A 72,089-nucleotide genomic window follows, 5' to 3' on the forward strand; every position below is an offset into this window, starting at 1 on the left:
AGCCTCCTGCAGCTAACTAATTAGACTATAACCAAATGAGGCAAATGCTGAGCGTCACCAGTCCAGCTATTTCTGTGCTTCACTTCTCTTTCTCTGAACCTCTGCTGGTTCTGAGGGCTGCCCAACTTGCCAGTCTTCTTTGCTCAGATAAACTCTGTTAAATTGAATTTGTCTAAAGGGTTTATTTTAACAATGGTGAAGGAGGGCTAGATGTTACCTCCCTGGCTTCCCTGCAGATGGCTTCCCAACTTGGGATGCATGCCTAATGAGAGAAAATAGGGCCCAGGAAGACAGTTTGGCCCCATGAGGAACCTTTTCACCAAAGTTGCAGGAGTTCATGCCAGGCACCCGGGAGTTCATGCCAGTTATCAGGGTGGCCCTAATCCGGTGTGACTGGTGTCCTTATAAGAAGAGGAAATTAGGACACACGCAGGGATAATGATATGAAATACACAACTTGAATGCTATTACTGTGTTTATTCTCATAAAGAGAAAAAGTAAGTTCTATTCCTTGCTGCCACCAGAACTAAGCATTACACCTTGCAGGGAGAAAGGGATGGGGGGAAGTCAGGAGCTAGGATGCCAGACAGTTAAAGAACTGCCTGTGACAACCTTTTCCCAAGCAAGAGGATCCACTGTGCCTCTGCAGGCCAGAACAAAGCTCTGCAAAGCAAAAAAGCAACAGAGTCGGGGTGGATGCAAACACCCTCCTTGGCAGTATGGCTGGAAAATTCACCACCATCATCCCCTTGACTAGCTGCATCTGAGCTCCAAAATCTTGGCGCCAAGTTCCAACACTCGCTTGCCAGCTAGGAGACTTCAGAGACCGACTCTGCCTGAAATCGCTTATTGGGGAATTAATAGTGCTCCTAAGGATTCATTTATGAACTGATCATTCCCGGTAGTGCTTGTTTGGCAAAAGCTGCTTGTTCCCAGGAGCCAGGGACAGCTCTCAGTAGCCAGGGGTGATTCAAAATTGCATCCTGGGAGGTTCCCGTTCACAAATGAGGTTCCCCACAGAGAAGAGACCAAAGGAAGCTGGGGACTCCCATGGCATGGAGAGTTCTCCAGAACCCTCTATATGTCTTTCTGGCCTTGGAAAAGCTGATGGGCTACTCCCAGCAAGCAAAGGGCTGGGAGACAGAATATGGTAGAGCTTTGGGGTCCTCTTTCTGCACAGAGCCTGCACAGTCTGCTCAGAAGAGACCAGGACATCAGGAAACCTGAATGTATTTATTTTATTCTGTATGATACTACATGGTGACTGCATCAATATACGTTTGTCAAAACCCATAGACTCTACAACACCAAGGGTGAACGCTCATGTAAACTGTGGACTTCGGGTGATAATAATGTGTCAGTGTAGGTTCATCAATTTTATAAGCGTGCCACTCTGGTGTGGGATGTCCATAGTCAGGGAGGCTGTGCATCTGTGAGCATAGCAGGATATCTGGGAGCTCTCTGGACTTTCCACTCAATATTCCTGTGAACCTAAATCTACTCTAGAAATAAAGTGTATTGATTTAAAAAGCTCATGTACTAATTTCTGCTCTTGGCTTTATGACTTTTTCTGTCTAATGTCTTTACAATGCTTTATTCTTTTCTACAAACCTTAATTTGAATTAATATGTATTTGCAATCTTAGTTTAGGAGTACATTTCAAGTTTATAAATATTCGCTTTATGTAACACTTCAGCTGCAATGCACACATCTTTATTTTTAGCATCTTCTTTGTTGTTGTTATAAATATTTAAGAATCTCTATTGTGATTTTCTCTTTAGTATGTGACTTATATATGGGTATATATTTTTAATTCTTAATATTTTCCCTGTAGTTATATTGAAGTTGGAGCACATGAACACATATTCTGAATTCAGTTTTTGGGGGGGAAATAGCATATGGTTAGTTTTTATAAACATTCTACATAACCTTAAAAGGAATATAGATTCTCTACTTACTGAGTGCAGTAGTCTATCCTGAGTCTATCTACTCAGGAGACTGAGGCAAGAGGATCACTTGAGCCCAGGTGTTGGAGGCTGCAGTGAGCTGTGATCACACCACTTGGGTGCTTATAGTGAATCAAGCTTATTAATTGTATAGTCCAAGTCTTCTACTGCCTGACTAATCATTTATCTGATATAATACTTTGTCATATAATTTTATCGAAATATCCCACTTTTGCATTTCTCCTTGTCATCATGTCAATTTTCACTTCATATATTTCAAAGCTATGTTGATGAGTGCATATAAATTTATGTCTGCTATTACTTCTTGGTGTATTATTCCTTCCTTCATAATATATTATCTATTTTAATCCCTACTGAAGCTCTCTGCCAAATTCTGTTTGGCCTGTTAGAAATACTGCTACATAAGCTTTCTTTTAATTGCTATTTGTCTGGTATATCTGAACACCTGAATTTAAGTCCTGGCTCTGATTTTAACTCACTGTGCATTAGGTGGCAAGTCTAAGACAAGCCACTCAACCTCAATTTCCTTGTTGGTGAGATTAAAACGCTGGGCTGGGCAGATCCCAGCACCTCCAGCTCTGACATCCTGTTTGCGGCCTGTTTAGCAGTCATCACAGGGGCAGTTATCACCTCCTCCCTGGCCCTTCTCAGCCCTGCATCACCAACCTCCTACCAGAGATGTCTGCATGGGGTGGTGTAATCATATATTCTTTTTTTGCAAGGTCCAACTCCTCTGAAATGGAACTTGGGGAAACTGCATTCTACGGCAGTCTCAGGGACTCCTTTTTGACATTAGCTAGTCTTCAGCTTCAACATATTTGATTTTTTGATTAATCTTGTCTTGATATGGCGGGGAATCAAATTTACTCTTTAAGCTACCCAATTTCTGTTAGCACAGTTTCAACTCCTACTTTGGGTTTGAAAGGGTTCTTTCAGGCACACACTCAGTCTTCTGCAGACATCCTGGCTATCAGAGATGCTCCTGTCTTCTGAGCACCCAGTTCACTCATTTCTCTGTCCCAAATGGCATCTAGGTGCAGGAAGGCACATCCCAGCCTCGAGGCATCGGAGAAGCCCACTGTTCTGGATTAGCTGCCCACTGCCCAGCTGTCTCACCCCGGTCTCTGGCTCCACTTGCTCTGCAGCTGCCTCTACTCCTGATGCTGCACAAATGAGGATCAGAGGTTGCTCCTAGGAGGTCCCCATCTCAGCCCCTTGGGGGCACAAATCCTTCAGGGTGTGTGCAACTCCCACTGGGTCCCCTCCTCAGCTCCTACTTTGGGGTTCCTGTGCACCTTGCTCTGGTGCCCTTGAAAGCTCCAACCAGCAATCTCAGGTATGGCCCTTGTCCTGTGGCTTCCACAGAGAAAGGGCCCCACGCTAGGCCATCATCTGAAGCTTCACTCTCTGCCATTGCTGCTTGCCCATGGCTGTCTTGGGAGGTTCCAGATAGAAGCAGGCACAAGTCCACACTACATTGCACTCCACCTCACTCCATTTCAGGTCTATACCTTCTCATAAAAGGCTGATAACATCCTCACCTTGGCCTTGTCCTTCCCTACAAACGCCCCCCTACAATCAACCCCCCTGCCCACCTTGAGGCAGGAGACCCCTCCTCAGCCTCCCTATTGAGGGATTCCCCTGTGCAGAGCCTCAGGTCTCTCTGCCTGGTCTGAGAGGGCATGTATGGTCAAAACTGCCCATCTTCACTCTTTATATATGATGACAAGTTTGGGAATTCCAAACTCTCTCCCCACAAAGGTGGGCTTGCTTTCTCACCGAGTGCCTCAAAAGTTTATCCTAGAAGTCAAAAACTAGACATTGTCTCTTTCTCCTTGTTTTCATCTGTAAAATGTCTAATCTTCCCCAGATAACATAACACCCTGGCCGAAGAAGGAGAAAATCACAGCAAAGAAGGTAGAAAGCACAGGTGCATCAATGTTTTTTAAACATTTGCTATCCTGCCATCTAGAAAAGGGAGCTTTTACTTCTTTAAGAGGTTCAAAAGCTTCATTCTGTTGATTGGCAGAGAAGGACATCGAAGTGTTCTGGGAAAAGATCCCCTTCCTCACGCCTTATTTCATGTGTTTAGACACATGGAGAAGAGACTATATCACAGGATATTATCTGTGGTCCCTAAATAGGTACGTTCTTTCAGGAAAGAACACCTTGGTGAAAATATTTTTGACATTTTGGCACTTTATATCATGCTACACTACCAAATACTTTCTATCCCTACAGTAATTATGATTATCCACACACTAAGGGGAAACCAGAGCTAGTTTTTGATAGCCAATAAAGGATAATGTTAGCAGTAATGGTGCTAGCTTGGAAAAAAAGCTTGGCTGTCACTGGATCCTGAGGGTCCCAGCGAGACCTTCTTCTCCCCTTTATTTCAGGCATCTGGGGCTCCCCCACTCTGATGCCCCTGAAGCTGGGCTTGTGGGTTTCCCAACTGGCTTGCTTTTCAAGACTGTCCAGTAGGAAATCAGTAGAATTTCTCTGTGCCCTGGTCTTAGTCCAATAAGAGATGATAAGTGTAAAATATCCAGCACTTATTAGAGGCGGGTAAATAGGAAAACACTGATATTTGCCCTGTGAACTTGGCACAGTAGGAAAGTTCATTTTCCTGACCCACAGAAACTGTAAGATAATAAACGCCTGTTGTTTTAAGCCGCTATGTTTGTGGTTGGTTTTTTTAGCAACAGAAAGTGAATCCACTGAATTTCTGAATTCTAGTGCTTTTTGAACTCGTTCTCCCCGCCCCCAATTTTTTAAGGATAGAAGAGTTAGAAACATTCACCACATGTATCTTCTGTGCCCACTAGGGAAAGTTTAACAGTTGCTAGGAGAACTTGCTTGGACTCCTGCGTTTCCAGCCTTCCTGTACGTAGTTATCAGAGTATAATAGACAGGACCTGGACAGATCCAGTAAGACAGACCCTTACTGCTTTCATGGAGAGGCAAGAGGTGGGAGTCACCTAAGGCATGGGGAATATTTCCTTGACTCAAATGACCCAGCATTGTCCTCCCATTTAAGATCCAAGAAGAGGAATTATATATTTTTAAATATTTTTCCTTCATCACTAGTACTATACTGAATGATAAAAAGAATGAGAGAGATAAATAGATGGATGGATAGATGACTGGGTGAATGGATGGGTGGATGACTGAGTAGATGGCTGGAGGATGGATGGATGAGTAGATGAGTGGGTGGAGGTTGGATGGATGGATGGGTGGATAGATAGGTAGGTGGATGGATGGGTGGATGAGTGGATGAATGGATGGATGAACGGGTGGATGGATGGAGGACGAATGGATAGGTGAATGAGTGAATTGAGTAGGTGGGTGGATGGTTGAATAGATGGGTGGGTGGGTGAATGGTTAAATGGATGGATAATGAATGACGAATGAATAGATGGAGGTAAAGCATGCTGTTAGTCTCTTGTGACCTTGGGCCTATTGTAGGACCTGAACTTACATTTTGTTTTTGTAATGGAAATGGGTCCCTGCCCTTGCCCTTGCAGCCTTCTCACCTATACCCCTAAAGGCCGAAGGTTGTCAGCCAGCCTGTCTTGATTACTACATCTTCCCTATTCCTGGACCCTGGATCCCAACCTGAGCTGAACAGCCATGTCCTGGAGCCTTGGCTGCCACTAACTGTGGCCTTACGAATCTCCTCCATGGATGACCTTGGGGTTAAACCTAGTTTCTGCTTCCCCTCCATGCTCATGGCTCTGCAGTCATCAGGAATCCCTCTACCCTGGCTGGGCCCGTCTGTTACACATACACTCCCCTCCCTGACAGGTGCTATAAAGCGTAGTCTCAGCAGGCATGCACCATGCCATATGGGATATTGTAGAATACTGTGTGGTTACTATTTTGGGGAATACGCTCACATACTATTTTGGGGAATACACTTGCAGAAATATGATGATGGCAGCCACCTCTGCGTGTCATAGAAGCAGGAAAAAGTGTTTCCAGCTCCTATGCTTGGGTTCTATGTGCTCCGTTGCATAGGCAAGGTTGGAGGACTGTAAGCTCACCAGCGAAACTGCTGTAGAGTGGGATTAGCTCCTCAGGCTTTATTGAGGTGGGCACACTGAGCTATCTGACTTGCTCTTTCGGCAACGTTAAGGTCTCATGGGGCCATCTTGGAGAGCTGTCTGGGCAGCTGTGGAACTGGACAGTGCCCTAGTTTCAGGGGAGGAGGGTGTCGCGAGCTGCTTTAGCCCAGGGCTCCCGTCACTGCCACCTGGCAAGCTGGGAACGCTTAGCAGGCCCTCAGTGGCGCCCACCAGGACCAGACAAAAGCACATGGGTTCATCAAAGCCACATTCAAATCGAAGAGGCCAGAGTTGGGTTTCCTCCCGAATCCCACTTGAAGCACGATGCTGGAAAAGTTGTTATGAGGAGCTTTACAGTCCTTTTTTTAAAAAAAATTCATAAATATTACATAATTTTCAGTAAAAATATCATTTTAAGTCCCAGATTAATGTGCTTCTGAGGACAGGGCCACCTCTTAAAGGCCTAGCACTAAAAAATGGCTCCTTTTTTTCTACCCGATTCTGCTTTAGATGCATTTTTTCAATCGTCCCTAATAACAGTTCTGTGGGTGGGTTATTAATATTACTCCCATTGATCAGTGAAGACAAATGAGTGAGGTCACACAGCTGGTTAGCAGCAGAAGCAGGGTTCAAAGTGTGCCCAGACAGCTCCACAATGCAAGATGCTGGCAGTGCAACACCCTGCAGGCCCAACTAAGGAGGCAAGAGGCTCATTGGGACCTGGTGACTTCACATGGAAGTCGTTGCTAGGAAGAGCTTTCTTGCGTGCTTCAGTTCAATTCTCATCCCCACATCCTGGCAAGGGAGGTGCCAGATTCCCCCAGGTTTGGGTGTTCCCAGAGCTAGCACCCAATGCCAACTCCACTATTTGGCTCTGAATGTGTGGGTGCTATTGAACCTCTCTAACCTCTGCTTCTCACGTATAACATGGGAATGTATAACGTATAACATGACAGCACCCGCACCTCATACAGCGGTTGTGAAGAAGATACTTGTGAAGTGCCTAAGCCAGTGCCTGATACAATATAAGCACTGAATGACGGTTAGCCGTGATTATTAATCATGCAACGGATGTTGGTTTCGTTGGAGAAAAGGTGTCCTTGATGGTTAGTACCTACAGAAAAGAGCCCTGGACAACTGATCTGAACAGGAACTTGTTACGATTGATGTACCACAGCTGAGCACAGGGTTGGAGACGGATGATGTGGGTGCTGTGCGTGCTGTGGATGAAGGTGATGATGCAGGAAATGCTGTGTTGCCTTGACAGATTTGGGGCTTGAGATACTACTCAGTAGCCCTCCCAGAGAGGTCAGTGAGCAAATCGGTATTTTTTTTTTTTTTTTTTTGGACAGAATCTCATTGTCTCCCAGGCTGGAGTGCAGTGGTGGGATCGTAACTCACTGCAGCCTTAAACTCCTGGGCTCAAACAATCCTCCCACCTCAGCTTCTCAAGGAGCTGAGATTACTTGTGTGTGCCACCATGCCTGGCTTACTTATTTATTTATGAGATGGAGTCTCACTCTGTTGCTGAGGCTGGAGTGCAGTGGCTCCATCTCAGCTCACTGCAGCCTCCAGTTCCCAGGTTCAAGCAATTCTCCTGCCTCACCGTCCTGAGTAGCTAAAATTACAGGCATCTGCCACCACACTCAGCTAATTTTTGTACTTTTAGTAGAGATGGGGTTTCACCATGTTGGCCAGGCTGGCCTCAAACTCCTGACCTCAAGTGATCTGCCTGCCTCAGCCTCCCAAAGTGCTGGGATTACAGGCGTAAGCCACCGTGCCCAGCCTAATTTTTACAAATTTTTATAGAGATGGGGTTCATTATGTTGACCAGGCTGATCTTGAACCCCTGGCCTTAAACAATTCTCCCACCTCAGCTCTCAAAGTGCTGGGATTACAGGCATCCCCCACCATGTCCGACCCCAATAAGTCTTCCTGATGACAAACCTTGAATTTATTAGCTCAAAACAACGTTCTGCTAGATGGGGGCACTTTTCACTGCAGTATCCGTCAGGACGAAATGTGCATTGCCATTTCCCCAGCCAATGCGGAGACGCTCACAGCTTGTTTTCTGTATCTGAATGTTAATGGCATTTGTGCCGGATGAAACACAGGTTGCACAGTGTGTGAAGCAAGCCCCTGCAGAACCTGGAGCGACTACTCAACGTGGGTGGTCATTTGCAAAGAGCACTCTGATGTAGTCGACTGCAGTCAGAGCTGCCCAGTAGCCTTTCCGGCAGCGCCTCCAGTGGCATTGCACACGACCAAGCCCAACGTGCCATTCTTGTCTTTGGAGAAAATCCTAGCTTATAGAACACTCTGGAAATGTTGTCAGAGAATGACAAAAGGTGTTAATTTGACTATTAAAACTTAACAAAAGGGGCTACTTATTAATAAAGGACAATTTCAGACAGAAAAGAAACTAAAGCAACATTGAAATTGTTACTTAAGTCATCCAACTTTGCAGTGTCTTGCAGGGAGTCACACTTCTTACACAGAATCAATGCTAAAACTAGCAACGAAAACAAGTGGGTGACTTCTTCAAACTGCACACAGTAACTCAAGGATACCGTGTTCATTGGTTCCCAATGAAACACTAGGGCAAGGCTATAAGTCAGTGCCTTTTTTGCTCAGTATCCCATAAAATGCTCCCATTCTTTTGGTTTTTCTCCCCTCTTGCTCCTACTTGGACTAGTGGTGGACATTGGGCAGAGGGGGGCTCTGGCCAGATCCCCCCTCCTCTCTACCGCAGCTTATGGAGCAGAGCAATTTGTCCATGCCCCCGAGCCCCAGCCCGCTGTGTAACAGGAGACGATTGTACTGGGGTTGCTGGGATGATTCAGTCAGACGAAGGAATGAGAAGCGGCATCTATCTGAAATGCTTAGTGCAGTGCTTGGCAAGTTCTGTCTGTGACAAATGTTAGTTGCTGTTATATTGTTGTTGCCATCATTGCTGTCGTTGTTATTATTATTACTGTTCGTATACTAGTAATCAATTCTTCCAGACAATCATCCCACCTTTCGGGCCAGCACGACACTGGTGAGGGAGTTGGTGAACATTCAGAGGTGACCACTCTATGCTGCTCCTCAGGTCAGGCCCAGTAGGATTCTATTTCCATCTGTGCATTGAGATGTTTCTCAAGAGCCAAACATGGCATGGAATTGACACATACCAGTGTTTTAGTAGAGATTCTCTAGTAGTATAAATCAAATACACAAAAAACGACATCCTGTTTTCTCACTGGAGACCTTAATAAAAGAACTGTCTTACTGACTGTTTCATATATGAACCTCGCTTCTCATGGAAAGCCCTGGATAACAGGTGCATGGCACTGGGATGGACAAATCTCTCTTAGCCCTCGTCAACCAAATGTTCCTAGAATAACCGATGGGCTCCAAAGTGCAGTACTGACAACATAGGGGAATTTGAGGCTGTGACTTCTTAATTGGGTAGAAAGGAGAAAGGACAAAGCATTTTTCTTGATTTCTGAATGCCTCAATCTAAACCAAACAGTTCAGTTTTGCAAAGCTGTAGAGTCGGGCTTAATGAAGTCTACAAATGACAAATGTGTAGAATGCTGAGAAAAATTCGCCAAGAGTTTTTTGAAATGCAGTTATGATATTATTTAAGGATCTGAGTCTTAAAACAAGCAATAAAATATCCATTTTTGGCTGGGCACAGTGGCTCACTGTAATCTCAGCATTTTGGGAGGTCAAGGCAGGGGGATCACCTGAGGTCAGGAGTTGGAGACCAGCCTGGCCAACACGGCGAAACCCTGTCTCCACTAAAAATACAAAAATTAGCCAGGCATGGTGGCACATACCTGTAATCCCAGCTACTTTGGAGACTGGAGCAGGAGAATTGCTTGAACCTGGGAGACGGAGGTTGCAGTGAGCTGAGATTGCACAACTGCACTCCAGCCTGGGCAACAGAGCCCAGGCTCTCTCTGTCTCAAATATATATATATATATTCATTTTTGTGCTCTCCTCCCTCATAACAAATAGTATATTACAGGGATAGAGAAATGAAGATGAAATGACACTTGTTTAATTGTAAAGTGCTTTTTTTTTTTTCATTTTTGACCCAGCCTTCCTGTCTTATTTTCTTTCATTCATTATATTGATTTTCTCTCCCACAGGTTTTTCATTAACCAGCCGCAGAGTTCTTAACTTTCATTTTTAACTCTCTTTAGGCCACAGACTAATATTTTGATATCCCTTGAAAGGAATGAAGTCTCTCCCCAGAAAAGTTAACAAACGCATGATGGGGAACTGCTAGAACCTCCGAGCACTCAGATAGACAGATGGTGGACAGGTCGCTGTACACACAGGTAGATGGCAGGTAAGTAAGTGGAGAGACAGATAGTAGATAGGTAGATAGAAGACAGGTAGTAGAGGATAAGTAGAAATGACAGACAGACATATGATAGGTAGGTAGACAGATACATAGGTAGATAGGTGATAGGCAGGCAGAGAGATAGACGGATGATAGGTAACTAGATAGATTTATTTCAAGGAATGGCTCATGCAATTACGGAAGCTGACAACTCCAAAATCTGCGGAGTGGGCCAGCAGGCAAGAGACTCAGGGAAGAGCCAATGGTGCAGTTCACGTCCAAAGGTTCTTACAGAGACACGCTGAGTAATGTGTGACCACTCATTCGGGCACTGTGGTCCAGACAGGTCCACACATAACGTGAACCATCATAAAGGGCCAGGGCCTGCGATCAGAGGACCAGGAATCAGTCCAGCCAGGGCCGGCATCCTTTATAGTTCTTTTCCGCCCCTGGGCTCCTCACCCCTCGCTCACTGTTTCCTGGCCGTATCAACTGGCTTCCCCTTGCTGTTCTCTCCCCCACATGAGTGGGAGGCTTGCCAAGAGAAAGTCCTTGACCCAGGGGTTTCCCTACATGTCTGGAGCATCTTCAGGAAAACAGGTCAGGAACTAGCATGAGTTTTAGTTTGTTATTTGTGTATTGTTCTTGGCAAACGACAGAGCAGGCCAATCCTGGGTGTAGAACTGGCATGGCCCCCACATCCCCCACCCCCACCACCATGACAATAGCCCAGGTCCCCACACCAGAGGGAGCAGAGAATCCTGCCGCGGCTCCCTGCAGCCTGCGTTGGAGGAGGCAGCTTCCCCAGAGCTGGTTTCTAAGCAGCATATTGTCCATTTCACCAAGAACCAGGAGTGCTGGGGGGAACACTGGGCCCCAAATGCTGTATGTATGAGTGGCAAGGGGGTGTTGTCGTGGCCTCGGGGAGATGACAGATTCCTGGAGGGGACAGCCATTCCTGCAGCTGCCAGGTCAGGAGGCGACCCTCACACCTGCTTGGCACTGTGGAGGGAGCAGGGGGCAGTGGCAGCTCATTCCACCCATGCGGTTGGCGGACTTGTCCCTGATGGTTATTTGAGTGGGATGGGGTCTCCCTGCCTCCGCCCACCAGCGTCTGTGACCACAGGCCCTTCCTGTGGCCACTCATAGCAACCTGGCAAGGGACAGCTGAATCAGGGCGTTGGTTCATATCGAAGAGGTGCCGTCATGAACTCTGTTCATTCTCAGTATTTCCAGATGTCCCCAAGTGCCCACCGCAGCCTCTTGGTGAAGGGGCTGACATGAGACTCCACAGGGATAAAATGCAATGGAGATCTCATTGCATTTTCTGGAATTTCATCCTCTGCAGATCTTTGGGGGCAGTTGTGAATGGAAATGGAAATCAAAACAAAACAAAAAGTGCCCCACATTTCCTAACAGTCAACTTTGCCAGGGTGCACCTACTTGGGAAATAAGATTCTTTTTTCTTTTTTTTTTTTTTTTAATTATTCTTTCTCACTTGGACACAGCGTCCCTCAAGCCTGTGGGAGATCTCTCAACTTTCCGAGAGAAAATATTCAGCCAGAATTATGTAGCGATTCAGAAGTAGAAGGGAAAGAAACAGAATGCACTCTAGTATCCCAGTGAAGGCTGCAAGGGTTAGAAATTCCATCCCCTGCACATCAGAGTGCTCTGAGGTGTCAGCCCAGAGCATCACCGCATAGCCACAGAAGGGAACGTCACGCAGAGCCCCCTCGCCAGCCATGCGGGACTCACGATTGACTAAGACAGTAAGGGAGTCAGTTAGCAGAGAAAGTAATAGGCATTGAAGATAGAGGACGGGGATTTGGCTCCAAATTCTGCTGCTAGTAGCTCTGAGACCCCAGTTCCCTGAAGCTCAAGGGTAAATGCAAACATTCTGCCCAAGGACATTGGCCAGGTTAAAGTGGAGTTCACAGCTATTAATATCCTGATGGTGCGATGGCTGGGTGGGACATAGTAACCTCACATTTATCCTTTTCCATGTCTTCCTCCAGCATCTCTTTCCCTTCTTCAAAGAAAAGGCACATCATTTGTCATTTTGGATGGTTTGGTGCAGGGAACATCATCAGGGTAGGTGGTAATTTATTTGAGGAGTCTTGACGTATTCGCAAATATTCTTTCCTTTGCTGCAACACTGCGAAAGTCCATAATACAACAGGATATTTTTTCTTGGAGTCAAAAGCAGTTGTACATTATCTGTGCTTGTCTCTGATGGTGTCAAGTCTAAATCACAGCCAGCAGCTGACTCCTGATGCATGGGTAGGAAAGGTCCTGGCAAGCGCCATCTTTTCCTGCCCAAGAATGATAAGCATGGTGTCCACTCTAGCATCAGTACGCTCTCTGAAGGTGGCTGCCTAAGGTTGTGTGTACCATAACTGGCCATTTCTTTGTGCAAATGACTACACTTAAACTTTTTATTATTGAACAAGTGGTAGGAAAACAAGTCTTTTGTGTGTGAACCAGATAATTTGATCTGATTGTACAGTTGAACTATATTGGGTAATGTCATTAACCTTTGGTAGCTTAAGAAAGTAGTTTCTCTAGAGTATCTGTATTGTGAAATGTATTTTTACTTTCCAAGTAGGACATGCCGATGGGATTTTGAGAGCAAATAATAACATATGTAAGTTCAATAACATGAATATTGACATTTGTTTTTGAAGACAATAAAGCTCAGCTTTCCAAAATGATGTTGGCTTTTTGAAACTCACCATCTCTAGATGATTCCATCTGATCTTTATTGAATACCTGTGGTGCACAGACACTAATATGTGAAACCTTTTTATGGGGTAGGTTTTATTTATTCTCTTTTTATAGATGAAGAAACTTTTTTCTTCTCTTTTTATAGATGAACACAGAAGGGAGAATTATTCACCAATTTTGCCCAGTTACTAAAGGGCAAGGCAAGATTCAAACCAAGCATTGGTCATCTCCAAAGCCCATGCACTTCCCAGCTGGCTTCACCACCCTTCTCAGACCTCAGGAAGCCTCTGGACCTGTGCTAAGCAGTAGGGTATCTGCCAGCCACATGAGGCTGTTGAGACTAACTACAGAGTAATTAAAATTAAATCAAATCAAACTTGTAATCCCTCGATTGCACCAGCCCCAATTCAAGTGCTCAAAGACTTACACGGCCAGTGCTTTCCTCCTGGACAGTATGTCCTGTGAACCTTTTACAGCAGGAGGCTGTCTCAGACATGGCCATTTGGTTGCTCCCCACCTCTCAGTCCCTCAGCTTCTGCCAGAAAATCATCAGGTGATTCTCTCTGCCCACAACTGGAGTTTCGTATAAAGAAGATAATTATGTCATCGTGACAACTGCACATAAAGAAAAATATAAATACTCACTTCCCCTTGTACAAGTAGGGATGAGGAAGAAGAAAAGGATTATAAAGGCCCTAATCCAAGAGAGCTTTTGGAGCCACTATTTAAACAAAGCAGTTGTTCTTACAGAATTGAGCCTTGTTTGAACTTACAAAGTATGTCATGGAAAACACATTTGGCAGTACCACGAAGAGAAATAAACTGGTCAGAAAATAAATATTCATGAGTCCTACCTTGGGAATATGTTGGCCAAGCATCTTCTATTTGAAAAAGAACGAGAAGCAGAAGAAAAGGAAAAATCAAATGAGGTTCAGAGCGTGTCCTGTGAACCACGGACCTTTTCAATCACTGCCAGGATCGCCGTTTAAGCCCCTCGCCCTGAGGCAGTTGGAGCAGCAGGAAGAAATACTAAGAGTGCCTTTTAGGAGAAATAAAGAGGAAGATTTGCAATCAACTAAAGAGAGATTCCCAGCGATCCACAAGCTGGTTGCTATTGGCTCTCAGCCAATGCTCACCGTTGGGACAACCCACTTGTCCAAATTGGCAGTTGACCAACTCATCAAAGGGCTTCTTAGTGGTTCTTACTGCTTTCATGGGGATGTTGGTTGGTGGAAATATGAATTCTGCTATGGCAAACATGTACATCGATACCATGAGGACAAGGATACTGGGAAAACCTCTGTGGTTGTTGGGACACGGAACTTCAATAAGCAAGAATAGCATATTGAATGGGCTAAGAAGAATACTGCTGGAGCTTATCATCTTCAAGACGATGGTACCCAGACAGTCAGGATGGTGTCACGTTTTTATGGCAATGGAGATATTCGTGATATAACTGACAAGCCAAGACAGGTGACTGTAAAACTAAAATGTAAAGAATCAGATTCGCCTCATGCTGTTACTGCACACATGCTAGAACTTCACTCCTGTCAATATATTCTTGGGGTTGAATCTCTAGTGATCTATAAAATCTTAGATACAGCAGATGAAAACTGACTTCTTCCTCTCCCCAACTAAAGGATATTAAAGTTAGGGGAAAGAAAAGATCATTGAAAGTCATGATGATTTCTGTCTGACCATGTCTCATTATAGAGTTCTCAACCTCTTCTAAAGGATTGGGCCTCTTCTAAAGGATTGTATAAAATGACTCTCAACCACTTTGTGAAATTATATAAGAGGTCATTGATAAACTTCTAAGGCAGACATTTGTCTCACTTTTTTTCATTTTTGTTGTGTCTTATAAACTGATTGTTTTTCTTTGCTTGGATAATGTGATTCCAAAATAAATCTCATCCAAGCAAAAAAAAAAAAAAAAAAAAGTGGCTGAACCACTGTACATTCCCACCAGCAACGTTCCTGGTGTCCCTCATCCTCGCCACATTTGGTGTTGTCAGTGTTACGGATTTGGCCATTCTAAAAAGTGTGTAGTAGTGTCTCACTGCTGTTTTAATTTGCACTTCCTGATGATGTGATACAGAGCATTTTTTTCATAATTTTTCTTTTTGCCATCCCTGTATCTTCTTTGATGTGCTTGCTCGGGCCACTTTTTAATCAGATTGTTTGTTTTCTTACTGCTGAGTTTTAAGGGTTCTTTGTGTATATGTATATATTTGTTTCTTTCTTTTTCAAATTTTATATTAGACTCGGGGTACCTGTGCTGGTTCGTTACCTGGGCATATTATGTGGTGCTGAGGTTGGGGTATGACTGATCCTGTCACTCAGGTTCTAAGTATAGTTAAGCACCCAACAGTTTTTCAAGAGGGTGTTTTCTCTATGCTCAGTAGGTAAGCCTAAAGAGATTGCCTGGCCAACCACCCTTTCTCACTCAGAAGGACTTTCCGTGCTTTACCCAGATGTATATGTGAGGTCAGTCTTTCAGCCACGTTCAAATATTTTTATTTTACCTTTAATTCTGACAGTAATTGGTATATTACAGTTCAATCCTGGAGTTAGCACGGACTTCACGGGTGAAGAGCCCAGTCAGTCCCATGTGTATGTGTATAAATACACACATAGACAGCCCCCTGCAGACAGTAATCACAAGTTCAGTGGGCCCCACGCCACTCATGCTTTTGGCCAACTAGCCAGTAATTCAAGGGCTTCTACAATCCTGTCATGCTTGATCATTGGCTATAACAATGCATAGAACTCAAGAAAGTGTTACACTTTCGATTATAGCTTTATTGTAAAGAGAACAGCTCAGGGCCAGTCAGATGAGGAGACACAGAGGGAAGGCCTGCGAGGATCACCAACGCAGCGCTTCCTTACCCTCCCTGTGAAAATAGGGTGCACCACCCTCCTGGCACACCGATGTGTTCATCAACCAATTCACCCTTGATGGTCCGTGTGGGGCGTTTTGACTGGGGTTCATTATGTAGGTATGATTGGACACAGAGCTGAACTCAGTCTCCAGCCTCCTCTCCCTTCTCTGGAGCTTGGGCTGGGTCAAAGTCCCAACCCTTGTATCACATGGATGGTCTTTCTGGTGTCCAGCCCCCATTCCTGAAGCTGTTTAAGGGCTCACGGGGAGTCACCTTATTAGCATAAACTCAAGAGTGATGCAAGAGGCTCATGAATAACAAAGACAGTTCTACCACTCAGAAAATTCCAAGGGCTTTAGAAGCCCTGTGCCAGGAACTGAGAGCAAACACCAGACAAATCCCTTATTATAGAAAACCTTTATAGCTTATTCACAGGTATGTGATGACACTCGTATTCATGAACAGAAGGCTGTCAGAACCTTATTTTCCTACTCAAGAATAAATCAAATACCGTCTATGCCTTTGAATGAGTTCCCCAAAATCTGTCCAAGAGAACAATTTAAATTGCAAAATGGCAATGGATCATATTTTTTCACTTGGAAAAGATAATGTTGCTTCGCTACCTCGCCTACCATAATGACTAATAACAATTGTTGACCTCGCTTTTGGAGCGTATACTGTATACTACTTAAAAGGCAATGAATCAGGTAAAGGCAACAAATATAAGAGAATTAGACTTTAGAAAATCTTTTTAAAAGTTGGTCTCTTGAAGCTGATTTCCACCAAAAGCAAACAAGTTATAAAGGCTATACATGTACGTCAGCCTGAATCATGTACACAGAGAGAGACATGAGAAACGCTTAGTGTCAGGCTTGAGCGAAAATGCAAGCCTCAGAGTCAAAACCAATTTGCGATACAAAATGCAGCTGGTTGGCATAAAGAATGCAGTAAGGCTAGAAAAAATTTTTTTTAATTGAGAAAAGTTTGGGGGAAAAAAAGGCAAATGTGGCCTGGAGCTTTCATTTAAATCGGAGACGTCCTAAAAAGCCCGTGACAAGTTCTAGCCCCGTGCAGCCGAAGACCCTGGTAAAGGCTCAGCCTTCAGTGATAATTAACACAGATAAAGTTATAATGAAGCTATCAAGGGGCCATTTGGGTCATGCTTAAAAGACTAACCACAATGATATTTCCAAACTCTTAATTTTTGCAACATGTATATGTGTGTTCTCAGTTTTCAGTGTATGCATTGCTGAGAGGGCAATGGCCAGAGGGAAAGAAAAATGTTTTTTCACTAATCAGAAGGAGGCTAGGCTGCTGTCTCTGCTTCCGATGCACAGCAAGGTTCAGAGTTTAACATCACCATTCAAAGAGTTGATGTTGAACAAAAAATAACAGTTGAGTTTATTCCTGCTTTACACCAAAATGTGTTATTAATTTTTAATTTCCTGGGCATACAGTATGCATCAGTATTTTCTGAATTGGATCCTGAGAGAGTGATTTGACTGAGGGGGCCACTAGTAAAAATAGGAGCTCACAATCTACAGCTATCGATATCCAGACAAACAAGCTAGTGTTAGGGAATGCCAGCAGAACATAAAACAAAACACTCAAGAAATTGTGATTATGAATATAAAGTAGCAATGTGTGAAATATTTGAAGTAATAAAAGGCAGAACTAGTAAAAATGTGTATGAAAGGTCAATGAGACACATTATTTTTGAAGTGTTTAAAAAGAAAAAAAGGCCGGGCACTGTGGCTCATGCCTGTAATCCCAGCACTTTAGGAGGCTGAGGCAGGCGGATCACGAGGTCAGGAGATCAAGACCATCTGGGCCAACATGGTGAAACCCCATCTCTACTAAAAATACAAAAATTAGGTGGGCATGGTGGTGCACGCCTATAGTCTCAGCTACTCAGGAGGCTGAGGCAGGAGAATTGCGTGAACCCGGGAGGCGGAGGTTGCAGTGAGCCGAGATTGTGCCGCTGCACTGCAGCCTGGACCTGGCGACAGAGTGAGACTTTGTCTAAAAAAAAAAAAAAAAAACAACTTTCTGTGTGTGCGTGTTTGTCCAAAGTCTTGCAAGTTTCATGAGAAAAAAAGAGATAGAATGGGAGCACATCGAACTTTGCTCAGTGGATAAATAGATAAATTCTGGGTTGACAGACAAAGTCAAAAGTTGACCTTGCCCAGATGTTTTGAATCCAGGGCTGCTGAGTTAATGAACAAGATAATGGGGTTCCGTTACTAACTAAATATCCTTGATGCAGAGACCCATGCCTTCCACACACCCTGGCTTTTCTAAGCCGTCTCTCTTCTTGTATCTCACATATTTTCCTAGGGGAAGCCGTGTACTTTGCAGGGATTCTAATACAGTACTTCTGAGTTGTGACTTCTTTTTATTCAATAGATATCTAATGACTGACTACTATGTGCCAGAATTTCTTAGCACTGGGATTCAGCAGAATTTGTGCTCCTGGAATTATATCCTAGAAAAGAGGCAACAGGTAATCTCAGAGTGACTGGCGGTGAGGATGGCTGCGTTAGGTGCAATGGTGCTGGGAAGCCAGGCTGAAGCACGGTGGCTGCTGAGATTCTACTGACAAGGATCCTGGCATGCCAAGACTGGCCAAAGAGAGGACGGATGCTTGAGGGAAACAGGCAGAATTTCAAACAGAGGGTTTATAACTGTGAGGTGGGAACGTCTGTCTGTGGAAGGAATCCAGAAAATGCCCTTCTGGACCATGCCTGCAGCGGTGGAAAACAGAGTCCAAGAAACAGGCACAAACCAGATTCCGCAGGCCTGAGCTGCCAAGATAAGGTATTTGGATTTTGTTCTCAGTGTGCTGAGAGGTGCATTTGAGAGTTTGCAACCAGGAAGGGGTGTAATCTGATTTACATTTTTTAAAAAGTCTCTTTGGCTGTTGTGTATCTACATGTATCTACAACCACAGGTAGATACTTATGAGAGATATCAAGGGCTTGAGGTACCCTGAAGAGCTCTCTCACTACAATATAATTGGTAGGATCCCAGGAAAGCAAGGGAAATTTTCAAGGAGGGGTGCAGAAAAAGGCTGAGCTGAAACCTGAGCAGAGCAGGTGTGCAAACACAAACTCTGAAGGCAAATTCTTAGAATTGCACTGTAAAGAAGCAGCCAAACTTTGGACTCACTGCAGGATTGGAGATCTGAACTCAAGCTCCTAAAGAAGCAATGTGGATACAGTTTGGTAGGATCTTTAAGCTGCCAGCAGAAGCAAACAAAAATTCTCTATATTGCTAAGTAACCTATTTTAATGCCAAGGATTTTTCCAGATTAAGTTCAAAAGAATATGAGCTCACAATCTGTAGTTATCAACATATAGATAAGCAAGCTAGCGTTAGGAAATCCCAGCAGAAACTAAAAACACCCAAGAAATTGTAATTATAAAATAGAATGTAAAATAACAATGTGTGAAATATTTGAAGAAATAAAAGGCAGAACTTAAAAATCACTATGGAGACTGGGCACAGTGGCTCACGCCTGTAATCCCAGCACTTTGGGAGGCCGGGGTGGGTGGATCACCTGAGGTCAGGAGTTCGAGACCAGCCTGGTCAATATGGCAAAACCTCATCTCTACTAAAAATACAAAAATTAGCCAGGCATGGTGGCACATGCCTGTAATTCCAGCTACTTGGGAGGCTGAGGCAGGAGAATAGCTTAAACTCGGGAGGCAGAGGTAGCAGTGAGCTGGGACTGAGATATTGCACTTCAACCGGGGGGACAGAGCAAGACTCTATCCCCAAAAAAAAAAAAAATATATATATATATATATATATAAAATTATGAAATAAAATACTGCAAAAATTACAAGACATATTTGAAAATGATCAAATAAAACACTAAGAAATAAAAATGTAATTATTAAAATTTAAATTTTAATGGATAAGCTAACTTATGGATTAAGCAGAGATTGAGAGAATTGGTGAACTGAAGGATGGGTCTAAAGAAATTGAACAAAGTCTAGCACAGGGATAAGGAGATAGGAAATACAAAAGAGAATAAAGACACAGAGGATAGAATAAAATATCTAAGTTATAGTTATCAAAGTCCCAGAAGGAGAGTACAGAGAGACAAGAAAATAGGTGATTTTTAGGAATTTTGAGAGTTAGTTGATTTCATGGTACACAGATGCAGGAAACAGAGCAAATACCCAACAAAATAAATAAATAACAATATCTATACAGAGAGATTTTGCAATATGGTTGTAGAATCCCAAGTCAAAGAGAAGATCTTGAAAGCAGCCAAAGAGAAAAATAGAGCAACTTCAAGCAAGCAATCATTATCCTGACAGACGCTTCTCAACAGTGAGCATGGAAACCAGAAGATGGTGAAGTCACATCTGACCAAAAAATTATTGCCAACTTAGAGGTCGAGTTAATGAGCAAGATAATGGGGTCCATAAAGTAAAGCTATCAAAAGTATCTTTCAAAAACAGTATCTTTCAAAAAGAAAAGCAACATAAATACATTTTCATTTGAATAAAAATGGAGTTACTTTTAAACATCGTCTGATCTAAAATATTCTTAAACATGCATTTCATTAAAGGAAATTCCAAAACATGTATTTGTTTCAGTAGGAAGTCCAGAAAAAGTATCTCAAATAAAAGCCTGGGGTACTTAAAAGAAATATAATCAAAAGAACATTGAAGTAAATAAAAAAAAATATGAACAGTGTTAAATAATAAAAATGTCTCATTAGGGTTTAAAAAGAAAGAAGAGAGCTAGAGAACTAGACATCAATGTCATGTGAATGATGGGGGATGAGATAGGAGGATTTTTTTGTTTGTTTGTTCTGTTTGGTTTTGCTTTGTTTTGAGACAGAGCCACACTCTGGAGTGCAGCACCACGATCTCAGCTCACTGCAACCTCCACCTCCCAGGCTCAAGTGATTCTTGTGCCCAGGCCTCCAGAGTAGCTGGGATTACAGGCTTGTGCCACCATGCCCGGCTAATTTTTGTATTTTCAGTAGACACAGGATTTTACCATGTTGGCCAGGCTGGTCTCGAACTCCTGACCTCAAGTATTCTGCCCACCTCAATCTCCCAAAGTGCTAGGATTACAGGCGTGAGCCACCGTGCCTGGCCTGTAGATAGGAGTTTTATGCTTTAGGGTCAATGTACAGATAAAGAGGTAATTAAGATATTGATCAACTTTAGATTCTATTAAATCATCACAGTGACATTTCAAGGGTAGTTGCTCAAAGAGGAAAATAGATCAATAACTTCCAAATTAGTATACCGGGAAATTATGGAATAAAACAAAATTTAAAATACACCAAACTCAACCCACTTCCCCTTCAAAGAAAGAAAGAGGAAAAGCACAAAAGGAGCAAGAAAAAAATGAATAGATATTGAAATAAATCTAAAAACATCAGTAATGACAGTTACTACAAAGTGACGCGCCTTGCTCTTCAAGAAAACCAGATTGAGGCCGGGCGCGGTGGCTCAAGCCTGTAATCCCAGCACTTTGGGAGGCTGAGGTGGGTGGATCACAAGGTCAAGAGATCGAGACCATCCTGGTCAACATGGTGAAACCCCGTCTCTACTAAAAATACAAAAAATTAGCTGGGCATGGAGGTGCGTGCCTGTAATCCCAGCTACTCAGGAGGCTGAGGCAGGAGAATTGCCTGAACCCGGGAAGCGGAGGTTGCGGTGAGCCGAGATCGCGCCATTGCACTCCAGCCTGGGTAACAAGAGCGAAACTCCGTCTCAAAAAAAAAAAAAAGAAAACCAGATTGAATATTTTAAAAAGTAATAAAATACTTTTCACAATCAACAGACCTAAAACAAAAGAATGGCTGAAAGAGTGAAAGGAAAAAGTTGGAAAAATATAAACCAGGCAAATAATCAATAAAAGGCTGGTTATTACATCAAATAGAATAGTCAAGTTTTGAAGCATGACTAGAGGTAAAGGCAGCAATCAAAAAAGAATAAAAGAATCAATTCACCGGAAAGCAAAACAGTATAAAAACTTATATGCACCTAAGGAAATAAGCTAAAAACATACAAAGCAAAACTTGATAGAACTATAGGAAGAAACAGCATGTCCATAACTGCAGTGGGAAATGTTAACACACTTCTCTCAATTATCAATGCATGAAACAATCTAAAACAACAGTACAATGGTAAATACAAGCAGTTATCCAAATAGCTACTAATAAGTTTGAATTCATAAAAATACATAGAAACCAGCGGGGTACAGTGGCTCTTGCCTGTAATCCTAGCACTTTGGAAGGCCAACGCAGGAGGATCGCTTGAGCCCAGGAATTCGAGACCAGCCTCAGCATGGTGAAACCCCGTGTCACAAAAAAATACGAACAGTTGGGCATGGTGGCATGCATCTGTAGTCCCAGCTACTTAGGAAGCTGAGGTGGGAGAATAAATTGAGCCTGGGAGGTCAAGGCTGCAGTGAGTAATGACCGGGCCACTGCACTTCAGCCTGGGCAACAGAACAAGATCCTGTCTCAAAAAAATACACACACACACATAAATATATGTATGTATATATACACACACACATATATATACATATATGTGTGTGTACATATATACACATATAGAGTCCTGCACATCTCAATTAAAGAATACACATTATTATCAAGAATACACAAAAGATTTGATAACCACATACTATAAAATAATACTCCATAAATTTTTTTAAAATGCAGGGGGTTATAACCAAAACTTTTCACTAAAATAAACCAGATTGGAAAAGAATAGAAAATACCAGAGCGTATCATACTGAAGAAGAAAAGTATCATTTCAAAAAGTTATTTTAGATATAAACATATTTGTGTGTGTGATGAATCTCAATGTAAATGTATTTCTTATATAGTCACAGTCAAAAATGTTTCAAAACCACTACCTAAGAAACTTTTGTACGTAGGCCTCTGGAGAAATGTACAAATATATTCACAGCAAGATTATTCGTATCGGAAACCAGTAAATTGTTCTCTCTTCCTGGGATGCAGCATGCGCAGCACTGCAGAGCAGGAAGAATAACCTATGTCCAGCAATATGGATGAGGCATAAAACTAATGTTGAATTTTTAAAAAGCAAGACAGTATATATGAATCTCAAAAACAAAGTTAAATAACATTTTTTAGTGATATACAACATATAAATATGCGTTAAAAATATGTAACTATCAGGGAAATGATAAATTAGCTTCAGGTTGGAAGAGAGCTGTTGCTGGGGAAAAGGCAGGATAATGGGATTGGGGAAAACACACAAGTATGAGATGAAATCATATGAAATTGCCTCGATTCGAACATTTTTTAATCTTCAAAAATGGCATTTTCACGGGGTTCAACCTAATAGCTCCAAGTGTACTGGTAACATCCTGTCACTTAGGATGAGTTGTAAGTTTACAAATATCAGGTTTACGATTACGACACCTAACTTGAATTTGTTTATGTATTACATTACACGTATAAAGTATTACAACATTAAAAAAAAAAACAAAAAAAAAAAACAACCTTTCTTAAAAGAGCCACAAGGTCCCTGGGGTCCATGTGAGAGACAGTTGGACAAGGTTGGAAACCAGGCAAAGGAGAGAAGTTAAAGGATGGAGCATTTAGTTGAAGGCAAACTCAGTAAGGCTCTCTGATGTGCTGGTTACTGGGAGTGGGGGAAAGGACAGCAAATCTATGTCAGTTTCCTCTGAGCTAAATGAAACAATATCAGATGATGCTTTGATTTGGGGAAGAGAGGTTAGGGTTTGACATTGGTTTGTTTTATAGTATAAAATATATCACCATGGAAGTGATAGATGTTCAAGACAGAAACTTTAGGAAATATAGAAAAGTATACAAAATAAAATAGGTTGCCACTCCCAACCCTCTCAGGCGAATGGCAACAGCTAAAGTACTGAACACTGGGGAAAAAAAAAAAAAACTTGCATGAGAGTAAAACAAGTCTATGAATTGTTAGATAGTCCATGGAAATCCCTCTTGTAGTCCAAGGACCAGATTATAGCAGGAGATGCAGCTAGAAAGAATCACCCGGAAGGAAAAGCTGCAGTCACAAATAAAATGAACAGTTGTATATTTTTTAGTCATTACAGGAAGCAGGGACCAAAGCGACTTTCACCAAAAAATGTGGGTATATGGCTTTCATTGTGCCCCAGTGTGAAATTATTCCAGTTACAGGGGTTTGCAGAATAGCAACTGGTTTTCTTACAAGAAATTCTGTTGTCATCGACAGTTGTTGAGTTTTTTGTTTTGTTTTGTTTTTTAAGACAGAGTTTCACTCGTTACCCCAGTTACAGGGGTTTGCAGAATAGCAACTGGTTTTCTTACAAGAAATCCTGGTGTCATCGACAGTTGTGAGTTTTACTCACCTGACCTGGAGATGTTTTCAAGGTGCTGCCAGTAATGATCCCCAGTGGTCTGATAAACAGTGAATCGCTAAGAAATTTTGTTATGCTGGACTTGGTAAAGGCCAAAATGAAGTGGATAGCATGAGTCATGCTACACAGGTTGCTTTTTAAATACTGGAGGAATCCCCAGAACTTTGCACCAGTTGATATGAAGATTGAATTTGGTGTTAATGTAACCACCAGAGAAGTTGTCGTTGCTGATGTTACTGATCATGATACCCAGAAACTCTGGCCATCAAGAGATCAAAGCCAACAGAAAAACAGTCTTATTGTGACCTCAAAGAAGCAACTCTGGAAGGGCTTCAGATGATAAAGAAAAACTTCGAGTGCGTTGCCAAGAAAAATCACTCCAGAAAACAGATAAAATACATGCATATCTCATGTTACTGTGCTTTGCTTTATTGTGCTTCGCAGATACTGCCTTTTGTAAACTGAAGGTTTGTGGCAACCCTGTGTCCAGTAAGTATATCACTGCCATTTTTCCAACTGTACCTGCCCATTGCACTCTGTGTGATGGCACATGTATACCTATGTAACAAACCTACACATTCTGCACATGTACCCCAGAACTTAACGTATATTAAAAAAAAAAAAGAAAGAAAATAATAAAAAAAAAGAAGAAGAACCAGGGCTTTTTGGAGAAATAATTGATTCTATGGCTAGGCCAGAAAAAAGAAGATGAGGCTGGAACATTTAGTTACAAAGTGTAAGAAAATATTCAAGAGTGATGGAAACTTGACAAAAGGGTGTAGAAAGCTGATTTGAAAAGACTTCCGCCGGCTAAATCTGGAATAATTTGAATATCAAAGTAAATTATGGTGATAAAGGATTATAAACCTTTGAGTAAAACTAGGAACCATGAGATCACACAGATGTAAACACAAAAACACATACCAGTAGGGAGGAAAAGGAAGTTGTCCTTATGATGTGATGTGAATAATAAATGTATAAGTGAAAATGCCAAACATCATGGTAACAATAAATTCAGCCAAGAAGCATCAATAGGTGCTAAATCTGGTAGGTTAGTGAGTGCAAGTATGATGAGGAAACTGGATAATCATAAAATTTCCACATACCTTTCTACAAAATACTACTTCGAAAAAGAATAAGAATAGCATGACCATGAAGAAGCTGGAAGACCTTAACCCAGAGACCCACCTTAACATCCCCTGTCATGGGACAAGCTGACATCACAGGCCACCTCACAGAAGGCAGTGAGACCTCAGCATGATTTCTGCAATAGCCTGCCAAAAATGCATCACCTGTGCCAATGATGAGGAATTATCAGACAAAAACAAACAAGTGAGCATGCTACAACATGTCGAGGTCTAACAGTTCTAGAATGAAGGAAATTAAAGAAGCAGAACAACTAAATGCAAAGTGGGGTCCTGGCTTGGATCTTTTGGTTGTAAAGGACATTACTGGTGAAACTCAAAGGGGGTCTGAGAATCAGAGGGTAGTAATACATCAGTGTTAATGGTTATACTGTGATAACACAGAAGAAGGTCCTTCAGTATTTATATCACTATAAATAACTGAAGTATTTGAGGGTGATGGGAATCCCAGCCACAACCTGCCCTCAAATAATTCAGTAAAAAAAAAAGTTCTTTGTACAGTACTAGCAACTTTTCTGGATTTCACAGTAAAATTACTTTGAAAAAAAATATAAAAAGATATACCTGAGATAACCCCATGAAGAACCAAGAACAGAGAAATCTCTATTAACCTGTTATATACAGCTTGGTGCCCTGCTGTTAATGAGCCTTAACTTTAGACCTTCAAGCATATTTAAGTCTCTAGGCCTTGGATGACCACTCAGAGGGTTGTGCACACATAAGGTCAACCTTAGTAGCTAACAGAGAGAGAAAGGCAGCTTACAGTAATCAAGTTAAGCAGTTTACACAAACTATAATGTGAGTCGTTCACTACTGCCATTTTTCAGGTGCAAACACTGAAGCTCAGAAAGGTGAAGGAAGCTGGCCAAGATCTCACAGTAAACATTCCAGCTGGAATTAAAGACCCCAAGGTTATGTGTTTGACAGCGCTTTAGCAGGGTTTGTCTTTCTTGTCAATTACCCCAAAGGCCTATTTAGGGGTAGCTGTCTGGTGAGGAAAGCCAGGGGAGTATGCCTAGGATAAATGCCATCACCTACAGCCCTTTTCTGCAGCAGCAATCGAGGGTCCACGCCCTTGCTGCCAGCCAGTGCTTCCTGAAGACCTCAGGGAAGTCCTCAGTTGACAGAATCTTCTTTATCCTGCTCTCCACCCTTCATTTATGACATGGACTCGTCCAAAGCCTTCCTCTGGCACAGCCAAAGCAATATTCAGTGACGTATCACCACAGAATTGGTGTCCTCAGAATGCTCTGGGCCTCTCTGGGAATGTCATCTTAATTAGAAAACCTTTCATGACTTTTAATTTGTATTGGTCATTTAAGAAGGCATTGAATTAGTTGAGGATTCAGTAACATTTAATATTGACTCTGAAGAACCTCATTTAATTTACTTTGTTATTTACCAAATAACAAGGTATTGGAATGTGAATGATGAGCATTTATCTTTGCAAATACATACAAGAGTTTTTAAACTTACAGTTTAAAAGAGTGTGTGAGGATGTACTGCCCAGACCAAAAAAAATACATATATCGAATGCTGTAAGATCTAACATTTGTTTCCTCCAAAGAAAAACCAATCACTGCTTTTGAAATGGACATTAGCTCTTTTTAAAAAAAAAATACTTAATTCAGTGCTTATCACAAAGCAGATGTGCAATAACTATTCATTGTATGGATAAATCAGTGCTGATACCAAGAGCCGAGAAAATTGCCGTCATCACTCAAATGGTCAGGTACTGGCTTGGTCAAAAAGTTCTTTATAATTAAATTTAAAACACAGAAAGCTTTTTTAGGAAATTTCCTGATTTAATCCTATGAATGTCATTTTGCTAATCTTCTTCAACAGTGATAGTCACATAATTCATTGATATTGAAAGTACTTTTCACTAACGAAGGTATTTGGAAGTTGAAAGTGTAAAACATTCTTCAACAACAAAGGAAAAGAAGGCATGGAGAATTTTAGACCAAATTATAACTTTCAATGTTATCTTTCTATTTTCAACATTTTTAATTGTCTTTTTTAGAAATATTTGTGGGTACATGGTAGGTGTACATATTTATAGGGTACATGAGATGTTTTGATGCAGGCATGCAATGTGAAATAAGCACATCATGAAGGATGGGGTATCTATCCCCTCAAGGATAGATTTATCCATTGAGTTGCAAACAATGCAATTACAGTCTTAAGCTATTTTAAAATATACAGTTATTATTGACTATAGCTATCCTGTTGTGCTATCAAACAGTAGGTGTTATTCATTATTTCTAATTTTTTATACTCATCCCCACCTGACTCTCAGCACCCACTACACTTCCCAGCCTCTGGTAACCATTCTTTTATTCTATGTACATGAGTCCAATTGTTTTGATTTTTAGATCCCACAAAAAAATGAGGGCATGTGATGTTTGTCTTTCGGTGCCTGTCCTGTTTCACTTAACATAATGATCTCCATCGGGAACTGGAGATCACTATGTTAAGACAGACAACATCCCCGTTGTTGCCAATTACTATATCTTATTCTTTTTTTATGGCTGAGTAGAACTCCATTGTGTATATGTACCACATTTTCTTTATCCATTCATCTGTTAATGGACACTTAGCTTGCTTCTAAATCATGGCTATTGTAAACATTGCTGCAGCAAACACAGGAGTGCAGATAGCTCTTCCATATACTGATTTCTTTTCTTTTGGGTATATACCTACTGGGTGAGATCGCTGGATCATATGGTAGCTCAATTTTCAGTTTTATGAGGAAGCTCCAAACTGTTCTCCATGGTGGTTGTACTAATTTACATTCCTATAACAGTGTACAAGGGTTCCCTTTACTCCATATTCTCATCAGCATTTGTTATTGCCTGTCATTGGATATAAGCCATTTAAACTGGGGTGAGATAACATCTCATTGTAGTTTTGATTTGCATTTATTTGTTTGTTTTTGTTTGTTTGAGACAAAGTCTCACGCTGCTGCCCAGACTGGAGTGCAGTGGCACCATCTCGGCTAACTATAACCTCCGCCTCCCAGGTTCAAGGGATTCTCCTGCCTCAGCCTCTCAAATAGCTGGGATTACAGGCACGTGCCACTATGTCTGGCTAATTTTTGTATTTTAAGTAGACGAGGTTTTGCCATGTTGCCTAGGCTGGTCTTGAACTCCTGATCTCAAGCCATCCACCCACCTCAGCCTCCCAAAGTGCTGGGATTACAGGTGTGAGCCACCGTGCCCAGACTGATTTCCATTTCTCTAATGATCAGCAATGTTGAGCACCTTTTTATATGCCTGTTTGCCGTTTGTATGTCTTTTGAGAAATGTCTCTTCAGATCTTTTGCCCATCTTTTGATTGGAATATTAGATTCTTTTCCTATAGAGTTATTTGAGCTCCTTATATATAGGAAGATGCTTTCAGACACAGAAAATCTGAAAGGATTTATCACAAGCAGGCCTGCATAACAGGAAATATTTAACATTCAAAATTCAATGTAAAATTCACCATATTAACACTCTAAAAAAAGAAATAAAAACATATGATGATCTCAATAGATACAGAAAAGGCATTTGAAAATATCCAACAAAGATTCCTGATAAAAACGCACAGAAAACTAAGAATAGGAGTGAATTTCATCAACCTGCTACAAGAAATCTCTGAAAAACCTACAGCTTACACTTTCTTAATAATCAATGATTGAATCTTTTCCCCAAACATAAGAAACAAGATAAAAATATTTGCTCCATGAATCCCATTCAACGTTTCACTAGAAATCTGGGCCAGCGTTATAAGGAACAAAAGAAATAAAAATTAGGCAACTAGGCTGGGCCCAGTGGCTCATACCTGTAATCCCAGCACTTTGGTAGGCTGAGGCAGGTGGATCATGAGGTCAGGAGTTCAAGATCAGCTTGGCCAATATAGTGAAACCCCGTCTCTGCTAAAAATACAAAAATTAGCCAGGCATGGTGGCACATGCCTGTAATCCCAGCTACTCAAGAGACTGAGGCAGAAGAATTGCTTGAACCCAGGGGGCAGTGGTTGCTGTGAGCCGAGATTGCACCACTGCACTCCAGCTTGGGCTACAGAGCAAGACTTCATCTCAGAAAAAAAAAAAAAAAAAAAGAAAGAAAAACAAAAGTAATAAAAGGCATCCAGCCTGGAGAGGAAGAAGTAAAATTGTCTTTATTCATAGACAACATAATCATCTGTGTTGAAAATTTAATGGAATAAAAACAAAATAGTGGGTTTTAAAAGGTTGCGAAATAGAAAATAAGTATACACAACCCCATTGTATTTCTATTTATTACTAGTGAACAACTGGATATTTGAATTTTTAACAACTTTATTGAGCTATATTTCAAAAACAATACAATTCACCTATTTAAAGGGTACAATGCAATGACATTTAGTATATTCACAGATACATACAACCATCACCACAGAACATTTTTGTCATCTCAAAACAAAACCTTGTCTCCTTAGCAATCACCCTACCCTCCCATCCCCCACCCTCAATCCATAAGTAATCATTAATCTACTGTCTGCCTCGGTCAATTTCCTTGTTCTTGACTTTTTATATGAATGGAATCATATAATATGTGATCTTTTGTGACTGAGTTCTTTCACTTAGTATAATGTTTTCAAGGTTCATCCATGTTGTAACATGCATCATTCCTTTTTCTGGCTGAATAATATTCCATCGTATGGATTTAACACATTTTGTTTACCTAATCATCAGTGGAAGTACATTTGGATTGTTTCCATCTTTTGGGTATTATGAGCAATGCTGCTATAAACATTAGTGTACAAATTTTTATGTGGATATATGCCTTTATTTCTTCTAGATTTATACCTAGGAATAGAATTGCTGGTTACCATATGACACAACTATTTACTACATGAAAACCTTATGCTTAATAGAGTTATTTGTAAAGAAGTAACAGACTGTTTTCCAAAACAACATCAACTTACATTCCCATCAACAGTGTATGAAGGTTCAGTTTCTCCACATCCTTGTCAACACTTATTGTTATCTGACTCTGATTTGAGCCATCTTAGTGGGTATGAAGTCATATCTCATTGTGGTTTTGGTTTGCCTTTCCCTGATGACTAATGATGGTGAACATCTTTTTATGTTTTTATTATCTATTTGCACACCTTCCCTGAAAAAATGCCTACTCAGATCGTTTGCAAATTTAAAATTGTGTTATTTGTCTCTGTAGGATTGAGTAGTAAGGCTCATTATGTATTTTAGATCTAAATAATCAGATATATGATTTGCAAACATTATCATTATGTAGGTAATCTTTCTACTTTCTTACTGATGTACTTTGAAGCACACAATTTTTTAATTTTGATGAAATCCAATTTATATATTTCTTCTTTTGTTGCTTGTTTGGTATTGTACGTAAGACTCCTTTGTTAAATTGAAAGTCATGAAGATCATTCCTTGCATTTCCTTCTAAGAGTTTTATAATTTTAGCTTTTACATTTTAGTTTTTGATTCCTTTTGAGTTCGTATTTTGTAACTTATTCCAGTACCACACTGTCTTGATTATTATTGCTTTGTAGTAAGTTTTGATGTTAGGAAGTGCAAGTTCTCTTGCTTTGTTCTCTTTCATGATTGTTTTGTTTTGTTTTGTTTTGGATTCTTTGCATATCCACATGCGTTTTAGAATCAACTTGTCAACCTCTACAAATAAATCAGCTTAGGATTCTGATAGGAATTGTGTTGAATTTATAGATCAGTGTGAAGAATATTGCCATCTTAACAATGTTAAGTATTTCAATTCATGAACATAGGATGTTTTTCTAATTATTTTGATTATCTTTAATTTTTTCAACAACATTTTATAGTTTGTAGAGTATAAGTTTTATGTTTCATTGTGGATTCAATGCTTGTGTCCCCACCACCCTCAAATTCATGTGTTTGAAGTGCTAATCACTAACATGATGGTATTTCAAGGTAGTGCCTTTGAAAGTTAATTACATTTATATGAGGTCATGAGGGTGAGGCCCCCATGATGGATGTGCTCTTACAAGAAGAGAGACACTGGATCTCTCTCTCTCTCTCTCCATGCACACACTCCAAGGAAGGGCAGTGTGAAGATACAGCAAGGAGACAGCCTTCTGCAAACTAGGAGGAAGGCCCTCACCAGAACCTTAACATGCTGACATCCTGATCTTGGACTTCACAGGCTCCATAATTGTGAGAAATAAATGTCTATTGTCTAAACCACTCAATCTATGATGCTAATCTTAAATACCTAAGATTAAATTTAACAAGAAAGTGCTAAGACACACTTTTGTTAAATTTAATCTTACGTATTTTATGCTTATCTTAATTTCATTTTCATATTGTTCATTGCCAGTATATTGAAATACAATTGATTTTTGTGCATAGATCTTGTATCCCACAACCTTGCTTAACTCATTTATTAGTTGTAATAAGTTTTTAGTGGGTTTCTTAGAACTTTCTATATACAAGATCATGTCATCTACAAATACAGGTAGTTTTACATCTTCCTTCCCAATTGGGGTGCCTTTTACTGCTTTTCCTTGCCTAATTGCCCTGATTAGACTCTCCAGAACAGAGTTGAATAGAAGTTGCTAGAGCAGATTTATCTTCATGATCTTAGGAGGAACGCATTAATTTTTTCACTATGAAGTATGATATTGTCAGTGGATTTTTTGTCGATGCATTTTATCAAGTTAAGGAAGTTCATTTTTATTCCTAATTTATTGAGATTTTTTTTTTTGTCTCATGGATGGGTGTTGGATTTTATTAAATGCATTCTCTGTGTCTATTGAGATGGTCATATGAGTTTTGTTTTTTATTTCATTGATACAAGGTATTATGTTAATTGATTTTCATACGCTAAGCCAACCTTGCATTATAAATCACACTTAGTGTGATGTATATTTTTATACGTTGCTGGATTTGGTTTACTACAATTTTGTTCAGGATTTTTGTTTGCATTTACAAATGAAAAAGAGATACTGGTTCATAAGAGATACTGGTTTACAGTTTTCCTGAGATGTTTCAGCTCACAAAATGAGTTTGGAACTTTTCCCAACTCTTCTATTTTTTGGAAGAGTTTGTGGGAATATGGCATTAATTCTTCACTGAATGTTTGGTAGAGTTAGCAGTGAAGCCATCTGGGCCTGGATTTTCTTTTGTGAATAGATTTCTTATTATTATTATTATTATTATTAATTCAATCTTCTCCCTTGCTATAGTTCTATTCATATTGCCATTTCTTTTTGAGTCAGTTTCAGTAGCTTGTGTTTTTCTAATCACTTGTTCACTTTATTTAAGTCATCTAATTTGTTGGTATACAGTTGCTCATAGCATTCCATTATAATTCTTTTTATTTATGTTACATTGGTAATAATGTCTCTCTTTTGATTCAATAATAGTTTTTCTCCTTTTCTTCTTGGCCAATCTAGCTAAAGGTTTATCAAACCTTTTGAGCTTTTCAAAGAATAAGGCTCTATTGTTTTTTTATTTATGATTTCACTAATTTCTGCTCGGATATTTTTTATTTCCTCTCTTTTTTTGCTTTAGATTTATTTTGGTTTGTTTCTCAGTGTCTTAAAGTGGAAGGTTAGGTTATCGATTTGAGACCTTTCTTCCTCCTTAATATAGGCATTTACAGCTATAAATTTCTCTCTAAACACTGATTTAGGTGCATCTCATAAATTTTTGTATGTTATGTCTTTATATCATTTATCCCTTAGTATTTTCCAATTTCCCTTTTGATTCATTGTTCTGACCCATTGATTATTTAGAAGTGTGTTGTTTATATTTATTTTTGAGTTTCCAAATTTTTTCTGTTATTTATTTCAAATTGCATTTTACTATAGTCAGAAACCATACTTTGTAGTCTTTATGTATTTTCAAGTTTATTGAGATTTGTTTTGCAGCTTAGTAGATGGTCTACCATGGAGAATGTTCAATGTGCCCCTGAGAGGAATATACATTCTGTATGGTTGGGTGGAGTTCTATAGGTGTCTATTAGTTTTAGTTGGTTTATAGTGTTGTTCAGGTCTTCTAGTTCCTTGTTGATCTTCTGTCTAGTTATTCTTTTCAGTATTGAAGTCAGGTACTGCTTTTCTTGATTTGCTTATTTCTTTTTTCATTTCTGTCAGTTTTGCTTAATGTACTTTAGTGCTCTGTTACTAGGTGCTTATGTTCGTATAATTGTTATAACTTACTGATGTGTTGGCCCCTTTATCTTTATAAAATATCCCTCTTTATCTCTAGTAACTTCTTTTGTTACGAAGTCTACTTTGATATAACTATAAGATACTCTAGGTTTCTTGAGGTTTCTGTTTACATAATGTATATTTTTTATCTTTTATCTTCAACCTATTTGTATCTTTGAATCTAAAATGTGTCTCCTTTAGAAATCGTGCCATTGCACTGCAGCCTGAGCAGCAGAGTGAGACTGTATCTCAAATAAATAAATAAAATGTGTCTCCTTTAGATAGCATAAAATTGGATAATTTTTAAATCTAGCCTGACAATCTCTACCTTTGATGTGGATTGCTTGTATGTTTTAGTCATATTTAAACTTATTGTTCATATAGTTGAATTTATGTCTGCCATTTTATTTTTTCTTTTTTTATATGTCATGTTATTTTTATTCAGTTCCTTGTTTATTGCTTTATTTGAATTAGGTAAATATTTTTTAATGCTGCATTTTAATTTATTTGATGCTTTTTTCACTGTATTTTGAGGGACTTTTTAGTGGTTCCTCTAGGGATTACTGTATACATCTCAATACATAAGAATTAGCTTTAGATTGGTACGAGCTTGTTTCCAGTAATACATAGAAATGCTAGTCTATACAGCTTTATTCCTTTTCCCTGTTTTTGTGGTATTATCATTATTATGCATATTATTGATCTTAATGTTATAAACCCAACAATAAGTTATTGTAATTAGTACTTTAATATCTGTAGTTACGTTTTTAGGTCAATCAGCCTTATTCCCACACACCTCCTTGGTGCTGTTATTGGCAAGCATATGATGCATATGTTATATTTCTCTATGTTTCAGGTCCAACAATACATCATATAAATATTATTTATACCATTGTTATTTTAATCAATTAAGAGGTGAAATGACAAAAGTATGCATTTATGCTATTTTTTATAATTACATAATTACCTTTACTAGTGTTTTTTGCTTCCTCATGTGGGCTGGAATGACAGTCTTGAGGCACTTGCTGTCAATCTGAAAAATTTCCTTTAGAATCTCGTGTAAAAATAGCAAAGACCTGGAACCAACCAAAATGCCCATTGATGATAGACTGGACAAGGAAAATGTGGCACATATACACCATGGAATATTATGCAGCCATCAAAAACGATGAGTTCGTGTCCTTTGTAGGGACACGGATGAACCTGGAAACCATCTTTCTCAGCAAACTGACACAAGAACAGAAGATCAAACACCGCATGTTCTCATTCATAGGCAGGTGTTGAACAATGAGAACACATGGACACAGGGAGGGGAGCACTACACACTGGGGTCTGTTGGGGGGAAATAGGGGAGGGACGGTGGGGGGTGGGGAGTTGGGGAGAGATAGCAAGGGGAGAGATGCCAGATGTAGGTGATGGGGAGGAAGACGGCAAATCACACTGCCATGTGTGTACCTATGCAACAATCTTGCATGTTCTTCACATGTACCCCAAAACCTAAAATGCAATAAAATAAATAAATGGAATTTTAAAAAAGGAAAAAAAAAAAAAATCTCTTGTAAAGTGCAATCTGCTAGCAACAAATTCTTTTTGTTTATCTTGGAGAGTCTTTACTTTTCCCTGATTTTTGAAAGATACTGTTTCTGAATATAAGATTCTTGTTTGACAGTTTTGTTTTTCTAAGAACTTTGAATATGTTATCCCACTGTCTTCTGACCTCTATTGCTTCTGCTGAGAAGTAAGCTGTTAGTCTTACTGAGGTTTCCTTCTAAGTGACCTGCTATTTTTCTCTCACTGCTTTCAAGATTTTCTTCTTGCCTTTGACTTTCAGAACTTTTACTGTGATGTGTCTGTGGAACTATTTGTGGATTTAACCTGTTGGAGTTCATTGAGTTTCCTGGATGTGTAGGTTATCGTTTTTCAGTAAATATGGAAAGTCTTCCGGAATTTTTTCCTTGAATAAATGTTTCGTTCTTTCTTTCTCTTTTCACCGTCTGGTAGTCTTATTATGCCTGTGTTGGTGCATTTACTGGTGTCCCATGATTCTCTTAGGCTCCCTTCATTTTTCTGTATTCTTTGTTCTTTTGACATGTGTAATTTTTTCTCAATGCATTTTCAAGCTTGCTTATTCTTTCTTATGCTGGCTCAAATATACTATTGAGTATTTTATTTTGGCAATTGTACTTTTCAATTCCAAAATTTTTATTTTATTCTTTTTTATAAGACCTATATCTTTACCGATATTTTCTATTTAATGCAAAATCATCATTATACCTTCCTAACTCCTTTAATTATGATTTCATTTACTTTTGTAAATATGTTTATAATGTCTACTTTGAAGTCTTTGTCTGATGAATATAATATCTGATCACTGTCATAGGTAATTTCTGCTGCCTGCTTTTGTTTCAATATATGTATCACACGGTCTTGGATTTGAACACCTTATCATTTTTTTAGGAAATGGAATATTTTGGATAACATATTATAGCAACTTTGAATACTAGTGCCCTCCCCCCACTGCCAGGCTTATTCTTATTTGCTGGTTTATTTGTTTAGTGATTGACTTATTATTTTAATGAAGTCTATCCTACCACTCACTTTCCTCACACACACCCCCTCCCCCCCTCACTTCTGATGTTGCTCCTCTGGGAGGTTCAGCTTTAGCTAAACAAAACTGGGATGACAGTGGTTTTGGTAGGGCTCTCTTCCCTCTGACCACACCCAGCTGTTAAACGCTACTAATTTCCAGCTGATGAGTTCATTATTAACAATTCCCTTAGGCATAGATTGTTCTACAAACTAACCCAATCCAATTCTGGCTCCTTTGAAGGAATAGTTTCTGAAGTCACTGTTTGATATATGTTCTGACAGTGACTCTTCTCAGACGTCTGTGAGGGCTCTTCCCAGATGTCATCTTCCCCAGTTCTCTCCTGCAAAGTAGAAGGCCTACAGTTCAGCCTGGATCCTGACCTGCTTCCCAGTCATCTTTCATTACAACTTTCACTGTTCTTGAGAGCACCCTTGAGCTTGGGCTTCTTTATCCTTGTTTGCAAATGAAGTAAGTTCCTTTCTAAAGAGATTATGAGCTATCTGTTTTATGGCCTGCTTCTGCCTTCCAGCCAGAGCTTTGACGCTGGGGACAAGGACAACGGCAAGCTTCTCTCCCAGAGACACTCTCATTCCAGGACCTGAGTGCCAAGTGGAGGCAGGGCAGAAGCCTGAGGTTCTCTTGGACCTTACATCTCCTGATGTGGAACAACTTCCTACCAGTTGGGGCAAGAGTGATTATGACCCCACCCTTCTCAACATGCCATGCCAAAGTAGAGTCTCCACTCTACCAGTAGGGGCTGGGTGACAGAATGGAGCCCCTGTTACCTAATGGTACTTGCTCAGAACTCAGAAAGGGGTAAGAGGAGGCCTTTGGATGATTATGTTGATTGTGGTGATGGTTTATACTAAAGCTTAACAAAAATATGTGGTCTAGTCTAGGTCAATTAATACATCAATAAAACTGCCAAAATTGGCAAATATAACTTAGGGCAAGATATTTCTAATATAAGAAAGGGTCAGTATAAGAAAAGTTCATACCAAAGGAAGGGAGAAACAAGATACGATAATAGGAATAAATTCAGTCACGAACTCAGGTATCCTCCATCTATATCTCTAGACAGAAATCTTGGTTGCAGAGAGGTGGAATAATGGCTGAATGCCTGGCAGAGAGCTTAGCCTTCACTATGTACTTCGTTAATGTTTACTGAATAAATGTTTGTTGAGTATGTTGCCCTTGGGAAGTTACTTTCACACCCATTACTCCCCTAGGGTCAGTTTCCCTCTAACACCACCGTAATAAATACCCTTTGATCTCAACAGGAAGTCATGCTGCATTAGGATCAAGAGTCATTTAGCACATCTTCCTTACATTGCCTTAGTCATAATAATGAAGAGTGCTGACGCATGACATAGACACAATGAGAGCAATCACACTTAGCTCCTTATCTTTTTTTAAATCTGACCATCTCAAAATGGAGGTGATCGGTTCCATACACCTTCCATGTATTTCCAGTTTTAAGAAGCTTTAAGAAATAGAGAATAACTTTTAAAGAAATTACACTAGTTAATAATTTTCCATGACTTGGCTCCTTCTGGAGCCTTCCAATGCTACATGAGTCTTTTTCTCAGCTAGGCTGGTTTCCATGTTGCTCTAGCCACTATTATAATAATAGCCATCATTTCACATAATCTAATGAACGCCATGCACATCATACATACTTCACATATGTCAGCAAGAATCCTCACATCCACCCTCAAAGTGGATTATTCCCATTTTACAGATGTGAAAATTGATGGTCAGAGAAATTAAATAACTTGCCCAAAGTCTCTCAACAAGTAAAAAGTTGCTGTGTGACCCTCCAAACGTATACCATCGGGCTCTCTCTCTCTGTCTGATGTTCAGATTTTTGTCTCTGCCATTTTGCTCCTGCCATTTCCTCAGTTTGGATCTTCCTTTCTCTCTTTCCTTCAAGGTCCTGCCATCAGCACAAACTCTTCTCCAACAGTTCAGGCCCCAGGCTCCTCCAAGTACAGCTTGCCAATTCCTTGTTTGGGAAGGGAAAAGGAGGGAGAAAGAGAAAGGAGTAGAGAGACAGAGAAATGGGGATCAGAAGTAAAGCCATTAGATGCCAGGCATGGTGGCTCACACTTATAATCCCAGCACTTTGGTAGGCTAAGGTGGGCAGAAAAATCACCTGACATCAGGAGTTTAAGACCAACCTGGGCAACATGGCAAAACCCATCTCTACTAAAAATACAAAAATTAGCTGGGCATGATGGTTCATGCCTGAAATCCCAACTACTACGGAAGCTGAGACAGGAGTATCACTTGAATCCAGGAAGTGGAGGTTGCAATGAGCTGAGATGGCGCCACTGCACTCCAGCCTGAGCACAGCACAAGATGCCATATCAAATGGTAATAATAATAACAATAATAAAGAAGTAAAGCCATTAGGAAAACCAGGAGGTGAGAAGAAGGGGATGAAGAGGCAACCTTGAGAAAAGGATATGAAATTCTGTCTCCTCTGCCTTTCAAAATGCTGTAGCCTGATCTCGCTTTTGAGAGCAGGTAAGGAAGATGGGCAAGCAGAGGAAGGAAAGATGTTGGGTGGATGATTCTCCCTCACCCAGAAATGGCATGTGTCCTGATGTCAGCACTCACCAGGGCAAGAATCCAGGCTTCATAAGCCAGGAGTGGAGGGTGCCAGCCAATTTCCTTAGCCTTCACCTCACACAGCTGTGGAACTAACAGATTTCTTTGTCCATTTTGTTAATTAAACTAAAAATAATTTATCATCTATCATGCTTTCAAGAGTTGGTCTTTAGCTATGAGCATCTGATTTGGAGTAGCAGAGGAAATGCCCACTTTGTTAATCAAATTTCAAAAAACAGAATCTAATGGAAACTTTGGACCAGCAAAGCCGGTGGGGGGGGGGCGGTGGTGCAAAAGCACATATGCCCTGTTGCTGCACTTAGGCAGTGAACCACCTGAGGAAAAGAACTGCCTTGAAAAATCTTTATTTCCTGAATCTGCAGAGGAGGACAGGAGAACTTTCTAGGGATGAAGGTGATGTTCTAAATCTTGCTAGAGGTGGTGTTTACACAGGTATATATAGCTGTCAGGTCATCAGATTGTACACTTAAGATCTGTACATTTTTCTGCAGGAAAATGTACATCCATCAGCCACACCTTAAAGTGGCAGATGGATGGAAAGAAGGAAGGACAGAAGGAAGGAAGTAGAGAGAGAGAAGAAGAGAAGGAGGGAGGAAAGGAAAAGAAAGGAACAGAAAGGAAGAGGAGGGGAAAAGGAAGGGAGAGGGAAAGGGAGGAGAGGAGAGGAGAGGAAAAGGGAGGGGAAGAAAAAAGAATCCTCCAACTTCTGTAAACATAGACTTGCTGTATTAGAAATCCTGGTTCCCATTGGGCAGTGCTTCTGTCGGGGAGTAGAGTAAGGATTCTGCTGCACTTGCAGCTGCAAATACCACCTGGACCCTTTGTCTGTGAGCCAGCACATGCTGAAAGGACTTACTGCGTGATAGACTCATTGACCCTGCCTGTCATAAAAAGATGCTGCCGCCACAAGTGCGGATGGGAGGAGAAGATCTGGAATGCAGGAAGTCAATGGACCTCTCTTAAGGCTTCTGCGCTCCGTGTTGACGGCAAACAAGAAATTGCAGCCAGTCTGACCTTTGATGAGAGTGGATAGAAGGGGGTTGCTATGCTGGATGGTGAAAAGCCAAGATGACCATCTGAAGATCAATCAAAGGTTTCTTGTCGAGGAGCCTCCAGGTTTCCTGATGTAGCTTGAAAGTCACTTCCTTTCCAATGGACAAAGTGATGGAACAAATGACCTATTGTAGAGTTTGTCTGAGGGGTTCACCTACATTTGCCATTATCCTGGCACACCCTCTCCACCTCAGGGCTGTACCACCTTTTTGTATCTGATACAGGCTAATTGCTCTCTGTGCTACATACGCAGAACAGGTTACTGCAACAAGTAGAGACTGCTATGGAGATTGCTATAAGGTTGACTCGTTCATTTCAACTGGCCAGGAGCATCAGATCACATCCCAGAAGACTCAGGAATTTTCAAGTACTAACAAATAATCCCTGTAAGTCACTCACCTCCACAAAAGTTTAGAATAAAAAGAGGTAGAGGAATCTTTCTCCAACTTTTTCCCGATGCCCTTTTCTATTCTAGTTTTGGGTCAGGCACGGTGGCTCACGCCTGTAATCCCAGCTCTCTGCGAGGCTGAGGTAGGTGGATCACCTGAGGTCAGGAGTTCGAGACCAGCCTGGCCAACATGGTGAAACTCCTTCTCTACTAAAAGTACAAAAATTAGCTTGGCGTTGTGGCAGGCACCTGTAATCTCAGCTACTCGCTAGGCTGAGATAGGATTGCTTGAACCCAGGAGGCAGAGGTTGCAGTGAGCCAAGATCACCCCATTGCACTCCAGCCTGGGTGACAGGAGTGAAACTCTGTCTCAACAACAACAATAACAACAAAACAAGAACAACAAAAGAAATATAATTTTGTTCTTTTTATTTTCTCTGTTCACTCTTTCTGAAAGGCCTACTGAATTGGTTTTCTGTATTTTCTTTGGTTCTCTAATATTTTCCTTCTTTTTGCTCTGCCTCTAAGGTGCTCATTTGATTTTCCAGGCCTTCTATTGAAATTTTTTTTTTAATCCTAATTTTTCTTTATTAAAGGTCTCAGTTTTTTGTCACATTTTCATAACATCTTGTACTTGTTGTCTAGCTATGTTTCCAAAATCTCTGCATTTATTAATTAAGGGGATTTGTAGTGTCTTCTGATTCTCTTTTTCTTTTGCTGTCAGTTTTTCTGTTGCATATCTTGGTTTTTATGCCTTTTATATCAAAGCACGTAAAAGGCATGAAACCAAGATAAGCAACAGAAAAAGAATTGATCACAGAAGTTTCTCCTTACATGCCAGCTGGTCTTCAGTTGATCGGTTCTGGTTAAGTCAGAAGACCAGGGTGGCTGGTGTGGTTTCCTCTGCTGTTGTGAACATTAGTCTCTTTTCCACCAATCTCACCACTGAGTGGGAATTCTTGCTGGATGCTCTGGGCAGCACAGGGCATCACAGGGCAAAGAGACTGGCAGGCTTTGCTTTGGGTAAGCAGAAAAGGAACTGGCATTGAGACTGTAGGCTCTCCAAGAGTCAAAACGAGAAAAACACAGGACATAGACTCCCAGACTAGAATACGTATTATTTTCCAGTTATGTTTTAGCACCATTTCTTTAAAACAGAGCCCTCTGTTCTTTGGTGGGAACTAGTATCTTATCCAATTTTATTCTTGCCATTGAAAAGAAATATAGTTTTAAATAAGTAATTATCATTGCTATTTGAATTTATAGGTAACACAGTATAATAATTATAATATAATATAATTATATTATATTATACTGCGTAACCTATAAATTAAATAGGATTAACTACCTAATTTACAAGTCACTAAGTAATATAATTTTTAAAAGCAGGCATCAAAAGCATATGAAAGGAAAGGAAGAAATTTTTAAAATAAAGCAACATAAACAGCACAAAATAAGACTGAAGAAATAGATAACATAAAAGTAATCATAATAATTATCAATGGGTTAAATTCATCTGGCATGATTCAAAACAATTTTAGAATTATCCACCTTGGGTTTAAAACCAAAGTTTGTCTGTAAGTGATTTACTTAAGCTTACTATACTCTCTGTTAGGCTACTGTCTCCACGCTTCAAGCCCACCCTTCTACCTTCAGTGTGAGGCTGAGGCAGGAGATCTGCAAACACATTCATGCTCTATCTATAGAAGGCACCAAAGGGATGACTGAAGCCCAGAGAATAAAGAAAAAAATGTTTTATTTTATTGTCCTAACAGTATCATTTGTTCCACCGTAAGGAGTTTGTTTTTGAATGTTCTCCCAACATTCCCCAAACCAGTCTCATTCCCCCCTAAAACACAGACACACAGACACACACACACACACACACACACACACACACACACACACACACCTTGAAATGCCAGCACTAGCTGGCCAGACACCTCTCCTCAGAGGTCTAGGCCCCAGACTCAAGCGGCCCCCTCCTCTGAGATTTTAAGTTTTATGAATTTCAACTTCTTTCCTTAATTTTCCTGGTTCTATGAGTGGTAGCTGCTTCTTGCAATTGTTGCTTCCATGATACTTACGGTTCCCCTTTGTTTCCTTTCAATTGCCTCATAAACTTTATTCTTACTTAACAGGACAATGCTGTCTTATCTTTTACATGCGCTTGTAGGGACCTGATGCAGAAAACCAAAGAACAAAGACTCTAGTAACTTTCAGCTTCCTATGGGTGGAAGTGAAAGAGGTAAATAAGTAGACCAATCCAGAGATATGAATTTGCAGGCTGGGGTCAGGGGTTGATCACAGAAATTTAACATGATAGAGAGTATTGATATGATAGATTACGTGGCTTGAACAGGATAGAAAAGAAGTGAATCAAAGCCAAGAGTCAGCTGACAGGCTGGAGAAAACTTCAGGAGTTTAGGGTGATGAGGTTTGTTGAATATTAAATTCTGGCACGGAGAGAGTAAGTAAGAGGAAGAACAGATGCAAAGGTGCTTGCAGCCCACGGAGAGTTCAGTGTCGAAGCAGTCCAGGAAATGACAAGATCAAAGCTGTCGAATTAGAGTTGGAATGGAGGCAAAAGCTAGTAAAGACAAGGAGATTGTTCTGCTTAAAACTTTAGTGGCTTAAAATGACAACCATTTAATTTTATTTCACAATTTTGCAGGTCAAGAATTAAAGTAGGATTAAACTGGGTAATTCCTCTGGTCTACGTGTCAGTCACTTGTTTATATTCAACTAGTGGCTGGTCTGGCTTAGGGAGCTCAAGATCGCTTCTCTCACACACCTGGTGCCTTGTTTATAGGCTCAGCTGGGCCCCTCTTCCATGCCATATACTCTCAGACTCTCCATGTATACGCTTTTGTAAACCAGTCAAAAGTGGTAGCTCAGCACTCTCAGAGACCAAAACAAAAGCTTTAAAGACTAAACCTAGAATTGCATAACATCATTTCTTCCATACTTGATTAGTCAAAACTGTTATGGGACAGTCCAGATTCAAGGAGAGGAGAAAAAGATCCCACTCTTATATGGGAAGGATGTCAAAGAATTTGTAGTCAACTTTAGCCTGCCATGGGATTCCTACTAAGATAAGAGTTAGCTCATCTAGATAAAAGATAACATGAATTAGACTTCTGAGGGAGCCAAAAGAAATGTTCCTAATAAATGTAGGGGAGTAGCCCAAAGGTAAGTGACAGCTACAAGATGGGGCAGAGAGCAGTGTACTGGGATGACATTACCTCTGTGGCTACACATTTACTTTCGCCTGTGAGAGAGGGTGGGTGTTATGGGCTGAATTTTGTCCTCCCAAATTCCTCTGTTGACATCATAACCCCTGATACTTTCAAATGGGACTATATTTGAAAATAGGGTCTTTAAAGAGGTAATTAAATTAAAATAATGGCATTGGAGTGGCCCTAATCCAGTATCTTTAAAAGAGGAGGACATTAGTACCCATACACACACAGGAAGAAGACCCTGTGTCTTATTTCATTTTGCGATGCTATAATCACCACCTGGATAATTTATAAAGAACAGATTTATTTTGTCACCATTCTGGAGGCTGAGAAGTCCAAGGTCACAATGCTAGCAGGTTTGGTGTCTGGTGAGGGTCTAGTCTCTGCTTCCAAGGTGGCATCTTGAACACTGCATTCTCCAGAAGGGAGAAACATTTTTTTCTTATGTGACCGAAGGCAGAAGGGCAAGCAAGCTTAGCACTGCTTGAAACCTCTTTTATGAGGGCCATTAAGCCAAATCACAAGGGAGGAGACTTCATGGCCTAATCAATTCTAAAGGCCCCATCTCTTTTTTTTTTTTTTTTTTTTTTTTTTTTTGAGACGGAGTTTCACTCTTCTTACCCAGGCTGGAGTGCAATGGCGCTATCTCGGCTCACCGCAACCTCCGCCTCCTGGGTTCAGGCAATTCTCCTGCCTCAGCCTCCTGAGTAGCTGGGATTACAGGCACGCGCCACCATGCCCAGCTGATTTTTTGTATTTTTTTTTAGTAGAGACGGGGTTTCACCATGTTGACCAGGATGGTCTCGATCTCTTGACCTCGTGATCCACCCGCCTCGGCCTCCCAAAGTGCTGGGATTACAGGCTTGAGCCCCCGCGCCCGGCCGGCCCCATCTCTTAATACTTTCACATTGGCAACACCGGAATTTGGAGGGTTACATTCAAACCATAGTATCATGAGAAAACATAGAGAAAAGATGCCATCTATACGACAAGGAGAAAAGCCTCAGGAAAAAAAAAAAATTCTGCCAATATCTTGATCTCAGACTTCAGGCCTCTAGAACTGTGACAAAATTAATTTCTGTTATTTTCATTACCCAGTTTGTGGTACTTTGTAATGGCAGCCTTAACAAACTAATATGGTACGTGATTTTTGTGGGAAGAAAAGAGTATTCACATGGCACACGAAGTTGCAGTGGCAATGGGAGATTGATTAGGTATGGTGGAATTGGCCAAACAAATGTATTCAAGATAATGAAAGCCAAGTTTCCCACTGTCAGAGAAGGAAATTAATATACAGAAAAAGAAAATTAGAATCAACCTTCCCATTTTGCACTGGAAAGGGAGATATTAGGACAAATCTATGCTTTTCAATATATAAGTAGGTTGATTGATAGATACATAATACACAGAGCAGGATCAGGCATGCGAACGCGTATATACAAATATTTCTTAGCTCTCTCTTCACTGAAAGAGTCTGGAAGAGGCAACACATTAAAAGCAATGAGAACATCTAGAAGCCAGATCTTGGTGGCTTAAAGCATACTGTGATTGCTTTGACACAATCTTTTGTTAACTTATCAAAAGACCACAGAAACCAGTTTGAAGGGGCTCCCATTGATCAAATCTGGAACAATTTGGTCATCAAAATAATGGTGAAAATAACAGATTATACCCCACTGAGTAAACAAGGAAAGTGCAAGTCCATAGTGTTAGAAATAAATAAATAAGTAAATCAATTAAAAATTGAGGGCACTTCCATAGTTCCAAAGTAGATTTCCCCAGAATACTTATTAATTACAAAATAAAAAAGAGTACCTTGATAGTGAAGGAGGCTGGAAGACACCAGCTTAATCAAGAGATCAAAGTGAACATTGTTAAGTAACGGGGCAAATCAGGATCAGATGATGTGGTATCATTTCTGTGGTATTCTTGCCCAAAAGGCAGAACCTGAATCACATTATTAAAAAAAAAAAAAAAAAGTTAAGCAAATCCAAACTGAAAGGCATTCTGTAAAATAACTTTTGTGTTATCTTCAAAAGTGTCAAGGTCATGAAAATCAAAGAAACATGGGGAAAAAGGAATTGTTCCAAATTAACCAAGACCACGAGTCATGTGACACATGCCCTGACCTGAATTTTTTTGCTATGAGACATTATTTGCACAACTGATGAAATGTGAATGGGTCTATGGATTACAAGCATGTAGGAAATCAATATTAATTTCCTGATTCTGATGGCTGTATTGTGATTATGCAAGAGAATGTCCTTGTTTGTAGGACAACAAACATACTGAAGGATTCAAGTGTCATGGGAGCACCAGATAAGCAAAATACTCTCAAATGGTTTAGGAAAATAAAATAATGTATTTGCATTGTATTTACAACTTCTCTGTATGTCTGAGATTTTTTTAATTAGTGAAATTAATAGCACTGATATTCTTTATTCAGAATAACAAATGGTATCTATTTTTAATATCAGTTGAAGTCCAGTCAGGAGACAGAAACTGTAGCAGCTATTTAAATAGAGATAATTTAATTAAAAGAATTGCAAATAAGTAAAAAGTTATTAACTAAGTTGCAAATAAGTAAAAAGTTATTAACTGAGTAACTGAAATGGTAATAAAAGAACTCTGAGGTACCACAAATGTTGCATTTACAAAAAGCAGCTACCTCTCCTAGGGCTAGGGAAATAAAAGAAAAAGGTTGGAATTATTAAAACTTAGAAACCTTGAGGTGGAACCCCATGGGCCTCGGCCCCAGACCTCTGAGGAATCTTAGCTCAAAAGGGAGTCAGGGACATTGCCTTACAGATGATAAGTATGTCAATTCTCTATATCTGTGTAACAAAGTCTCACAAAACTTAATGTCTTAGAAATTTATTTTTATTATGCTTATTGATTCTGTGGGCACTTTAGAAAGAACATGATTAAGGTGGCTTTGTCAATCATTTCTAGGGCCTCAACTGGAAGGACCAGAAAGCTGGGGGTGACTCCATGGCTAGGGTGGGGAATCTCACGCACATGTGGTTTCTCCATGTGGCTTGGGCTTCCTCACAACATGGCAGCCTTGGATTTCTTACATGTCAGTCAGAGCTTTAAGAAAACCAGGTGGAGGCTGTATCACCTTTCATGACCTAACCTGAGAAGTCACATGGATTCTCTTGCCTGCCTGGTTTTGAGCAGAGGAAACACAGATACTGCTCAGCATTCGGGGAATGGCAACGTCACCTTGCAGAAGAGCATGTGTGATGAAGATATAGTTACCTTTGGAAAATACAGCCTGCCAATAGGTAAATTTACAGGTATCATCATGGAAAAGACACACTACAAATCTCAGACTGCACCAAGACATAATAGAAACAAAAGTACAAATTCAGATTTTCAAAAGAGGTGGCTCAGAGCCAGTTTGACAAGTCTTGAGCCCATCTACTTCAGCAAGGGAGGAACAGTAGAGAAAAAAGGATTTTAGGGGAAGGATTTTAGAGCTTGGGGAGAGGTGGGCCCTGTCTCTTTCACTCCTGTCTCCTAAGGTGCTTCAGTCAGGGGAAGCATAAGCACAAGAGGCTTGGGAAACACCCTGGAGGAAAGTCTGATTCCCACTCAGGAAAGCCTGAATGAGAGGAGAGAGCAGTGTTGAAGCAGTAGCAGGGTTGGGGGAAAGGCAAGCTCCCACCACGCTTGGGAGGAAATGCCCCACGCTCAACCAGGAAAGGGGGTACTGCTCCTGGGGGCATGATTCTCGAGACCTGGAGCAGAATTCAAAGTTAAAGTGTTGGTTGGGCCCTTTGTCAATTCTGCCTTGAAGAACCTACTGGAGCAGGTCATGGGCCCCAAAAATCCCAGGCCACGTGAGGTGAACAGCAGGAGAAGCAGGCCTGGATGTGTGGTGGCCTCCAAGGGACTCCAAGCAGGGGCCTCTGAGACCCCTCCTAGAGGTTTTCATGGAGCTCACAGAAGAAAGGACCTAGCGTTGAGTAACTCACCCAGGGTCGCAAGTAGTTAGTGGCAGCACTTTCAGCGCCTGCCAGGCCTGAAGGATGCAAAGACAGATTCAGATCCCTCTATCCTAAGTGTAACTCCCTAGTAGCCCCCTGCACTGCCCACCTGCAGGAGGCAGCCTTCACCACTGGTGAAGTGTGGAGAGGCCTATGGTGCCCTTTCCACTCCCACTGCTTCCCCTCAGTATGCCCAGCTGCAGTGGACAGAGGGTCTGACCCTATGTCCAGGTCCTGGACTTTATTCTTGTCTCAGAAAGGACATGCCAATTGCCACGCCAAAGCAAGAATGGGTGGAAATGTCACGGGGCCTGTCCACGTTCTCTGGGGCAGGGCAAGGTTGCCCCCATGAAATAAATCACAAAGCAGCAGTGGAACATAAAAGTCAAACTGGGACATTCTTGTGGAACAGGCTTGTAGAACAGCAACCTCAGGGAACTCCATGTGTGGGTCGCAGGGCAGGCCGTCCAGAGGTGCTAGAGGGCTGAAACAGCTGGCTGGATGGAGCCTCACTGAGAAAGAAGTAAGCAGAGAAGAAGTGACATCCACTAAGAGAAAGGTGCTCCTGGGGCCAGCCCCTCTCAGGCCTGAGCAAGTTTCAGAACCCTGCGTGGGAGGAAAGAAGGAGCCCAGAGAGGCTTGCGGGCCTTTGCAGTTGTGCATCGCAGACCTGAGTTCCTCAGGCCGCCCCATCCAGGTTCAGAGTCAACACGATGCCAGCTGCTCAGGGCCGCCTGTTCAAACACAGATCATTGAGTCCAAACGCAGTAGGTCTGGGCTGGACCTGACAATTTGTGTGTCATCCCCGGATGAAGCTGAAGCGGTTGGACCAGGGACCACAGTTTGAGAACTGCTGGCATGAAGTAACACTGATTACCAAGGAGTTCACCTCGTGCCTATGGGTCACACTAGCTTATTTTAAACACTGGTGTGGGCAGCGTGAAGTAGTGTACAGCTTCAGTAGAAATTGGAGATTAATGAAAATACTGCAGAAAACACACAAATAGATCATGTGCTATATATGCAATCATCGGCCTCTAGGCCTAAGAAACACTGCTCCTCCTGGGGATGGTGCCTGGGAGGGAAGGAACATGGCCCCAGGAAGCTTGATGGGCCTTTGATGCTTCGCAGGACAGCACAAAACTCGCCAGGTTCCTCCCTCTAGGTAGAGAGCCAAGAAGAAAGTGGCTGAAGTAATGACTGCCTACTGAAATGAGAATTCTTTCATTTGATAAATCAATAATTACAAGCACACCGGGGAAATTAAGCAAAGAAAATTGCGTCACTTTAGTGTTGTGCTAGAATCATACATGCCTACAAATAACAAATCGGGAATTCCCCCAGCTGTTATAAACAAACCACACACATTGCACACTTGCGAAGGGACGGGAGTAAGCGAGTGTTTGCTCCTCATCAATAACACACACGTGAGCCTGGTTGTACATGTGGAAGTTGTGGCAGCTACAGGATCCATTGCTTTAAATTTTCTGTAGTGTGTAAATGAGTGTTTGTTTATAAGTGTATGCACGTGTGTGCGTGTTTGTGTGTATGTGTGTGCATCAGGCATTTCCCAGAGAGAAAGCACTATCTTTTTCTCCAGGAAAAACAAAAAAATCATTGAATGGAAAGAAATGGCAACAAACCATTTGGAAATCTAAACATCCACCTTAAGGACCAGTTTGTAGAGCTGAACAGAAATGTTCCAGTCCACAGACTCTGTCTGTCCACGTGTCTACTTCCTTCCCTTGTGGTACTCTGGTCCTTCATTACTTTCTGCTTCATAAACTCTAGCCCTTCAGACTCACTCACCTATAGCCATGAGCCTTAGCAATAAATTGGGTGGGGTGGGGGGTCTCTTTCATTTTAGGGACATTTCAGGTACAAGGGACTATAACTATTACACACCCATGCCAAAATGTGTATATTTTTAAACCATCTGCATCTTAATTTCTAAAATTAACATCCTAATTTTATGGGAAAGAAAGGAGGCAAAGTTGGAGAGTGAATGTCCAGCAGCTGACCCATGGAAGGTGAAAGACTGTGGTGGGCTCACGGGATCCAGACACCAGATACGCACTGGTCCTGCTGCCTGTGCTGCCCATCTCACGCAGACCCGCCTCTTCTTCCTCCATGCCGGTGCACCGGATCTGCCCCCCAACACCTTCTTCAGGGCCACCACTGATGGCATGAAGGTTTTCTGAGCATGTCTCCAGCCACATCTCCACAAGCTTCTAAAGTGCCTATGCACGTTTGTGTCAACCATGTGAAGCACATTGAGTCCTGAGACTGAGGCTTACGTACATGGCACTTTCCAGAGTAGAGGGACACAGAGCGCTAAAGGCCTGGCGGGGAGAGGCGGGCCTCAGTGTGCTCAGCCCAGGGGCGTTTGCCTGGAGCGTTCACCCCATCCAATGCTGTCTCCCCTCTTCACCTGCCATCTCATGGACTCAAACCGCCATGCCAGCAGAGCCAGATCGAGGGATGGGCCAGCCAAGGTTGTGGACAGGACTCTGATCTAAACCAGACATAAACACCACTCTGGGACGCAAGGCACCTCCGGAGGAGTAAGGGGAGGAGGAGACGGCCTTGGCCAGAACTTCCTCCAGATGTGTGGTTTGAGACGAAAACACTGGGAAGCCATCCGGACAGCAAAAAAGACCCCCTAAAGAACAGAGCTTGAGAAAGGATGAGAAACAAACTCCTTTGAAAGACATTTCTTCTGAGCTGGCTATGCAAATTTGGGGCCAGAACTGAACTTCTCAGGAAATAGAGATTTGTGAAGCAGAGGTGGCATCTTTCCTCCTGCCCCAAGGAGTACTCTGCCTCTCCAGATCCATGTCAAGTGTTACTCAGACTCCCAGTTGGAGAAGTACCATGTTTGTTCTGGCTTTGTCTTCCACAAGTTTTAGGCTGGTACCAAATGCAAGCTTACGGCTTCCTTGCTAATGGGGGAAGATGGCGCACCTGCTAGCCTTGTCTGCATCAACAGAGGGCACAGAATCTCCTTCTAAGAGGCACTCACGGAGTCTTGACTCTGCCAAGCAAGGCTCACTTTCCATTTTATGCCTGCAGGTTTATCTGATGATTAACTGCACCCTCATTCTGTCTCCCCCACCATGCAAGTATATCTTAGATTTTTCTCTTTAACAATGTGAAGCCATCCTCCTGAAAGACCGTCTCCATCCCCACCACCCCCAAGTCCTCACAGTTTCTTCAAAATCTTTCCAGATTAGTATCACCTCCCAAGGACTCCTCTCTGGATATCCTCAACAAAATTCATCAACTGGCTATATTACATTTCCTCCCTTGGGAAGTTTTCTTTTCCTCCTTTTGTCTCCTGCCTGCGTCAAGCATTTCTCTGGTGACTTGAAGTCACATGGCTCCTCTTAGACCCTGCCACCCTCTCCCTTTCCCCACACAGTCTCAACAGCATAAAAACACCATGTCCTCTGGGGACACAGGCTGCTTGGATGGCAGTGGAGCCACATTTACCAAGTGCTAGTCCCCAGGAGAAACACACGGGGCTCCCCAGACAACCAGGCAGCAAACGTCAGCAGCTTGCACCGTTCACCATCCTGGACTTTTTTTTTTTTTTTTTTTCAATTTCTGTCTTATCCTCAGAATCTGGCTACTTTTATTTTTGGAGCCTCGTCAGCTTACACAATTAGCCGGGTTCATTGTTGTGGAGTCCTTGAGGGAGAGGCAGCCTGTGTGTTCTAAAAGGCAGGCGCCCTGAACTGCTGTGTTGGAGCCAGCTGCTGCATGGAGCCATCTTCTGAAGGCTCAAATGTTGGCACTTCAATATTGAAAGAGGTTCAAGGAGGAGCAAAGAGAAAAGAGCTCATGCTTGCCGTGGCACAAGCTCAGGAGAGCGCAATTTTCTGGACCCAAATCATCCCAACAAAAGCAGGGGGGAAAAAAAGGTGTCTTTGGAATCTGTCACAGCTTCTCTTTTTGTCTTTTCATTGCTATTATTTCTTATGAAGTGAAGTTGGGTTCTCACAAAGCTAAGGAGAAGGGAAGAAAAAGGAAAAAATGTTGAGCATCTGTTTTACTATACTGTATACTTAAGGCATATTGTGACTTGTAATTCTCACATTACCTTCTGTGATAGAGGTATTATGAAAACCATTTTACAAATGAGGAATCCAGAGCTCAAAGAGATTAAGTGACTTATTTAAGATACTACATCTAGTATTATGGAGAGACGGGGTTTGAAAGCAGGTCAGTCTGGTTTCAGAAGCACATTGGTACTAGAGTTCTAATTAACTCAGCCAAGAAACAGTAAATGCCAGCCTGGATCCCAAGCACTATGGGGCTGGAGAAGACATCTCATGTATTTCTACATGAGGCTTAAGATTTAGTTAAAGAGATAAAAATAATAAACATGAATGGATCAGCAAGAATTACAACTTGGTATATAGTTATGGTATATAATTACGTCCTAGTTACATGAGACACAGTAAAAGACTGCAAGAGTTAAAGAGAGAGGAACATCGATGAAAAGTGGGGTAGTCTTGGGTCCAAAGTGGCAGTCTAAATGAGTTAACATTTTATCAATAAAAGCAAAATGGGAGAGTGTTTGGTTCCAGGCAAGATGGAAGAAGCACATTCTGCCCTATCCCTTCTGCTAATTATAACTGAAGACCTAGATGAAATGCATAAAGTAACTGTTAGAAGTCTCTGCAAGATGGAGAACAGAGACTGTCTGGGGACTTCAGGACTCCATGTAGAACCTGATGGTGAGCTCTTTGGGGATTTTTTGTTTTCTGTATATCTTGCCCTGGTTCCTACATCAGCCTGCAACCCAGAATTCCCAATAGGCACAGACGAAAAAAAGAAAAGAAAGGAAAACCCACTATCTCTAGCCAAGACTGGAAAGAGAACAGCTCCACAGGATGAAACCACACAGACTGTGCTTGCCTTAATCAAGACAAAACCGTGAAAGAAGTTGCATCCTTCCCCACCTACACCCAATCTGCGGAGACTCTGGGTTGTCAAGCTTCCCCTCAGCCCAGCCCCTGCACAAACACAAGCAATAGTAGCCTCCCTCCACTCCTAGATGGTGGAAGGGAGTTCTGTGGACCATTCCCACCCCACACTATGTGAACATCAGCAACAACATGTTGTGTCCCCCTGCACATACTCAATTCATCAGCCACAGAGACAGTGGAGCAGAGCTGTGCGGACAAGCCCCTTCCTACCCAAGGGAGCATGTCAAGGCAGTGCCTCTCACCCCCTCCCACCAGACACAGTGGCCACAAGGACTGTGGGTGGAACACTGTCAAATATCCCTGTACTGCACTAGGTGAACAACCAGCAAAGGTGTGGGACAGTGGGAAGGGGAAGTCACAGAGAAGAGGAGGCTAAAGAAAGGTATCTTTTAACCTGGGTATAAAGTTCTGGGAATAACCCCCAAGTAGCCCACATGTGAAATGACTTTGAGAACTGCACTATGGTGTGGAATGCTGCCTGGGTTCCAGATTAACTCTGGGTCATCCACAACTAGCGGGTAGTCCAGAACTACTGCTGTGAACACGTGAAACTTCACTGACATTTGAGCCACAGTCCACAGAATTGAGCCAGGATATGCACTCTGAGGTTAAATGGGTTACTGCCTGATAAAATGGAAAATTTAAATAGGAACCAAGATTGCATGGCATAATATTTGAAATGTCCAGGATACAATCCAAATGTACCTGTCATATCAAAAACCTCAAACTGAATAAGAAAAAAACAATAGACACAAAGAGCAAGATAGCACAGATACTGAAATTATCAGGCAAGTATTTTAAAGTAGTAATTATAAAAATGCTCCAACTAGGAATTACACATTTCAGCTGGCATGGTGGCTCATGCCTGTAATCCTAGCACTTTAGGAGGCCAAGGCAGGAGGATCCCAAGGTCAAGAGATCACGACTATCCTGGCTAACACAAAATACAAAAAATAAGCTGGGCATGATGGCACACACCTGTAGCCCCAGCTACTTCAGAGGCTGAGGTGGGAGAATTGCTTGAACCTGGGAGGCAGAGGTTGCCATGAGCCGAGATCATGCCACTGCACTCCAGCGTGGGAGACAGAGCAAGACTCCATCTCAAAAAGAAAAATGCTCCAACTAGGAATTACACCTTTCAAACAAATGGAAAAATAGAAAATCTCAGCAAATACAAAATATAAGAAAGAACCAAATGGAAATTGTAAAACTGAAAACACAATAACCAAAATTTTCAAACTTACTGGATGGGCTTATTTGTAAAATGAAGATGACAGAGGGAATAATTAGAGAAGTAGGAAAGATATACAAAAGTTAACCAACTTGAACAAAAGAGAGAAAATAGATCGAAAAACCAAACCGAGCCTCAGCGAATTATGTGGCAGTAAGAAAAGATCTGACATTCATTTTATAGGAGTTTCAGAAAAAGAGGAGAAAGTATGCGAGGGTGAAAACATATTTGAAAAAGTAGTGCCTGAAAACTTCCAAAACTCGGTTACAAGTTATAACTTAACCTACAAATTTGGAAAGTTTAGAGAATTCCAACTAGAAGAAATCTAAAGAAATCCACATCCAAATACATAATAATAAATTTTTTAAAACATAAAGAAACAATTTTTAAAGCAACCAGAGAAAAATAAAACATTATTTTCAAGAGAACATGATTCAAGTGTGTCTGGATTTAAAGAATCGAAGAAGAGGGAGCACTTTTCAAATTCATTTTATGAGACCGATATTACCCTAATATCAAAGTCAGGTAAAGGCACAACAAGAAAAAAAGCTACAGAGCAATTTCCTTGATGAACACAGCTACAAAAAATCTTGTTAAAATACTAACAAACCAAATTCAACAGCACATTAGAAAGTCCATACACCATGACCAAGTGGGATTTATTTCAAAAAGGCAAAGATGGTTCAAATTAATCAATGTGATATATTAACAGCATGACAGAAAAAAACTACATGATCATTTCAATCAATGCAGAAAAAAATTTGATCAAAGTTTAACCCCAACTTATAATTTAAAACTCTCAACAAAATAGGCACAAAAGGATCTTTCCTCAACACAATAAGGGTTGTATATAAAAAGTCCAGTGCTAACATCATAATCAATGAGGAAAAGCTGAAAGCTTCTTTCTAAGATCTGGTGCAAGGCAAGGATGCCCACTCTTGCCACTTCTTTTCAACACAGTATTAGAAGTCCTAGCTAGAGCACTTAGACAATAACAAGAAATAAAAGGCATCTTAATCAGAAAGGAAGATGCTGAATTGTCTCTGCTTATGGGTGGCATGATCATAAGTGTACAAAACCCTAAAGACTCAACAACCAAAAACAAAAATGTAAGAACCAATAAATAATTCGTTAAAGTTGCAGGATACAAAATAAACATGAAAAAATTAACATTTCTATTCACAAACAACAAGCTATCCCAAAAGAAAATCATGAAAACCACTTTATTCACAATAGCAACAAAGAGAATAAAATATTTAGGAATAACTTAACCAAAGAGGCGAATGACTTGTACACCAAAAATCATAAAACATTGATAAAGAAAATTAAAGAAGATACAGATAACTGAAAAAACATTCTATGTTCTCGAGTTGGAATAATTCATATGGTTAAAATGTCCATAAACCCAAAGTGACCTACAGGTTTAACATGATCTCTATGAAAATCTCAGTGGCATTCTTGGTAGAAACTGAGAAAAACAGTTCCAAACTCATACCATACCACAATCATCATTATGGAAAACAGCAGAGGGGTTCCTCAAAAAATTAAAAATAAAACTATCACCTGACCCAGCAGTCCTACTTCTAGATATAGATCCAAAGGAAATGAAATCAGTCTCTCAAACAGATAACTGCATTCTCATCTTGTTTTTACCATTACTTACCATAGTCAAGATATGGAAACGTGAGTGTCCATCAATAGAAGAATGGAAAAAGAAAATGTGATACACACACATAATGGAATATTATTCTACCTTAAAAATAAGAAAAAACTACCATTTGCAACAACACGGATGAACCCAGAGGACATTATGTTTAAAAAGCCAATACAAAAAGACAAGTACTGTATGATCTCACTTATATCTGACATCTAAAATAGTGGAATTCACAAAGAGTAGAATGATGGTTACCAGAGGCTGAAGGGAGAGGGAAATGAGGAGATATTGATCAAAGGGTACAAAGTTTTTTGTTTTTTGTTTTTTGTTTTGAGGCACAGTCTCGCTCCATCGCCAGGCTGGAGTGCAGTGGTGCAATCCCAGCTCACTGCAACTTCCGTTTTCTGGTTTCAAGCAATTCTCTTGCCTCAGCCTTCCGAGTAGCTGGGACTACAGGCACGCACCACCACACCTGGCTAATTTTTTGTACTTTTAGTAGAGATGGGATTTCACCATGTTGGCCAGGATGGTCTCAATCTCTTGACCTCATAATCCGCCCGCCTCGGCCTCCCAAAGTGCAGGGTACAAAGTTTTAATTATGCAAGATAAATAAGTTCTGGAGAGCTAATACACAGCAATGAAACTTTAATTAACAAGAGTTTATGATATACCTGAAATTTGCTAAGAAAGTAGATCTTTAATGCTGTCTACACCAGAGCGATTAACTATCTGAGGTGACTGATATGTTAAGTAGTTTGAGGTGCTTAATTTCACAATGTATATTTGTATCAAATCATCAAATTATGCACCTTAAAAATATACAATCTTTAATGGTCAAATATACATTAATTTAAGATATTAGTAAGAAAAGATCTAAAAATGTGTTGTTTGAGGGCAATTAAAAGAGAAAACTATTTTTAAAAACTCAAATGAGTCTAGATTGCTCACAAGAATTCATGAACATGAAAAAAAATGGCACAATATATTTCAAGTACTGAAAAAAAAAGAATAATTAACTTAGAATCTTATAACCAGCAAAATCGCCTTCAGGGATGAAAGTGAAATAGTCTCAGATGAATGAAAACTTTTAAAAAATTTAACCAACTGACTTGCTATAAAATAATAATTGCTAAAGACAGTTTTTCAGAGAGAAAATATATAATAAAAGAAACCTTGGAAAATCAGGAATAAAAAACAATGAAAAGATAAGTATTTTGTTAAAAATAATAGATTATGTTTATTCTCTTAAAATTTCAAACACATGTTTGAAGGTAGAAAGCAAAAAATATAATATTGTCTGATATGGGACTTAATGTATGTAGAGGCAATATTCAGAGGTGTCATAAGAAGGAGGGTGGATAAAGGGACCCAAATGGTGATAAGGTTCTGCATTTCACTAAAAGTGGTAAAATATTGATGCTAAGAGACTGTGATAGATGATATATTAAGTATGGATATTTTGATCTCTATTTGATCTCTAACATAGAAACAGACCCACGCATAAGTTCTATGCAAAGAAAGATAAGCACTCAAAAACTTTTTTTTTTTTTTTTTGGAGACAGTGTCTCACTCTGTCACCCATGCTGAGTACAATGGCGTGATCTTGGCTCGCTGAAGGCTTGCTCTCCTGGGCTCAGACATGCTGCCCAAACCTCCCTAGTAGCTGGAACTACAGGCACAAGACACCACTCCCAGCTAATTTTTTATAGATAGGCTCTTGCTGTGTTTCCCAGGCTGGTCTCAAACTGCTGGACTTAGCAACCCTCCCACCTCAGCTTCCCAAAATGTTGGGATTACAGGTGAAAAGGAAACACTGGCCCAGACTCCCTACACCTTTCTCCCATGCATATATATATATGTACCATATATATATATACACACACACACATATACACTTACATATATATATATATAATATATAACATATATATATCTATATAAAGAGTTTATGAAGTATTAACTCACATGATCACAAGGTCCCACACAGGCTGTCTGCAAGCTGAGGAGCCAGGAGAGCCAGTCCCAGTCTCAAAACTGAAGAACTTGAAGTCTGACGTAGGCTGGGAGTCTGGGCCAGTCTTTCCTTTTCAGATTTTTCTGCCAGCTTTGTATGCATTGGTAGCAGATTAGATTGTGCCCACCAGATTAAGGGTGGGTCTGCCTTCCCCAGCCCACTGACTCAAATGTTAATCTCTTTTGGCAACACCCTCACAGACACACCTAGATCAATACTTTGTATCCTTCAATCCGATCAAGTTGACACTTAGCATTAACCGTCACAGAGTGACTGGAGTGCATACCTTGCCTAATTCCTAATCTTAGGAGGTGAGTATTCAATCTTTTATCATTAAGTTTGCTATCAGCTGTAGGTTTCGTGTGTGTGTGTGTGTGTGTGTACGTGTGTACTTCATCATATTAACGATGTTCCCTTCCATTCCTAGTGTGCTGAGAGTTTTTATCATGAATACGTGCTTTTAACTCAATTTTCTCCTTTATTTTTCTGTTTCAATTGTATTCATTTCTGCTCTATCTTTATTATTTCCTTCTTTCTAAGTGCTTAGGATTTATTTTGCTCATCTTTTTCTGGTCTCTTGAGGTGAAATCTTAGATTGTTAATTGAGAACTTTGTTCTTTTCTAATACAAGCATTTAGTATTACAAACTTCCTTCTAGGCACCACTTTAGCTGTATCCTACAGATTTTATGTTGTCATTTTATCTTCATTCAGTTCCATGTATTTTTCAATTTCCCTTGCAACTTTCTCTCAGAACCATGGATTATTTAGAAATGTGTTATTTAGTTTCCAAGTGCTCAGAGACTTTCCTGTTATCTTTATGTTACTCATTTCTAGCTCAATTCCATTATGTTCAGAGAATATACATAATATATATAAGTATATATTATATGTAATTATATGTTTAATGTAACATAAATATATGTTTATATATATGTATTATATGTATGTGTTAATGGGTACATATTATATATATATATATATATATATATACATTATATATCTTATTCGTTCTGTTCCTCTAGAGAACCCTGACTAATACACACGCCTATATTCAACACACTACTAGAAGTCCTAGCTAGTGAAATAAGTCAAGTAAATGAAATAGGCTGGGCATGGTGGCTCATGCCTGTAATCTCAGCACTTTGGGAGGCCAAGGCAGGTGGATCACTTTAGGTCAGGAGCTCAAGACCAGTCTTGGCAACCTGGCAAAACCCTGTCTCTACTAAAAATACAAAAAACATTAGCTGGGCATGGTGGCAGCCACCTGTAATCCCAGTTACTCGAGAGGTTGAGGCATGAGAATCGCTTGAACCCAGGAGGTGGAGGTTGCAGTGAGGAGAGATCACACCACTGTACTTCAGACTGGGTGACAGAGGTGACAGAGCAAGACTCTGTCTCAAAAAAAAAAAAAAAAAAAGAATGAAATAAATGGCATGATTAGAAGGAAAGAAGTAAAAGTGTCCCTATTTGCAGATGACAAGTTTGTCAACATAGAAAATCTGAAGGAAACTTCCCCCAAAACTTCTTAGACTAATAAGTGAATTTAGCAGAGTGACAGTATACAAGACCAGCACAAAAATAAGCTGTATTTCTCTATACTAGCAAGGACCAATTGGAAACTGAAATAATTACAATAGCTACAAAATATGAAGTACTTGGTTATAAATTTTACAAAGAGCGTACAATAGTTGTGTGCTGAAAAGTACAAAACTCTGATAAAAGAAATCAAAGACCTGAATAAACTGAGAGGCTTGCCGTGTTCGTGGATTAGAAGACCTGAAGTAGTAACAATGTTCAGACTCCCCAAATCGACCTATAGTTTTAATTCAAGTTCTACCAAATCCCAGTAGGATTTTTTTGTAGATATAAATAAGCTAATTTTACAATTGATACAAAAAGGCAAAAATAAATCCTAAACAGTTACAACAATCTTGAAGAACAAGACAAAACATGTAGTAATTATACAACTCAATTTTAAGGTAACATATAGCTACAGTAATTAAAACAATATGTTATTGGCAGAGAGAGAGAGAGAGAGAGACATAGATCGATGAAACAGATGAGTGCTAAATTAGATCCACACAAGTATGGTCAACTGAATTTTTGACAACGACTAAAACAATCCAATAGAGGAAACATTGCTTTTTCAATAAATGGTGTTGGCACAATTGGACATTAATAGATTTTTTAAAATAAACCTCAACACAACCTCACATCTTATGTAAAAATTACCTTGAAATAGATCAGAGATCTAAATGTAAAGTGTAAAACTGTAAAAATGGTTGGAAAAAATTTAGAAGAAAATCTTTATGACCTACAGTTATGCAAAGATCTCTTAGACAAGATGCCAGAAGTAAAATTCATAAAAGAAAAAACAATGGCTTCATCAAAGCTTAAAACTCACCTGTGAAAGACACTGTCAAGAAACTGAAAAGATAAGCCATAACCTGGGATAAAATTTTGCAAGTCACATACCTGGAAAGATTTTTATCAAATATATGTAAAGAGCACTCTGAGCTCAACAATAAGAAAACTATCTAATTAGGAAATGAACAAATACTTGAACAGACAAGTATATCAAAAAAATAATCTACCAATGAAAAATAATCACATGAATCAATGTCACCAGCCATTAGATAAATGCAAAATTAAACCACAAGGAAATACCACTACACATCTTTAGAATACCTAAATTAAACTAATATTGACAATATCAAATGCTGGCAAAAATGTGGAGTAACTGGATCACTCATATTTTGCTGGTAGGAATGCAAAATGATGCAGCTACTTTAGAAAAGAGTTTGACAGCTTCGTATAAAGTTAAATATACACTTGCCATGTGGCTGTTGACTCTTTAACCTAGAGAAATAAAAGCTTATGTTCCCCTCAAAATTTGTACATGAATGCTCATTAGAGCTTTATTTGTAACAGCCAAATATGTTCTTTAACAGGCAAATGAATAAACAAACTGTGGTACATCCATACAATGGAATACTACCCAGCAATCAAAAGGAGTGAATTCATGGTGGATTTGGCAACTTGGATGGATCTCAGAGGACTTATGCTGAATAAAAACTATCCATTTCAAAAAGTTACATACTGTATGATTTTATTGATATAACTATCACAAATTTACAAATTATAGTTATGGAAACTAGGCCATTGATGCCAGGGCTTAAGGTTGGTGGAGGCATGAGAGTGACAGAACAGTCGAGAGTGAGTGATGGAACAGTTTTGTATCCTGATTTTGATGGTGGTTTTACAAATCTATGCATGTGTGCCAGGGGTCCCCAAGACCTCCCTCAGGTTGAATGATTTGCAGTAAGGACTCACAGAACTCAAGCTGTTTATCCTTATGGTTATGCTTTATTTCAATGAAAGGATACAGATTAAAATCAGCAAAGGTAAAAGACTTGTAGGGTAGAGGTTGAGGAGAGACAAGGCACAGCTTCCAGTTGCCCTTCCCAGTGGAGTCCTGTGGACAATTGATATGGTTTGGATGTGCATCCCTGCCCAAATCTCATATTGAAATGCAATCCCCAATGTAGTAGGTGGGGCATGGTAGGAGGTGATTTGATCATGGGACCATATTTCTCATGAATGGGTTAGCACCACCATCTTGGTGCTGTTCTCGTGGTAGTGAGTTCTAATGAGACCTGGTCATTTAAAAGTGTGTGGCACCTCCCACTCTCTCTTGCTCCTTCACCTTCTGCCATGATTGTAAGTTTCCTGAGGCCTCTCCAGAAGTTGAGCAGACACTAGCACCATGTTTCCTGTGCAGCCTGCAGAATCATGTGCCAATTAAACCTCTTTTCTTTATAAATTACCCAGTCTCAGGCCAGGCGTGGTGACTCACTCCTGTAATTCCAGCACTTTGGGAGACCGAGGTGGGCCAATCACCTGAAGTCAGGAGTCTGAGATCCGCCTGACCAGCATGGTGAAACTCCATCTCTACTTAAAAAAAAAAAAAAAAAAATTAGCCAGGCATCATGGTACACACTTGTAATTCTCAGGTAATTCTCAGGAGGCTGAGCCAGGCAAATCACTTGAACCCAGGAGGTAGAGGTTGCGGTGGGCCGAGATCACACCACTGCACTCTGGTCTGAGTAACGAGAGCAAAGCTCCACCTCAAAATATGTATATATATCCCAGTCTCGGGTACTTCCTTATAGCAATGTAAGAACAGACTAATATAGCAATTCTCCCACATCAACAGTGTGTTTCCACATGCAGGCAGTATTGCCGTCCACAGATGCTCCCACCAGTCTGGGTGACCAGGATTCTTACAGGGGATTAGTCCTATAGACATGGATGGCCCATGTGACTGGCCTTAATTAGTCTGCAGCTCCTCCAGAGGTCAAATTGATACTGCATGACCCAAGGCCCCCACCATAAATCACAATGTTAGCATAAGTTATCTGGAGTGGCCAAGGTCGGCAGGTATATAAGCACACTCTTATCGGGCAGGATGCTCTAAGGGTTTAGAGCTTTTCTCCCAGGAGCCAGCCGAGGGCCAGTCCTTCCTCTGGAATGTACAGGGTTTAAAAATCCCAAGCCTGTGGAGTTAACCCTTTACTGCATGATGTGATAAATTTTACAGAACTATACACCAAAAATGTTAATAATAATAATAAAACGAGTGCATGTAACATCTTATGAAGTCCAAATAAAGTCTGCAGTTTAGTTAACAGTGCCATACCAATGTAATTTTCCTGATTTTGGTGATTGAGGATTGTTTCATGGTTATTATGTAAGATATTACTAGAGAAAACTATAAATGCACTCTGTAGTATTTTTGCAACATCTTGTGCATATAAATTGTGAATATAAAACTACTTCAAAACAAGAAACTTTTTTTAAAAAGTAAATGTCAGGCCAGATGAGGCAAAGGAGGAGAACGAAGATTGGAGGACTCCGAGCACCACACAGTCTGCGAACTGCAGGCACTGCTCCAGGTATAGAGGTAGAGCACACTGAGCTCATTCTACTGGACAAGGCAGACCAATGAATAAAAAAGCAGTGAGCACGGGAACAGAGGAAAGAAGCAGAAACTGTGATTCATGTGACAAAAAAGCCAGGAGGACTGGAGGCACTGTTCTGGATGGGCCTGTGGGAGCCCCTTAGGGACTCTGAGGTGAAAGGGAGGCACTTGTTAGAAGGGCAGGGAAGGCCAGGCACGGTGGCTCATGCCTGTAATCCCAGCACTTTGGGAGGCCAAGGCGGGTGGATCACCTGAGCTCAGGAGTCAAGACCAGCCTGGCCACCAATGGTGAAACCCCGTCTCTACTAAAAATACAAGAATGAGCCAGGTGTGGTGGCACGTGCCTGTAATCCCAGCTACCCATGAGGCTGAGGCAGGAGAATGGCTGGAACCTGGGTGGCGGAAGTTGCAGTGAGCTGAGATCACACCATTGCACTCCAAACTGGGCAACAGAGCAACCCTCCATCTCAAAAAAAAAAAAAAAAAGAAAAGAAAAAGAAAAAGAAAAAGAAGAAGAATAGGGGAAACAGCAAGAGACAAAGGCCCAGAGATGGGAAAGTAGTTTTCACACATGCGGAAAAGAACAGCAGCTGTGACAAAGCTTGGAAGATGAACATCGGCTAAAACCAGGTCAGGGAGTTGGCCAACTCCAGACTTCCCAGGGCTTTTCGGGCCTTGGAAAGGGATTTGCATTTCCATGTGAATTTCAGTGACTGCAAAAAATAAAAGTTTTCGACTAAATCATGATGTGATCTGATTTCTATTTTAAAAACAATAATAATTATTTTAAGAAGAAAGGTTGAAGAAGGAATGGAATGGAAGTAGGTCAACCCACCAGGAGGCTCTTAGCCAGGCCGCTGAGAGGTATCACAGGCTTGAACGGGCTGATAATGATGGAAAGAAGTGAATGGATTCACACTAAATTATAGGAGTGAAATATACTTGTAGGAGATGGTGCTGAGGATGAACTTGTGGCGAGCTCTGGGCAGAGGAAGAGAGAGTGAAGACATCAGAGGCTCCATGCCCAGAGTCTTTTGTTTGAGATGGGAGATAGAGAACGGGGTGGTGAGCTGATGGGAAAAATTGAAAAAGAGGGAGGACAGATGATGCAGGAAAGAAAAAAAACACAAGGCAAAGAAGATGGGAGCTGGGGCTCAGAGGACAGAGACTCAGGCAGAGTGAGGATTTGACTCCAGAAGACAGAGGGGTTTCCCCTAGGGCACATTGATGTCTCAGTGAAAGGTGAGGTCAGTTGACTACAGCGGGTGGAGCTACAGGGGAATTTTAGGCAAGAAGAAAATATAAACTCCATCACTCTCAGAGCCTGAGATGAGAAAACAAAGTCCCTGGAGGAGACGCTGCCGGCCAGTGGTGAGTGCGGATTTGCAGAAGGAAGGTGATGGGCCTTGCCAGAAGTAGGGCCAGCTATTCCCGCTGGATAATGCCTTGCTCTCTTGAATTGCAGGGAAGCAGAAATGCATGACACCATAAAGCAAAGGCTAATCAAGGAGGCTTGCCGGTACTTTATCAGCTACTCATCACAGCATTAAGGGCTGAGGAGACACTGCCCTCTGTGTGCCACCAGGCATGAGCTTTATCACTAGCCCATGTCTTCCCGACAGGCTAGCGTCACTCACCTGGATGCAGGGCAGACGCTGAGGGGTCCGTTTTTCCTTTATCAGTTTTTCCCTCCCAGCATCAATTTCTCCTTTCCTAGTATCAACTTCCCCTGCCCGTTGTCAATTTCCCTTTCCCATTGTCAATTTTCCCTTCCTAACATCAGTAACCCTTTTCCAATGTCAGTCTTTCCTCCTTCCTTCCTAATAGAGCCTCAGTTTGGTGCAGGAGTGCTTTTCTTTCTTACATCCATCCTCTGCAAGAGAGCATGGTCCTGTCACCAGTCAAGGCCGTTTGGTCCTGGAACTCGGGAATCTACCCCACTGTTGACCCAGGGTCACTTCACTTCACTGCACTGTTCATGCAGTAACATCCCCTCTACAAGGTCCCCAGTCAGACACCGAAATCACAGCCATGTCCCACCCAGCAGCACAGGGGCCCCCGTCTGCTCTGCTGGGACTGTCCCCCGGCCACCCCACTTGTTCACCTCCATTTCCCACCTAGGTCGGGGCAGAGAGCAGGGGGTGGGGTCAGGGCACACCTCAGGAGGCCACTCCTCACCCCCTTGGCCTCTCCCACTGCCTTTCTTCTCTGAGATGTTCATCCCTGGGTCCTTCCCTCCTCCATCTCCTTGTTTTCCTGCAATACTGGGACACTGGGAGAAGTGGTTTTTCTTTCTCCAGTGAAGCTCCTCTGAGGTTTAGCTTAGGTGGGCCTGCATGTGTGCCCCATCCTTGTGGGGAGTGTGGCACAGTGGACAGGCCTGTTCAAATGTCAGCATTACACGTACTCTGTACCTTTAGAAAAACCTCTTCACAGCTCATCTCAATGGTAAACTGGGAAAGAAAACATCCCCAGTATTCCTTTGAAGACTAAACAAACCTATGTCCGATGTAGTCAGCTAGACATCAGCAGTCCACGAATTTAGCTTCCTTATCTACCTGTTTCAACAGACGCTCTTCAAAACCTGAAGCTTCCCCATCCCAGGAGTGAACTGCATGCTGGAATGTCAGGAAAAACCTTGCACTCGTAGATGGGTGAGGTCTTTTGTTTTCACTTCATGTGTCACCTACTCACACCCATTCAGATGCCTGTTAGCAGGACAACCATAGGATGTGGTGTTCAAACCCAGCCCCCTTGAGCGGTGCCGTCTAACAAAGTCTAGGGACTGTCAATCCCATCATTCCTCTAATCTTGGCAAAAACTCAGTTGTGTTCCAGCATTAGGAGACGAGAACTAAGTTCTCTCTGCACACAAGGCACTCACATCCACACAGCTGGGACTCTCAGTACTTGTGGAAAGAAAAGTCATTTCCACACCCTCCCAGCCCATAAACAAACAGCACATACTGGATATGAAAACCAGGTGAGATGACAAGGCCAACAGGTTGGATCACACCGGACTCCACGCAGCTGCTGGGGGTGGTCCTTCCCTCCCCACATCACAGAGGGCCAGGCTAACAAGCGCAGGGAATAATGAGCAGATGACACACTGCCCCTGAGCGATGGCGGGGTAGCAGCAGAGCAATAAAGCCCCAGAGGATTTCGAAACGTCAGTGGCTTTCTAAGCCTCACAAGATAAACACGCTGTGCCAAAATCACTCTGCAAAGCTGAGGCCTCTACTTACGCAGCTGATGAGGCAGTGCGAGGGCGCTCAGCTTCTGGAGTGCAGATGCTATCTCTCCCGACAAGAGCAGGGCTGCTGCATCCAAAGCAGAATTAATTAGTCATAGAGAGAAAAGCCTGCTGGTAATTAGAGAACCCTTCTCCCCACTAACCAGACAGCGCCCATTCCACCCATAGTCAGACCACGAGTACTTCTTCTTCTCATGACCCCTCAATCTCAGCTTCGAACTCCTTAGGACCCAGAGGCCCATTTCACAGAGGGCATCCAATGGCAGCAATTCCCAGTCCAGGATCCCACTGCCATTGGTAGGAGATGAGGATGCATTCAAAATATACAGCTAGGCCAAGCTCAGTGGCTCACGCCTGTAATCCCAGTGCTTTGGGAGGCTGAGGCAGGCAAATCACCTGAGATCAAGCAACAGAAACCAGCCTGGCCAACATGGTGAAACCCCATCTCTAATAAAAATATAAAAATTAGCCAGGTATGGTGGTGTGCACCTGTAATCCCAGCTACCTGGGAGGCTGAGGCAGGAGAATTGCTTAAACCTAGAAGGCACAGGTTGCAGTGAGCTGAGATCATGCCATTGTACTCCAACCTGAGTGACAAGAGCAAAACTCCATCTCAAAAAGAAAGAAAGAAAAAGGAAAGAAAGAAAACAGAAAGAAGGAAGGAAGGAGGGAGGGAGGGAGGGACGAACTAGCCCCTCACTCCCACCAGTTCACAGTGTATTGCTTAGGATAGGGCTAGAGTCGTGCTGGACCATGGAGACCCCTCTTTTTAGACCATGCACATTTTGACTCTGATGTTAAAATCCTGAGAGAGGCATTTTTGCAAAGCAGTCTATGGCCTGTGGAGGCAGAGTGAACATGATTCTTCCTGCAGGTGGTATTCTGTCAACAAAAGCTGAGATGCTCAGAGAAATATTTCCCAGTTGAAGCTTTCAAAAGCTTTGCCCCTCTGTTAACAGGCAAAACCCCACATGACCAATCCACTGTTGCTAGTTGCTAACCCTCTGTGAATTAATGTTCTAAAAGGAGCAGCTTATAAGAGGGAGGGAGACAGAACAAGAGAGGGATGCCATTGAGGTGGGGACGTAGTAACCAGAGACTGCAGGAAACATCACCAGTGCCATGCTGCTGATCCAACTCCAGAGGGAGTGTGCAGACCCCTGGCCACGCTGGCTTCCACATCATATACATACTTAATAGTTTGTCTGAGTTTAGCAGAGGGACGCTAAAAAGTTTATTGTGTCATTCAGATGAAACGTTCTTAGTTGACATTCCAAATAAACGAGAAGTGCCCAGCTTAGCGATAAGTCCCTCATGGTGTAACAGATGCCTTTATAATTTAATTCCTGGGCATCCAGTGAATATTCATATGCATTAGATGAGAATTGTTTGGCTCCAGCAAGGTTGTGCAATGTCTCTTTGTCAACAAACAGAAAGAGGTGTACAATTCTGCCAAAAGTTTATGTACTCTTCATTAATACCGGTGAACCAAAGTCCTACTGCAGCTACGTATGAGACAGCTTTGTTACTACCTACAAAGCAACTGAGGCGTACCTGTCTGTTGCAAACAGAGGGCAGAAAACAAAGGCTTGAGTACACATTGCGGGCTCTCCACAAAATAAATGGTCTGATTTTTCATGTCATCTGATGGAATAAAGCCTGCATAATATCACAGAACGGCTCTACCCTACCTTTGGCGGTAAAGACTTAGCCAAAGAGCAAAGCGTAGCAAATTGAATGGGTCAGAGAAACACACAGTGAAAAATCTCCATACATCTGTTGAACACATTTGGAGTTTCAGACCATATCCCCCCAAATTAGCTTTTGAATGCTCTAGACCCCAAAGCTGCTTCTCTGCCTGGGCCACGAAATTCAAATCTACTGACTTTGTGCCAATGTGTGTGTTCTCTGATGGCTGAGAGAATCAATCACTCAACCCCACTTTGAACCACAGTCCTTGATGTGAACCAGCCTTAAAAGTTACTCCATCTGTTAACCATTTGTTGGGAAAACATAACTAGAATTATGTTTTTTAATTGCTGTATCAATCATTATTTTTGTAGAACAGTTTATATTCTAACCAAACCCACAATTTTCAGATGTGCCAACACAACAAATTCTCTAAGCTAGAGAAATGCTCTCATGGTTCAGTTGTGCAAACCAGCAAATGCCTTACCCCCAAACTCAACAAGTAAAAGAATTATACATAAGTCGTGATCTAATATGACATATTGTCATATATTGCATATCTACACAATTTAGTATATTATTATGATTTATAAATACATAGCATGTGCTATATATTACATGTTAGATGTCATATGTTCTATTATATTATATGTTACAGGACTGGGCAAACTTTATCTTAAAGGGGGAGATGCTAAGTATTTCAGCCTTGTAGAACACATGGCCTATGCTGCAATTGCTGAACTCTGCCATCATGGCAAAAGCAGCTATAAACAACATGTAAATGAATGAGTCTAGATGTGTGGCAATAAAAGTTTATTTACAAAAACAGGTAGTGGGCCTATGAGTCATAGTTTCCCAATCTCTGATATATTTTATATATTATATATTTCTAAATATGGTTGTATACTAAATACTGGAAAAGTTTCCTATATGCGGACTGGATGTCCCAGTAATAGAGCTTTGATTCTCTGTATGGGCAGCAGGGACTTCCAGGAGGCATTTGACGTGGTGAAGGTAATACTACAGTGATAAGACTCATCAGTGAAATGTTCCAGCATTAACACTGAAATTTAAATGCGTTTTTAAATGAGTGTGGAAATGCTGGTTAAACCTGTTTCACTCATATTAGAAACTAGCAGGTACTTTGTCCTGAGTCCTGGAGTGTGCCACGTTCCTCTCCAGGGACAGGCCTTCCTGTGGCAGGAGCCACTGTCTCAGTCCCAAGACCCAAACACACTTCAAGCAGAATTTGTGCATTCATTACCTCCTTTGATGGGTTTCTCAGGAGCTCAAATAGTAAATGCTTTCTTAACCCTCTGTGTAATATCCTTGACATTTAGTGGAAACTTTTCATTTCTACATCTTTTCCATTATATTTTTGGTGGATTGGCTTGGAACTCCATTCCTTGATTTTGAGTTGCATTTTCTCACAGTGGAGTTCCCAGGGCCTTCCTACTCCTCTGAGATTTCTCATATGAACCACACCTTGGAAGTTTTGAGCCTCTGGTAGTTCTCCTAAGAGGCTTTATGGTCCTTACCTAATTGCTGAATTTCTTGGTGAGGTCACTCTTCATTTGACATTGACTCTTATATCCCAAGTGAAGAAAATGTGCATGTGCATGTGTGTGTGTGCATATAAGAGAAGTGAAATCTCACTTCTTTATTAGGTAGGAAGGAAGGGGAAAATGAAGAAAGATTGCAAAAGTGGAAAAGAAGAAAGGATTCTGGGAAACCTTTTGAAACCACCTACTGGGTACGCTGTACACTATTTGGGGGATGCATACACTAAAAGCCCAGACTGCACCTCTATACAATTCACCCATGTAACCAAAAACCTCTTGTACACCTAAAGCTATTGAAATAAAAAAGAATTGAAAGCAAAATGTTAAAACTAACTAATTAAATTTAACTCAGCTGACTGAATGACTGGAAGCTTTGAAGAATGGTGAGTACTCGTAATGATGGAGTGGAATCCAAGATGACTTTGAACTGCAGGATGAAGAGTAGATATTACAAAGGAAAGTATAAGAGGAATGAACATGAAGCCCTCTACTTGAATCCAAGAAATTAACAGCACATACAAACCAAAAGACACGTGAAGACGAGGAGGTGGGGCTTTGTTAACCGTAAACTCATATCAACAGCTTCTCACAAAGCTAATGTGGACACAGGTGTTTTTAAAAATTGCCATATAGAGAAAAAAGGCAGTCAAAGTTCCTCCACCTGCACCTACTCCAGCTCTCACTCCCTGGGATGGCCCTGTCTGTAGGGTTCCAGGTATCCAGGGGCTTCTCATCCAAGGAGATGACGGTGATGCCCAAATTCACTCCAAGCAGAGGGAAGACAGAAGTCCACATACAAGAGAGCAAGTGTAGGATTCAGTGGTCCCCAAACCAGTGGCCAATATATAGTGAAGCATTGAAGGTAGAACAAAAGCCAAGGAGTAAGTGGGGGTTAGGATGTGGTGACTGCCTGTTCTTTGTGTGGGTATTTTAGTCCCCCAGGGCCTGGGGCTGGAGACCCAAAGAGGAACAAAGGCTCTACTTTGAAGATTTAGACCATACTGGAGCACCGTTGCTGTAGGCAGGAAGCATGCTATAAAGGACAGGCTGGGGTGTCTCTCAAGGAAATCAACTAGAATGGGAAGAGTCTAAAACACTTGTCACTGTGTCGGGGACACATGGGTTGGGGATCATGGCCTGAAAATAGGAGCACAAAGGAAGGCATGGGGGATGCATGAGGGTCATCTCTAAATTTGTGAAGAGCTGTCCTTTAGAAGGATTTGGCTCTGTTTCATAAGTTACCAACAGAAGCTACACAAACATATATTTGAAATAAAGAACACATAGTTGATGGGTGAGAATCAAGCAGAAACAATTTCAACTTAAGGAGGTATCTCTTATGGGCTGCAATGTGGGGAACATAGAGGTTTCCCATCTCTAGGAGGTCTGAGCAGAGATGAGAAAGCCATTTGAGCCTGCCCTAACTCTGCTCTAAGTAGCTGCAAGGCTGTTTTTGAGTGGCCACATCACTCAAAAACCCCTGTCCTAATGAACGTTCTGCTCACTGTGAAGGACATATCCGAGAGCACTGCATGAGCTTCAAAGCGCTATCATGTCAGGCATTGCCACATGGTTATGGAATAACGGAAAAGGGTTAAACTGTACTAGCTTTCAGGATTCTGCGATGCACAAGACAGAGCAAAGTTGCAGTCCCACACAGGTAGAATGATCACGAATTTAAGACATGGAATCTAAATAATCCCTGTTTCTTTTCTACTTCCCAGAAATGAATCCCATGGGTGCAACCACTCCTGTTGTGAAGAGGATTTACCATGCTGGGGAGTCAACGCTTAGACTCACTCACAAAAACACAGTGAGGAGTTCCTGGGCTGCCCCATCAGCTACGCCAAAAGGTAGTCCCAAAGGTTTTAGCAAGTCCCAGGGTCATGCTTCACACTCTCACTTCACCCTCACACTCAGTCTTCGTGTCTGCATCTCTGATCCCTCTCCACCCTACCCCAAAGGCACCAAGGGATGGTATGGTCTGGAAAGCCCTGGCCAGGTTGTGCAATTGACTAATGCCTCTTATTCCTCCTCTCTAAGAGGATGTACACACTTCCGCCCCACCCACCTACCTGGCTTGCTGGAGAGATTACATGATTCAATATAAGTAAAGCTGTTTCCAAAAGTATAAGAACCTTTTGTATTTTGGCGACTTCTAAGGACTTCTAAGTCTCATGTATCCATGTCCCTGGACTAATGAGCACTTCCCAAACATTGCCTTCTAATTCCCAAAAGTCTCCTATTAAAATGTTCCTACTCCATTAGACACAAGAGGAAACAGATGCTGTCACAAAACGTGTAAATAGCACCAGGATTTAAATACGGTTCTATTTCATTCCCAAACCTATGCTCTTCCCCTCTTCCCCACTTCTTGGACTGCTTTCCTGATTATCAGCATCACCTTTGGACAAAGCAGAGAAGGATCTTTGGGGAAAAATGGAAAAACAGATGAAGCTGTGACCCTCGGATACCTCTGTATCCCTCCTGTATCTTCAACCTCCTCTATCTTCAACCCCCTTGTATTTTCAAGGAGCTCAGGAAGAAACGGGGGCGGGCAGTGTGAACCAGCACATGAACTACGGTGAAAGACACACACACACTCCCCTTCAAGCTGAAGCCAGGCTGGGTGTCAGAATGGTAAAACATCACCCTGACAGTTGTAAAATGCTGGAAGCGTTTAATTACACTGATGTATATCTGCTGGAAGTCTTCCCAGAGATTCACGCACTCCATCAGCATTCTGCCGCCAAATTAATCAACAGATTGTTATCAAGACACAAATCTGCTTGCAAAGATATTTTTGTGGAGTTTAATTCCACAAGGAAAACACTGCTGCTTGTTAACGTAAAAAAGAAAGACATAAAATACTAAGAAAAAATTGCATGCTTGGCAGTCCCCAAAACTATTTGAAAAGAAGATTAATAATTTGAATGAGTGAATTCTGAAATTTAGAGAGTAGGGTCTGTCAAGAATGAGCATATTTTAGATTCTTTTTATGGTTTGCCATGGAAAGTCTGAAGCTGATGCAACACAGACCCTTGGAGACCTTTACTGGGTCTGTCACGTTGCTTTAAGGACAAAGCATTCCAAGCGCCACCATTTTGTATGGCA

The 72,089-nt window shown here is 41.2% G+C and overlaps 1 pseudogene; it reads left to right on the forward strand.

The window, feature by feature from the left end:
* The first annotated feature begins 11,299 nt into the window (after positions 1-11,299).
* On the forward strand, positions 11,300-14,733 carry LOC116538272 (annotated as a pseudogene).
* The last annotated feature ends 57,356 nt before the right edge of the window (positions 14,734-72,089 follow it).

The sequence above is a fragment of the Sapajus apella genome, unplaced genomic scaffold (assembly GCF_009761245.1).
Source record: "Sapajus apella isolate SASKATOON/1434 unplaced genomic scaffold, GSC_monkey_1.0 scaffold118, whole genome shotgun sequence".
NCBI classification, from domain to species: domain Eukaryota; kingdom Metazoa; phylum Chordata; class Mammalia; order Primates; family Cebidae; genus Sapajus; species Sapajus apella.